Here is a 71,855-nt window from a genome sequence, read left to right on the forward strand (position 1 = left end):
GGAAAAACAAAGTCCTAAACTACTCTAAGTGTCTCTCCAACTCCAATCGATACTTAGAACTAGTCATCCTTAACCTTGTCGTCCATCCTTTGAAACCGAAACGATTTCCATCGTAGGGGCATGACCACCTCGATTGCCCAATTGATCTCTATTACCATGACCTAACTTAAATTACCTCTGCAAAACACACGTTAGTTATAGTAATCTTGTATTGTCATTAATCACCGAAGCCCAACTAGGGGCCTAGATGCTTTCACAGATCATCAGTAGCTTTTACTTGTCTGTGCTTTGTATCGTGCTCTAAAGTTATATATCAAAAGTTGTTGTAAAAAAACACCGTCACATATATACTGTATACTTGAAACAGCTCGTGGCATGCGTCTCGGGATCGCTCGTCGGCCGGCTTTAGCCGAAGTGCAATAGTATAATCTCTTGATTTGGGGGCGTGCTATACAGGCCTCCGAGTAGCGCAGTGGCAAAGCTCCAGCGGTGGGAGCTGGCCGGTCGGGGTTTGAACCCACCCCGGTTATGCACCGCTTGCTCCGGCTCAAGACTACTTATCCTCGAAGACACAGGCCGATCAGATAGTCGAGGGGAGCGCCGGCTGTGCTATCGCAGTGCGAGAACGAGGGCCCTCGATGCTTCTGACGTGTCCGCTTCTCGTAGGCCCTGTGGTCTCGATGGGCCCTGCGCCCCCGACGAAAGCATTACCTATGTCTACAGAAGCAGATCATCAGTAGCTTTTACTTGTCTGTGCTCCGTATCGTGCTCTAAGGTTATATATTAAAAGTTGTTGTTAAAAAACGCCGTTGTATATATACTGTGGCCCCGTTTGGCCGGGCTCCGGCTCCTGCACTATAGCCGGATGTCGGTCGCCCAGCGACCGACAGGTGCCTACAGGAGCCGGAGCCGCGGAGCCAGAAAAACGAGCTTCTCCGGCTCCAGTTGTGTCAGTGAGAGAGGAAAGGAGGAGAGAGAAAAATGGCTTCGGTGAACAGTAACCGGGTGTCGGCCGATAGGCGGGAGCCGGAGCCGCCAGAGCCCGGCCAAACGGGGCTTGTATACTTGAAACGGCTCCTGGCATGCGTCTTGGGATCGCTCGTCGGCCGGCTTCAGCCGAAGTGCAACAGTATAAGCTCTTGATTTGGGGGCGTGCTATACAGGCCTCCGAGTAGTGTAGTGGCAAAGCTCCAGTGGTGGGACCTAGCCGGCCAGGGTTCGAACCCACCCCGGTTCTGCACCGCTTGCTTCGTGCAAGCAAATAATTTTCTATCGCCTCGTAGGTGTGTGTCCGTGCGTCAGATACTATAGCTTATACTTTAAGAGATAGAGGCATCAAAATGTTATCTATTTTGTTCTAATATGTATCTAATCTAAGATGGATATAGATATAAGATGCTTTTATTTGTATATGGTTCTATATTGATAGTAAAATGAATGTATCCGAGTCAACTTCTCATTAATTTCCTATTGCCTCGCACACGTGTGTGAGGTGTGTGTCCATGCGTAAGGTCAGATACTACAGCTTGTACTTGAAGAGATGAGGCATCAAAATGTTATCTATTTTGTTCTAATGTGTATCTAATCTAAGATGGATATAGATATAAGATATTTTTATTTGTATATGGTTCTATATTGATAGTAAAATGAATGTATCTGAGTCAACTTCTCATTATTTTCTCCTATCCGCTGTGAGGAAGAAAATACCTGCTGAAACTATTTACAAGTTATTTCTTATAGCTAATCATATTTAATTTTAACATTATGTAATGATGTACATTAAAAGTATATGTATGCATACCTAACCACTAATGGTATTAAGGCCCCGTTTGGTATGGCTCCGAGGTGCTTCGGCTCCCCCACACTGTTCATGCACTGTAGCGTGTCAGAACCGGAGCCGGAGGAGCCAGAAATTCGAGCTTCACTGGCTCCGTAAACAGTAAACATGCTACAGTGAAAGGAAAAAGGTGGAGAGAGAAACCAGCTCCGATGCTACAGTGTTCATTGTAGGGGGGTTAGTCGGCGCCGGAGCTGTCGGGAGCCCGGCCAAACAAGGCCTAAAAATCTAACCGGCAAACATGCTCTTACATTGTAAGATAATGTACATCTTATTACGCGGTCACAGGAACGATTTGCATCGTGGAGATTTATTAAACGATCGTATTATCTATTCCAATATGTATTGGAATTGAACTTCTGCATCTTCATTAGACGCACACTATTGTAACTCGTATGACTAGTGTGTTAAGTCCGAATCACATGGGATAAGGAGGACATGAGGTTATCGTGGGAAGTAAAAAATGATTGGAATAATCACTTTTGTCTTTAATACTCCCTCAATCGCAAAAATAATAAAAATCTCACTATTCTTTTGTGATGGAAGGTATTAGGTATGGTACTCCTATATAAATATTAAGTTTGATTTTAGTACTATTTTTATTTATTTTATATTTGTTGTTATAAATTTATATTTTAATATTTTATGCATTTTATATACATTAAATTATTTATTTACTGGTCATATCTCTATATGCAATCGAAATGATTATTTTATTATTTATTTTATATATTAAATTATTAAAATGATTATTTGATAAATGTGTTATTTTTATGAGCTATCTTTGTCGGCATTGTTACAAACACATACTTTAATATCTAATTGAAAAATAATGGACCTGTTTGTTTCACTGAAATTTGGCTGCTAGATTTGTTGTGAGTTCCTTTACTGAAAAGTACTACTTAAAAACAAGACCAATATTTGCTTCCAAAACTATCGATAAGAAGATAGATGCTTGATAGTAAATGGGACAGTTATCATAATCCGAATTAAAATATGACTGTCCATTTTGTATTCGTATTTGAAATTTTTTTAAATCTGCATTCGTATCTAGGAAGATTGTAGATTTCTGACTAACAACTATCTGGATTCCAGTGGTACCTGTTTCATGTCCACCCAGTATGTAGGACCCTATCGTTATCTAAAAAAATCTAGCTCTCCGGTACAGGTACAGCAAGCAAATATCAAGGCTTGACACGTATCCCGTCGCGTGATTACGACTAAGTGCCTTATTTCTTGTGGGCGCTAGTGTGCGTTTAAAGTACGTGTTCGGATTTTAGCACACATGGCATACTGGCACTGTCATCGGACAAGGACTTGTTTGGAGCCACGGCTGATGTCATTTCACAAAATCACATTATTCACATATGATTCGCATGCAGAGATGATGACGTTTAGTAGAATATTTAGTACTTTTTTCGCGAACACGCACATCACATGTATTTCATTAAGAGGGTAGCAAGTTTTACATGGTGTGTCCAAAGACGAGCGAGCTGCCCACATTTGGACGCCCCAACAGGTTGTTAGTACCGAGTGCTTGAGACGCATGACTGTATTCAATTGCCAGTTTCTGTCACCCACTAAAAATAGCATAAAGAGAGAGCGGTACAGCAATCAAGCTGCCAATTTACAGCTACAGAGACATAATAAAAGCAATAACCTGCTGCCAAAACTAAAGCAAGATAACACCTTGAAAATTTACGCGTTTGGTTTGTTGGTTCCGAACGAACATGCATCGCGGGGTGTAGAGTCGGAGCGTTTGGTTGGCCGGAGGAGCGTTGGAGCCTGGCTGGCTGGCCGCATGCAAGAAGTGCCGCCGGGCCTGGCTCGGGGGAAACGAGATTCGTTTCCGTTTCTCCTCAGCCTGACTGGCGCGGGCTCCTGAGCGCGCGTCTCGTGGTTCAATCCAGAGAGAGCGAGTCTATCCAGGTGTGTACAAACAGCACCTGTATCACCGTAGCATGTCGCCGGGCTCTGCTCAACCAGGCATCCAAACAAACAGCACCTGTATCACCGTAGCCTGGCCGAAGCGGGCCTGCATGCGGCGTGCGAGCCAGGCTGCGCTCGCCAACAAACCAAACGCGCCCCTTACGCACATGCCAAAATCAACAGACTCGAGCTGGTACATTAAGCAGGAAGGACGACAACGAGAGGCGGAGCCGGAGAAGGGAGCTGTAGCCCGTACACCACCCTTGCCGCTCCGCCTCCACGTGTCTACCGCCCGCGCCTGGCGCCTCCCCTGCGACCTCACGCTTATCCCTCCACGGAAGGCGTCAACCGCGTCCGAATTTTTTATTTTTTAGCTCTTTTTTCCAACGTTTTATATAAATACATTCCTGGCGGAAAGAATTCAAAAAATAGACCCTAGCTCGGCGCCACCAATGTTGACGCCGAGCTCCTGGACTAGGGCAAACTTACATAGAAGGAAGCTCGGCGCTAGTCACTCTAGCGCCGAGCTCGGCGCCGTAGACGCTGGCGCCGAGCATGCCAAAATGGATATATAAATTTTATATATCCATCTCACGGTAAAACTAGGGTGTTAGATTAAATTTAGTGGTCGGCGCCATGACCTATGGCGCCGAGACGTTACCTTGGCTTGCCGCAACAGGCTAGGCAGCGGGCATGCACTACCTCCGGTAGCATTGTCTCTACCGCTCTGAATGATCTCCCGACACCCGCAACATGCTAGGTTAAAATGTTTTCAAAAGGGACCAAAATACAAAAATTCCACTTCTGCTCGCGCATCAATCGATCCAGCATGTCCCTGATCCAGCGGATTCTTCTTTCCTTTCCTTCCTCCCCCTCTAGCGTAATCTGGCCCTCTGACCTCTGCTGTAAAATCACGCACGTCGTACTTTGCTATTCACGCACGTCATACTGCATGCTCGGCGCCGAGCTCGGCGCCAGCATCTACGGCGTCGAGCTCGGCGCCAGAGTGACTGGCGCCGAGCTTCCTTCCATGTAAGTTTGCCTCAGCCCAGGGGCTCGGCGCCAGAGACGCTGGCGCCGAGCTCGGCGCCAGCATCGGTGGCGCCAAGCTAGGGTTCATTTTCTGAATTCTTTACGTCAGGGATCTATTTGTGAAAAACTTTCGAAAAAAGAGCTAAAAAATAAAAAATTCGGTCAACCGCGTAGACCGGGCCCTCCGCCTCCCCATCCCCACAGAACCAACGTGCCACGCCCACCCCACCCCACCCCACCCCACCCTCGAGTGAGCCGCAACGCCCGCGGCGAACACCAAACACCGCGGCGGGCCGTCCGAACCACCCGGCCCGGCTCCGTTTACTCGTGGCACGCGGCCGCGCGCCCCAGCTCACTTGCGCCTGGTGGACGCGCCCACGCGTCGACACGCGTCCCGGGGCCACGTACCGGCCACGGGCGCGCGTCACGTGGGGCGTATCCGACGGCTTCGACAACTTACAACTGTACGGGCGGCCGGCCCGGCGGACGCGTGGCGCGTGGCCTCCCTGCCTTATATATCCCCGGGGCACCACATGGAACCCACCCCTCTCGCACTCAAGCCTCAAAATCCCACTAGCGAAAGGAAAAAACGAGAGAAGCAGCAGCAGCCGCGGCTCCATTTCTTCTTCCTTGAGCCCCTCGCCTTTGCCTGCGCAACGCGTACTTGATTTCAGGAGAGCTAGCTTTGGTGGCATCGGTTCTTCGTTTCATGGCCGAGATCTGCTGTGAGGTGGCGGCGGCGGGGTCGGCGGACCGGAAGGGGGAGTGCGTCGGCGGGGACGCCGGCAGCCGCGCGGCGCGGCGGCGGAGGATGGAGATCCGGCGGCTCAGGGTGGTGGCCGAGGAGGCGTCAGCGAAGAGGCGGAGGCTGGAGGCGGATGAGGAAGACGCGGTTAGGGCACCGGCGCCGAGGTACGGCGTGATGTCGATCTGCGGGCGGCGGAGGGACATGGAGGACGCGGTGACCGCCCGCCTTGGGTTCATCAACGGCCACCACTTCTTCGGGGTGTTCGACGGCCACGGCTGCTCACATGTAAGTGCCCGCCAATTCGTCTTCAAACAGTTCAGTTCTTGGCATCTGAACTGGACTGATCTGTGATGGCCCGAGCAGTTGGGTTTTTTTTTTCGATTCGCCGAGTGTTTACCGATTGGCTGCATGTGCATGCAGGTGGCGACGTCTTGCGGGCAGCGGATGCACCAGATCGTGGCCGAGGAGGCGACCGCTGCCTCAGGCTCCTCGGTTTCGGACGAGCCGGCGCGGTGGAGGGATGTCATGGAGAAGAGCTACTCGAGGATGGACGCCGAGGCCGTCGGCTCCAGGGAGACCGCCGGCCCGGCGCCCACCTGCCGCTGCGAGATGCAGCTTCCCAAGTGCGACCACGTGGGCTCCACGGCCGTCGTCGCCGTGGTGGGGCCACGCCACCTCGTTGTCGCCAACTGCGGCGACTCCCGTGCGGTCCTCTGCAGCGCAGGCGCCGCGATCCCTCTCTCAGATGACCACAAGGTACTGCGAACAGAGAGAAAAAATGTTTCAGGCTCGGTCTCGTAGAGAGATGAGCTATTGCTACCTGCGTTTTCTAATCAAATTCGTATGGGTGATGATTAAACGTTGCAGGCTGACCGCGCCGACGAGCTGGAACGGATCCACGCAGCGGGAGGGCGCGTCATCTTCTGGGACGGCGCCCGCGTCTTCGGCATGCTCGCCATGTCCCGCGCCATTGGTGACAGCTACCTGAAGCCGTTCGTGATCTCCGACCCGGAGGTGCGGGTGGTTGAGAGGAAGGACGGCGAGGACGAGTTCCTGATCCTGGCCAGCGACGGGCTGTGGGACGTGGTGAGCAACGAGGTGGCGTGCAAGGTCGTGCGCACCTGCCTCCGGAACAGAGCGCCGCACCCGCACGGCGGGGAGCAGTCGAGCCCGACCTCCAACCTGAGCCCCAGGCAGAGCAGCGGCAGCAGCAGCGGGGACGAGGAGGCCGGGCCCAACGACGGCGCGGGGTCCGAGAGCGACGACGGCGAGAGCGGCGAGGACAGGGCGTGCGCCGAGGCGGCCATCCTGCTGACCAAGCTAGCGCTGGCGCGGCAGAGCGCGGACAACGTCAGCGTCGTCGTCGTCAACCTCAGGCGGCGCCCGAGATCGTGATCGGCGGATCCAACGGACTAGCCGTTCTTGGCTGATTGATTTCCTGGCCGTCCGGAAATTCAAATGGGAGCCCAGTTCACATTCGCTTCGGCCGAGCAATCATTGAACGAAATGTCAAAGCAAAGATCGAACAGAACAGTGAGATCCTTAGCAGAATTGCATACTGCTTCCTTTTATATACAGTAGTACAGCAGGATTATTTCGTTAGCATTTTTTTTGGTGGGGCGTTTCTGATCTGGTCGGACAGATCAGCCCCGCCTTTCTTCTTTCCCGAGCAAATTCTCCAAATACGGAGTAGAAAAGAAAAGCTCATGCCTTCCCGATGTTTGAAGAAACTTTTATCAAGCGTCCGAGCAATGAGTTAATTGTAATATAGTCCAGTGCGCCTTTCACTAGCCGAATCCTTCCAACCTTCTCTCTCTGACTAGATCGTGATGTGCTCCTTCGGTTACGTGTTTCATGTTTTCTAATTTGACCCATCATGGTCGTCCAAAACGACGATTTGACGCGTTCGGCGACGCTGCGTCAGCGGTGCAACCTTTCGCTTCGGCTGAATCGAAAATACTATTTTAGCTTATAATCTATTATCGTATAAGTCGATTTTAGCTTATAATCCACTGTCACATAAGCCGAAACGAAAGGCTCAATACAATACCCCGGGGGCGGATGTTTTCTTGCATTGGTGCCGTCTCGCAGAAGCTCTAAAAAACAGTTACACTTGGTTTCATACAGGATTTATGAGTTATAATACAATATTTTTCTATCGTAAGTTACACTTGATTTCAGACAAGATTTATTAGTTATAATAGAATATTTTTTTTCGTATGTTTTTGTTCTCCTGCTAGCTCGTTCGTCGCTGAAAAGTCCGTCCTTTCCCTGTGCTGTGCTGGTGGGTGAGCCGTGCTCCGTGCAGCTGCAGTGAGTCAACAAACAACTCCCGCTGCAGCCTAATCATGGCGGACACGAGGCACGCATCCATCCATGCTACGACCTATCACGTTTTCTTATCGGGACCGGAAAGATTTTGTGCCGCTGGATGACACCTGTTGCGTGGCGCTAGGTTGGGTGGGTCGCTGCATTTGTGCCTTTGCGATCGCGTCGGAGATTCTGCTTGCTTGTTTCGATCGGGACGGCACTTATCGTCCCCGGGCCACGTCAGGGGGTTGGGTCGGCCCTTTTCTGTTTCGGTCCCTGCTTTTCGGGGACGCTGATGCCGTTCGTCCGTGGAGGGCCGGTGGAAGGTAGCCGTCACGCTCGCACACCTGCCTCGCTCGGAGGTTCATCGGCGTTAGGGTACGGGATGGGATGTTTTAATGGCCCTAGTTAGTTGACGGCTTTTCCTAATGACGAGTCCACGGCCTTTTTAGCATTTCAGTATTGTTGCTGTAGGAATTCCACACGTCACTCAAGACGCGCTAGCAGTTGCCTCAGCTTTACAAACAGCGTACTGGAATCAAGGATGCGTTTCGCACAATAGTTTTCGTATAGTTTTTTTCGCCACCTTGCTTGGAGCTTCAGAATCTGTTCCCCGTGAAACACGAGCTCTTTAGCGTCCAAGGCCACCTTACTATGCAAGTTTGGAATGAACCCCAGCCTGCCTTTGGCATTTTGCCCTTGCTTTGGGCCACCCAAGTGACCCCACGCACGCGGTGACGCAAGATGCGAGTCGGGGAGCTTTCGTTTCGTACACGACTCCTAAGCCGTTTTTTTTTTTTTTGCAAAAGATTTACGTATCATTGGGTTAAGGAGAAGAGTTTACAACGCGCTTCTATTGAACACCAAAGAAGATCGACCTAACATAGCAGAAGCTGGACCATCCTAACGAGAGACCGTTGCAGCTGCAGTTGCAGTTGCGTTGCAGTTGCACGCCCCAGCTCATCTAGGCGCTTCCTGCTTAAGCCTTTGCTTACTCATCGCTCGAGCTGCTTGTTCGATCGCGAGTTTGCGACGGGTCACTGCCGATGAACGCAGGTGAAGATGCCGTGCCGGCGATCGTGGTGAAAGTAGTGGAACGCATGGCCGGTGCAAGTCGCCGGACGGCAGGAGCGGCCGGCTACGAATGTGTCTGTCCCCCTGTCCCTTGCGCTGCAAGAGAATCGGAACGATCCGAAAGCTGCTCTGCTTTTGCCTTTTGGGAAGGCGTCGAGGCTTTGGACCAACGAAGGTGCGTCGATGCCTTCTTCTCCGCCCTGGAACGGAAGAACCTCGTGACGGAAAATGGCGACCGGTCAGTTAGGAATCAACGTTCGTGGTCATGGAGGTGAGAGGGGGAGCTAGTCGCGTATTCTCCTCCGTGTCGCACTGTCGCGGAATACTTGGGTGGTCCACTGGAGTTTCTCGCCACACTGGAATCAATGCCGTGGCTTTATATTTAGGGCCGGAAGTGTCGATTTTAGGCGTAATAAGCTTGGGGCCACTATGGGTCGCCAGTCGAGCCTAGCGAAAAACTGGGCCATTGAATTTCGGAAGTTCTTGGGCTGGTAATGGACACGTCCATTTGATATAAACTGGGCTATGCTTGCCCACTTCTTTTCGTCACACATTTTCAACCGTCGAATGTTAAAAATAAATATCATTTCAAAGGCAATTAGAATACAAATACACTGATGCAAGTTTTTATGCCCTAAATCTGTATATAATTTGACTATTTTTTTTAGAAAAATAAAAAGTTCCAGGATCTACGACCGCATATAGCCAATATAATTTGACTAGTTGTTGATAAAAAATTGCCAATTCACGTATGAAAATATGTTTATGATTTCCGGATGGAATGATGGATGGAGTATGACTTACCCACTTGTTGATAGCAATCATACATGACCCATGATGATAGGTGAGCCAATTGCCGGTGCATCCTCTAGATCCACCCCTTTAATCCAACATTCTAATAACATTTACATCCTGGTTTCGGATTGGCAGTTGCTCAAACAAGAACAACGGAGCTAGTCATGTTTCATTCTAATTTGTATTAGCCAGATCTCGTGGGAGCAGAGCAACAACGGATTTACGGATCTGGTCACGAAGCAAATACTACGCTACTCTAAATAGGAGTGAGTTCATGGGCTGTTGAGCTGGTATTAAAGTCGGTTGATAAGCCGGCTGAAGTTGTTTTGCTGTGAGAGAAAAACATTGTAGATTCTAACTGATAAGCCGGCTGATAAGTTCAAACGAACATGCCCTTGCGAAGCAATATGATGCTCATTCTAACTGTAGTCTGATGAAGATTGAAGGCAAACAGTGGAACGAACAGATCAGATCAACTGCATTCTCAAAGGAAGTGGGCCGTGGACCAGCTTGGGATCTATTTTTATTTTATTGCAAGGTCTTCTTGTAAGTTATGGCCATACTGTGTAACAATCAGTAAAATACAGCTAGGGAACTAATCCTTTCTAGCACCTACTACTTCCTTGAAATAAAAGAACATTTTTTTTTTATAAAGAAAGAACATTATAATTGGTGTTGCTTGATAAAAAGCAGCGATGGAAGAGGAGAACAAGAGCGAAATAAAAGAACATTTTTTTTATAAAGAAAGAACATTATAATTGGTGTTGCTTGATAAAAAGCAGCGATGGAAGAGGAGAACAAGAGCAAGTATAATAAGAGGATGTAAGCAGTCTAAATGCTGAGGGTGGAGGAGAGAGGAAAGGAGAGAAAAGAAGCGGGCTGTAAGTTTACAGCCGGTTTGGACACAAGAAAAAAAAAACTCTGTGAGACATACAAGTGTGCCATGTATTAATAGTGAAGACTGTAACTAATGAACTGAGAGGCACACTGTAAGCATTCATACAGCCAGCGACAACTGTATTATTAACCTTGCTCTTATATGTCAATCGCCTAAGGGCCTGTTTAGTTCCCAAAAAATTGTGCGCATTACCTATCACATCGAATCTTACGGCACATGCATGGAGTACTAAACGTAGACGAAAAAAAAAACTAATTGCACAGTTGGGTGAGAAATCGCGAGACCAAACATTCGAACCTAATTAGTCCATAATTAGACACTAATTACCAAATACAAACAAATGGGCTACAGTACCCAAAACCAAAAAAAATTGTCTTCTAAACGCGGCCTAAATAAGAGTGCACAGTAGTTAACAGTTTGACAGATCCATCGTATATTCACACATCGCCAACATCAAGCATCAACCGACAGCTCCCACCGACAAATGAAGAAGTGTCAACGGCCAACAAATCCACGGGCCTTACAAAATGCCCTACCGTTACTACAACCGTTAAAGCTTTGTTCCTTGTTCGAGTGACGCAAGTCTCACGGTAACCTTCTCGTTAAATGACTCGTAACTTGTAGGAACAGTCTCAATGGTTGAAATTACGCACACCATCCATAGCAGCCAGCTAAATCATCTGATCCCATGCATGTTTCTTCCCCTAATAAATGCTCTTTTTTTCTTTGCTTTCTCTCTCCTAATAGTCCATCGCCTTCCTCCTGGAGCCGCTGCACATTTGCTCCCTCGGAGCCTGCACGGACGACCAGCGCCATCTGCCATCTGCGTGCTTGCGGGCGTCATCGTCGTGGAGCCTGGTCTCGGCCAGAGAGCCGCGCTCGAGCTCGCGGGCTTCATCCTCGTGGAGCCTGGTCTCGGCCAGAAGGTAGCCTCGAGCGCGGTAAAGGGGACAGCGAGCGGCGTGAGCTGTGGCGACCGCGACCTGAGCGGAGGAGCCCCGGCCGGACTCCATCTCGCCATGGATGGCTGCGTGTCCGCTCGGGCCTGGGCAGGAGAGCGCAGCGGAGGCGACCACGACCTGCGTGGAGGAGCCCCGGACGGACTTCCCTGCGGCACGGCGGCTTGCGCGACGACGGCGCGGCCTTCGCGGCGGCGAGCGCGACAGCTAGCGGCGGCCTGCACAGCGGCGGCGGCTCGCGAACTGGATGCGGAGGAGGCGATGGAAACTGGTCGTTTCTTGCGTTTTTTCTCGTTTCTTCGCTCGTTGATTTGCGTGAGGACGTCGTTCCTTGAGGAGGAAACGATTAAATGCACGGTAGGTGCTTCAACCAGGTACACTAACTTAACTCTCAAAATGCATTTCCGGTACGTCACTTAGGTTCACGAGCCTATATGACATCGTCAGCGTGGCACTAACAGTTCACAAGAGCGGACATGACGGCACTCCTCAACGTCGCCTGGTCCCAAGATGTGTGCACCGCGCTCATGCTCGTCTACGGCCTGGGCAAGGGCGACAAGAAAGGCTTCTACGCTCGTCCTTAGCTCGATCGCCGTCGTCACGACATACGCGGGCCGTCGTCACGACATACGTGGATCTAGTAATCTACCAATGCAACTTGCAACACATGCATGTGTCCGCGTGCACGTGAACTCCATTACTAGCTGCTGGCTCTCCATTCGATAGCACTAGCACAAGTGTAGGGCTGAGGGTAGGAGACATGGGGAGGGAGGGGCCGTCTCGTCGTGCGCGCATCGATCTGCTGAGACGACCGCGCCGACCTCCGCGCCGACCTCCGTTGGACCTCAGCCGCACACTCAAGGTCGAGATCACCACCCTCGACTGCCGCGGCAAGAACGTGCTCATCATCATCGCGGATGACAGCGTCGACTGCGAGGGGGCAGCGGCGTCTTGAAGCGCACGACGTTGTCAGCCGCCAAGGAGTCGAGAGCGACGTCATCATCAGGTGCCGCCTGGCTCAAGCAGCAGCGCACAACGAGCCTTTCGGCAATCCTAGAAAACAAGTCCATCTAAAAGCTAACATATACCCTCATGAATCAAATACTACGATTCGTTTTTCTACTTTTCCACGTGAGTCCAACCAGGAGTACCTCAACATCTCGGACAAGCACTATGCTTACCGCCTCCGTGACTGGCTCCGTCGCAAGGTGCTGGTGCCGCTGCGCAAGGCCCTCGAGCTCCCGAAGGTTTACATATGTGCGTGCAAGTTTGAAGCACTGCCGTTCGCGCGAGTGGCGTCCTTAGCAATGAACAATTACAAGGTGTTCCAGAAGCATGACAAGCATCGCATGGCCGGCTTCTTCAACGAGGTGTGCACCGGTTGCGCCAGGATGCTCGCGGACGCGGTGCTGCCGCATGACGATGCCGCCGAGCTCTAGTGGCGTCGCATGCATGTCTGCCTCTCTAGTGGCTGAGGGCGAGCACGTCTTCGCATCCCGCGCGCCGCGGCGTAGAAGCCTTCCCTGTCGCCCTTGCCCAGGCCGCAGAGCCTGAGCGCGGTGCGCACGTCCTGGAACCAGGTGACGTCGAGGAGTGCCGCCACGTCTGCTCTTGTGAACAGTCAGCGTCCCGCTGGCGATGCCACGTAGGTTTATGGATCTAAGTGACATACTTAAACAACTTTAGGGTGCCTAGAATGCATTTTTGAGAGTTCATGAATATAAGTAACACCTCCATACAAGTTCAAGGACCTACCATGCATTTAAACTTATTTTTCTTTCCGTACCCTCTTTCCTCAGTAACTTCTTTGCCACATCAGCAAAATACTGAGTCGTCAATGTAATTAAGATGGATCGAAACTATCATGAATGCTCCGTTGGGACTGCGGGCAGTTCAAATCACACGGACACCGTAACGATATTCCACGTGAGATCGGATGAAACAGTGGCACCAGTTCTGTGAAATCAACAAACTTTTGCACGCATCACGGATTTGCGGTGCATGTAGGGCCTATTTAGCCATGTGATCCACTAAATGTTGCAGGGTTAAGACGATGCAAGCCTCGGATCTCTCGGCGAAGCAATTGATTAAATGCCAATCATCAATCGGTACTGCGTCCATCGCGTTTGCATCAGGTACGTTCCGTAATAGAACCTGACCCAGCGACAGCATAAGCATTTGTTCCAGTTAGCAAGTCGCTGTTTAACAGTTTCAGTTTGCAGTCCTTGTTAGTGAGCAGCATATATGGATGGAAGAGATATACATGCAGGCTAAATGCACCAAGATGTGAATCCAAGTCAGCCGTTCAGTCTTGCCATCTGATAGTCCAAAAAGGTCAGGTTAATTAGATCCAGATGACGGTGGAGATTTCTCGCCTTAGCCCTGTTTATTTTCTTTGGCAGAACTTTTGCCCAGCACTTTTAGCCTATGTTTTGGACAAATGGATCTAAGGCCTTATTTAGTTCCTCGTCCAAAAGTTTACTCCCTATCACATCAAATGTTTGGACACATGCGTGGAGTATTAAATATAAACTAAAAAATTAACTAATTGCACATATTATGACTAATTTGCGAGATATTTTTTTAATCCTAATTAGTCCATGATTTGACAATGTGATGCTAAACATGTGCTAATGACGGATTAATTAGGCTTAATAAATCCGTCTCACGAATTACTGAAGACTTCTGTAATTTATTTTATTATTACTATCTAAACACTCCCATGTGACACCCCGACATGACATACATAAACTTTACTTCCTGGATTTAAACACCACCTAAACAGGTGGAGCAAAGAGGGGGCTACGGTTTTGCCATTTGTACCTCAAGAGGTGCAAAACTAGGTTAAAAGCATTGGGGCGTGAAGAACACCTCATTTTACAAACTTTTGTCATGGATCTAAACACCTCAAGCAGCCAAAAGCCCCCCCCCCCCCCCCCCCCCCCCCCCGCGTGAACTAAGAATTTTGAAGAAAAAAACGCCTTTCTCTATAGAAAATTTTATTAGCCTTATATGGAACAAAAGAATGTTTTCCAATAATTTCTTTGAAATTCTAGCGGGTTGGACCATTTTAAAAATAATCTAGACATAAGCTTTGACCCCATTGTTTTGTTTCTACTCAAACCGTTCCAAATTATAAGTCGTCAGAGGGAGTATGTTTTTCCCTATAATATTGCTTCTAAAGTCATCTTCCTAAACTTTCCTTTAATTTGTTCTCAAATACTATAGGATTTGAAGTTTTTTCACATTTCATTCATACGATTTCCCTATTTATGTGTTTTGTAAATCTTTTGTTCCAAGGCTATCATCAATGCAGATATTATAAGAGTTTCAATCTAGACGCCCGCTCATCAGCCACCGAATCAACTTCTACTCCCTCCGCCTAACGCAGCGTACAGCCAGCACAGCCTAAAAAATAACGGCCGAGCAGGCCCGCATGTCAAGAAATTTATGAAGAGAAAAGGAACGAGTTTAGTTCAGATGGAGTCTGATATATTTTTTGAACGAAAGATGGAGTCTGATATTGATATACACATTTTTTTTTCTTTTATTATTTTTTTGCGGGTCATCTACACCCTTACCTATACCATGGAATCCAAGGAATGAAACTTGTGATCTCCTTAATGAAATACACGTGAAATTGTGTTATGAAAAAACAACCCCGTGACCAAATTGTTTCATCTTATGCATTGGAAATGGAAATTGCACTATACTGTGATTGTTTTCACAAACAGTGTAATAATTAAATGTTATGGCAAATAATATATAAAATCATTAAATAAAATTGTAAATTGAAGATCTTGTTTCATTCATCAACCTAAATCTCTTTAGATGACATGGTCTTCTTGGAAACCACGAAATAAAATTCTCTACCGTGAGTGACTAGCTCGTATTTGACTATTTGTTTTCTTACAACAATGATTACAACTCTTATATAACCAAGAAGTGAAAATACAACTCTAGCTGGCTTACAACCATGCAATTGCAAGGTTTAAAAACAAGTATATAAAAATACTTAGGGCAAGCTAACCTAAAAAGAGAAAATGTATAAAGCTAGATATGGACGGATCAGGGACTAAGTTAATGGGCTGTAGCCTTGGTCCAGCCCATGAAACAAAGGTAATTTAAGTACAAATAAAAAACACAAAACAAAATAGCAGCGTAGCACAGAGGAGTTGAATTTTGAATTGATCCCAGAACCTCAAAGTTAAAAACAAACACACACATCGCCAAGCTAAGTGTATTATTGCTGATTTTAAATAAAGATAATTACTTCCTTGGCCCTAAAAAATTTTCACTTTCTTCTTTGGCCCCTTTAGTTTTGAACTTGGCCCTAAAGCCAACTTTGGATCATTGTTTGGCCCTTCCGTTAGATTTGGCCACTAAAGGTGTTAGGTGGCACGTAACTTGACACTTTTACCCCTAGGTAAGATAGGCAAGAAAAGAAGATTGAATAAAATCCAATTGCTCTTAAAGTCTTGATAACTAGAAACACACCCGCGTGCTGCTATGAAGATCCCAAATGAATCTTGATAACAAGCATACCGCGTGATATGTTGACATGGACAACTAAAATGCAAGTTAGCGGGTGATATGGCTTGTTGAGCTGGATAGCTTGCATGAATAGATATGTGCCATAATTGCATGTGCTAGTAGGCTGCTGATGTAGATGGATTGCATGTCAAGATAAAATTCTACTAGAATTTATTAAAATTAGATATAGATATAAATATAGATATAGTTATAGCTATAGATATAGATATAGACAGGAGAATCATAGGAAAAAAGCATGAATTAGACGAGTATTGATCCCTAGAGAAATCTAAAATAAAAAAATTGAAACTGAGAGACCTTAATGGTCTAAGGCCCTGTTCGCTTGTTTTATAATTCATATTTTTTAGCTTGTTTTTTCAGCCGGAACAATGTTTTTCTCTCACAACAAATCAACCGGAACAATGTTTAGGCTTGTTTTTTCAGCGAAGCAAACGGGGCCTAAGTTAGATAAATCAAGGAAAGAAACAAAATTATAGGAAAAGACCATGGTTTTTTTACTAGTGGTATATTGTATTAGTACTATAAATGGATTTTTTTCACGAACTAAAAAATGAGCCTTCTAAAGCCTTGTTCGCTTAATATCCCATCTACAAGGGATTGAAGGAGAGATTAAGGGAGAATTTTAACCTATCAGGGATCTATCTTCATCTCTCTCCAATCCCACCAAACCGAACGAGCCGCTTTGCTCACAACAACCCGCACACACTTTGATCGGCTGGAGCTAGAATAGTATGATAAAGAAAAAAGTACTCATCACTAGACCAATCAGCTAGTCATGTTGTACTCAATATTACACTTTTAACCAATAAGTGCCATTTCGTACTTTAAGTCAACGGTTTCAATCTTTGATCACATTTAAGTCTTTATAAGTGTTTATAGGTTGAGTTTAGATATTTGAAAGAAAATGATATAGGAGAGATTTGTCATGGAATGTGGTTTTTATAAAAGTATAATTCTGCTATGTTTCATAAATATTTTATCAAGAAATCACTATTCAGAGTTGTACTTTGAAGACCATGCTAACAAAAGGCTAGTTTAAATTATGATCGGAAGGAGTATAATGAATGGTCATAAACTTCCTTATAGGTCAGTGGTCCTCTTTTGAGTTCTTTTTGTCTCCTACTCAAAGATTCACAATTGTGTGATTACGTTGCTAATCATTCTGTTTTCCCACTCAAAGCTCCGGATACGTGGTATGTAATGAAGACATACAGCAGTATTCACAGCACTACAAACCACGGGTTTAAAAAAATCGGCTTAGTTATCTAGCTCACGTGCGGGATTGCTTCCAACGCAGTTAATAAATTGAAGAGAAGGTATCACGCACGGGCCGAGCCGAGTCAGCGTGAGCAGTAGCAAAATGGATCCTGGTTTCTACAATCGGACGCCGTCCATTGACCTAGGAATCTTGTTAGTACCAAGGTTCTGGTCCGGCCCTTGGCCATCGGTGACCAATTCGTGCCTTTGATGTACTCGTACCTACCCAATTTCAGGGCCGTCTAAAATGAAATTAAACTTGTATGAAATGAAGTCTTTCTCAAGAAAAAGGAAAAGAAAAGAAAGAGGAAACAAGCCAGTCGCGAAGACGGACGCGCGCGACGCACGTACCAGGCGTGCGATGTGCCTCGACGAATGACGAGGTGGCGTGCCGCCGATAAACACGGCCGCGAAGGACGGGCCGGGCGAGCCATTGGCCATCGATCCCGCGTGCAGCGTGCCTGGCTGTTTGGTTCAGGGACTAAATTTTAATACCTGCCGCATCGGCCTGTTTGCTACAGGCCACAGTGCCAAGCTGCGCGCGAGAGAGGAATCGGTAATGGCAGACCACCAGGTCGCCGTCGTCTCGGCGTCCTCGTCGTCGCAGCCGCAGGTCGGAACGCGCCTAACTTGAGAGGTCGCTACCGTTGGTGACGAAAAAAACCGAGTCCAGCACAGAGCCAAGCCGCCGGAGGTAGCAGCATCTGGCCCGCATGCCATCCTCTCTGCGTAAGCTGGTGGGCGCCCGTTGTTTATCTCCGGGTAGCAGGGTACGTGGCGTGGGACGAGCTCGTGCCAGCAGATCGTTGCTGCCAAATACAAAAAGGGAGGAGACGAAAGTTCGATGATTAATTGGCGCCGAAGCCAGTACATTAAACTGCGTCAGCCGTATGAAGTTAGTAGGGAGCGCTAAGCAAGGATGGCAACGGGGCGGGTTCGGATCGAGGAGAGTCTCTAGGCACCTAAAACCGAAACTCGAAATTAAAACCCGAATCTGTCCCGAATCCTGATTCGGGTGAAAATCCATCCCAAAAATCAAAACCCGCGAATCCCAAAACCAGACGGATTAACCAAAACCCGAGAATATTACAATAAATCAGCAGAGACAACAATACAATACATGATATATTAGCATAATAGCTTACAGATACACCATAAAAATACTAGCAAGTAGCAGGCAATGTACGGAACATAAGAGTAGCAGCCTAGCAGGCTAGCAGGTTGCAGGTAGCCGATAGCCATGTCCACTGTCTAGAAACATCAAACATGCAAGCCTATGGCAATGCCATGTACTGACTACTGAGAAGCAACCCCAAGTTCAGTATAGATCATATATTACAATCCAAACAAATAACAGAAGTTGAAAATTAATACAAATAAGAGTTTTTTTGATCAAATAGATAGGCAACTTGAGGCATTCATCTTCGCTGGAGGCACACATTATCTAGATTATTACAAAGTTCATCATTCATCAATTATGGTGGACTCATCTTCATCCTGTGAAAATAAAAATAGAAAGAGTAGCTCATTACTTGAATGTTCAACGCATCGTAAATTCAAGTCAAATATAGAAGGAAATAACAACAATACCATTTCTTCATCTTTTTCATCAAGACAAGTCATCGAAGCACCAACAAAAGTGTTACATATAAGACAAAGACGAGTTTGAGGACGAGAACCCACAGATTGAGAGACAACAGCAACCTGAGATCTACTTGTAGCACTAGGAGTCGACATTGCTCACTTCCTGTCAAATGAAAAAGGCAAAAACATACATAGCCACATGAGAAGATTGAGAAAATGGCACACATTGATACAGCAACTTGAGATCTAGGGAAGGGATGTGCCGTCGTACCTGTTGGACTGTTGGATTCGCTGGCGAGGTGGGGAGGTCGACAACATCGTGGACTGGCAATGGGGCGAGGTCGCGGAGGCGAGGCTGGCGATGTCGGCGACGTCGCGGACTAGCCAGACTGTGCGGAGCCGCGCGCCTGTCGCCTGGGTGCGGCCGTGCGGATGGGGTCGAGGGCTGAAGTTGAGGGAGTGAGGGTTTCAGGCAATCAGGCTTATATACTTAGGGTTGGTTGCTGCTGGGCTTTTAGTGGGCTACATCTTTCGGGGGGGCCGATGGAGCACCGCGGATGAAAATTAGGATCTGCTCCAAACCCGTGGTATTTCAGATATCAAACCTGTAAAACCATAAATAAAAAACAGGCACCAAAACCGAACCCGAGGAACCAAAACCCACGGATATTCGCCCCAAAACCGATCCGCTGCCATCTCTAGGAGGAGAACCGGTATAAAAGACGGGGCGTCGTTGGCAGCTGCGTCTTGAGTCGCAGCCGACGCTTCTTCCTCCTCCCTTCTCCCGGTCCCTGTCTTCTTCCTCGCTGCAGCTCCCGCCGCCGAGTCCTCGGCGCCGTTGACCGAAACGCCTCCCCCTCTCTCGCCGTTCTCGGAACGGCCGCCGTCGCGTCAAGGATTCAAGGTGCGTACTTCACCGCGCTTTGCAGAGAAGGTGCGGTGGCATGCGAATTCTCTGCTACTACCTGCTACGATTTCTGTTATGTTCTCTACATTTCCTCCCTGCGCCAGTGCCTGTATTCGCCGTCGGTTTGGGGACAGATCATCATGTCTTGTCACAACTTTAATCTCATTATGTGATGGTTCGCGGTGGTCATTGTGTGATTGTGTCGGTAGGGAGACGCCTAAAGATTTCACGATGCCGCAGACAAGATCATCCAGGCCAGGACAGATCTGCAATGAGCGAGAGCAACCCCCACTGTTCATTTCTTCCGTTCCTTTCCTATCATCTTCCCCATTTGCCCTGCTCCCTTTTCTTTTCTATACTATTGCTGGTGACCATGTCATCACCTCATCTCATCTCTCCTCATCATGGATCCAGCCTGTAACCATTTCGCCCATATATTAAAAAAAAGATACTACTAGGGATTGATTGATTAATAGATTCACATAGACAAAAATAGAAAAAGTCAGCTGTTGCGGTGGCTAGATATCTATAATTGTTTGGTTGGTTTTCCGGTGGGAGGGGAGGCAGCCGCCGCTAGAATTTACAAGCATAGGGACAACTGCGTTTTCAGCAGCATATTGCGCCCGGATACGGAGAGAGCTATTAGATGGATCACGCATTCAGGCCCTTGTGCGAGCGCGGCCCCCCACCATTTTTCCTTCCACTTCTGCTGATAGCCCCCGAACCCCAATCGGCCGAGGGACATTTAACTTTTTTTTGCCATCGGATGGTATTTGCCATTTTTACACGGCACTTATATATTTACTATCGTAAATTTATTATTATTATTTTTTTGTTGATGTGGCATGTGCAGTCAGCTGACGTGGTAGCGCCTCCTCCTCTTGCTGCCTCTCTCTCCCTCCACTCGCTGACTGGTGGGGTTCTCTCTTCCTCCACTCGCTGCCACGCTGGCGGACTACGTGGCACGTCACATTAGTAAAAAAAAATAGAACAATTACTATTTACAATGATAAATGTGTACGTAAAGAAAAAAAATGGCAAACTAAGAAGTGGCAAAAAAAAAAAAGTTAAAACCCACCCAGGTGGCAGTGGCATGGAGCCTGTGGAAGCTGCAGGCGGGGTTTCTGGTTTGTATATATAGAATACTCCGGTAGAAAGTTAGAGAGACTTTTCCCTGTGTGCCATTATAAAAGATCGTAATTCCCTGTGTGCCCCTAAAAAAATTCAGCGGTCTTCAGCGCCACTACTCCAACTTTTTCGTGTCATTCATGCCACTTCCGTCAGTTTGGGCTCTAACGCCGTCAAACTTCAGGTGTGAAAAGACGAAAATGCCCTTAAGTTCAAATATGTTATTAATTTTTTTTAGCATCTTAACGACTTCAAATGAAAAAACTCAAAACTAGAAAGTTGTAGATCTCGTCGAGATCTATAATTTTCATATAATTTTTTTTTTCATTTAATTTCGCAAAAAAAATAATATGATTTTTCTAAAATATATTAATCATATCAAATCATATTTTTTTTGCGGAATTAAATGAAAATAATTTTTATATGAAAATTATAGATCTCGACGAGATCTACAACTTTCTAGTTTTGAGTTTTTTCATTTGAAGTCGTTAAGATGCTAAAAAAAAATTAATAACATATTTGAACTTAAGGGCATTTTCGTCTTTTCACACCTGCAGTTTGACGGCGTTAGCGTCCAAACTGACGGAAGTGGCATGGAGGACACGAAAAAGTTGAAGTAGTGGCGCTGAAGACCGCTGAATTTTTTCAGGGGCACACAGGGGATTACGATCTTTTATAATGGCACACAGGGAAAAGTCTCAAAGTTAGAAACTAACGCGGCAGCCCTGATTCGAAGGTCAGCACGCGGATAAGGACGACCTGACGTTCTAGACCCCCGGGCCCCGGGCGGAGATCGGGTAGGTGACGAGGAAGACGGCAAATGCAGCTAGAGGAGAACAGATCGGCCGATGGGGCACATCACACATGGCGTCCGCGTAGGCAGGGGCCAGGGGAGAAGGAGAGGGCTTGTTCTGGAGTTCAGTGGCTATTCCCTACTAACTGCTAACTGTACGATCCGTGGCTGCAGCTTCTGGATCGGAGGATCTCACTGTTTTCCTGCTGCTTGCTGCATTTTTTCACAGGGTGGGGAGCTGAGTTGGGAGGACTGCTGCAGCCATGAAGGCCCTCATTCTCGTCGGAGGCTTCGGCACCCGCCTGCGGCCGCTGACGCTCAGCGTGCCCAAGCCGCTGGTGGATTTCGGCAACAAGCCCATGATCCTGCATCAGGTTAGCACGATTGCTCCGTCTCTGGGACAAATTTCAGTTCTTTAAGTCGTTAGATTTACATACAGTGCAGGGAGAAGTCCATTTTTAGTAGTTGGCTATGGTTGACCAGCCTGAGTTGTTAACAGGCTGTAAAAGTAATTTATGGTCTCCAAATCATACGCTTTGATAAGGTGGATCCATGTGAATAGATTCCTCACATCGTTTCGCCGAAATTTGGTTTATGGTGATGCTTATGTTGATTTGTTGTGAGAGGAAAACATTGTTCGTTCGTTGAAAAGTACTGCTGTAGCAATGTTGCATAACATGGCGGTCACCTTACCGGGACTGCTGCCCCCGTGTGTCTTGGTGACAAATAATCGCAGCAGAAGAAACACATGAATGACTTTGATATGATTAGAACTTTTCAAGTCACCAGAAAACAAGCAGGATCACTTTCAGGCTTCCTGTTGCTGAATTGATACTGTATTTGTTTGTTCTAGACTTCGTATAAGGGCATGTTTAGTTCCCAAATTTTTTTGCGTAGTACTCATCACATCGAACCTTGCGGCACATGCATGAAATACTAAATGTAGACAAAAAAAAACTAATTGCACAGTTAGGTGAGAAATCGCGAGACGAAACTTTCAAACCTCCATAATTAAACACTAATTGTCAAATACAAACGAAGTGCTACAGTAACCAAAACCCAAAAATTTTTGCATCTAAACGCGCCCTAACTCTTTGGACTGAATTTACTGAATGCCGCTGTGATACCCAGATCGAGGCTCTGAAGGAAGTTGGTGTTACAGAGGTTGTCCTGGCCATCAATTACCAGCCTGAGGTAACAGCCCTGTCTCTGTCTCCATCAGCAAGGAGCGCACGTGAATCTTTGTGCATTTGTCGGACGCTCAGATCTGACTGGCGATGCTTTTGGTAAAACGACCGCGCGCAGGTGATGCTCAACTTTCTCAAGGACTTCGAGAGCAAGCTTGGCATCAAGATCACCTGTTCTCAGGAGACGGAGCCCCTCGGGACCGCTGGGCCACTGGCTCTGGCCCGCGACAAGCTCGTGGACGGCTCCGGCGACCCTTTCTTCGTGCTCAACAGCGACGTCATCAGCGAGTACCCGTTCGCGGAGCTCATCGCGTTCCACAGGGCCCACGGTGGCGAGGCCACGATCATGGTGACCAAGGTGGACGAGCCGTCCAAGTACGGCGTGGTGGTCATGGAGGAGGGGACCGGCAAGGTGGAGCGGTTCGTGGAGAAGCCCAAGGTGTTCGTGGGCAACAAGATCAACGCCGGCATCTACCTGCTGAACCCGTCCGTGCTGGACCGCATCGAGCTGAAGCCGACGTCCATCGAGAAGGAGGTGTTCCCGCGCATCGCGGCGGACGAGGGCCTCTTCGCCATGGTGCTCCCGGGGTTCTGGATGGACATCGGGCAGCCGAGGGACTACATCACGGGCCTGCGCCTGTACCTGGACTCGCTGCGGAAGAAGGCGCCCGCCAGGCTCGCGTCGGGCGCGCACGTCCTGGGCAACGCGTGCTGGTGCACGAGACCGCGGTCATCGGGGAGGGCTGCCTCATCGGGCCCGACGTCGCGGTCGGGCCGGGGTGCGTGGTGGAGGCCGGGGTGCGGCTGTCCCGCTGCACCGTCATGCGCGGCGCGCGCGTGAAGCAGCACGCCTGCGTCTCCAGCAGCATCATCGGCTGGCACTCCACCGTCGGCAAGTGGGCGCGCGTGGAGAACATGACCATCCTCGGGGAGGACGTGCACGTCTGCGACGAGATCTACAGCAACGGCGGCGTCGTGCTCCCGCACAAGGAGATCAAATCCAGCATCCTCAAGCCCGAGATCGTCATGTGATCCAGAAGGAAATCTGGGTGGGGCGCCAAATCCAAATTACAACATGCCCCGTGCATCCCATCGCAATGCGCTTCATACTTTTGTTGTTTGATTTTTTGCTCGGTTGTCTCTTGTCTGCAACTGTAACCAGTTGTCTAGTGTTTGTCAGCTATATGTGGTTAAGACGAATTTCAGGTTTCGCTCCGTGCGTGCAGATAGGGACCAGATGAATGGAAATAACAAAAGTTTTCGTCGTGTTATTATGAGCTGAGCAACTGCTTTGTTCTCCATCCCTCCGCAGATTATCATGAAGTGGATGCATTCCTAATGTAATTACCCATTTTTGTTAGAAACTTCACTGTTTATGTCATTCCATATAGATACGGGTGATTGAGCTACTGCCCATCTGAGAGTTTCTAAGGAAATGTTGAGTCGACTGAAGTTCTTCAATGAAATTTGTCACGGAACATAGTAAGCTATTCTTCAGGGAAGATATATGTCAGGTTATACTGCCTTATGCTCACCCAGAAATTGCTATCTTCTTTTTTTCTGTATGATTGGCTATGGCTAATGTACTCTAGGTTGCTAGTGCTCTGTCCGTATCTCTCGCTCCTCTAGTCCTGGCAGTGTGAGCATATATTCGGTTCCAGATAGATTGGCTTGTCTAGGTGGTTAAGCAGTCGTATCATGCGGTCCGTGGATCTGCCCTTTTTTTCCTTTTATTTTTTTGGTGACACTGATGCCGCAAGTTTCTAATCCTCGTATCTCATCTGATGTATTATGCTGATTGCAAGCTGTATCTATATGCCAGCGACAAATCTTCAGACTAAACAACAATGACTTGCATCATCAGAACTAGAAGTAGGAGACTTTTCCTTCAAGCACAAACCTTAACCTGAAATGTTTAGGTTCGCCTGTACTTTTGTTTCTACAAGGACTTTGGATTTTCTAGATGAATAACCTTACGTTTAGCAGATGTAGACAAAGCTTTCCTTGGCCAGTGGTCTTGCCTAACAAGCGATTCCGAAGTGAGGTTGAGAGACATCGAGATTCCAACCAATGACGAGGAGCATTAAACTGTGATCGAGATGCAAGATGAGGAAAACAAAAGGGGTTGGTCGTCTCATCGACAAGCACCTCCTAAGCCACTGCTCGAACGGATGAAAAGGACCTCGCAAGTCGCAACTATAACTCGCTGCGTTGACCTGGTCCAACATGCCGGCCCTTTTCAAAAGTACAGCGACGGCCCACTAGACGGATTAACCTATCGGCCCAAATCCCCCCAGCGCGGCCTCGCTGGGCCGACGAATCCGGGGCCACGGAGCGCAGATTTCCCCGGGTCCCGTGTGCGTTCGGGGCTGGACGACGGGGACAGACAGTGGTGTCGCGTGGGCACCTGCTTCCAACGCCCTCCGCACCTTGCTGCCCTGTCGTCCGCTCTCCTTCCCTTCTCCTCCCCTCCAACTGTTGTCTCCTCAACCCCCCGCCCCAACCACAGCCACGCCCACCAAGGCGCCAACCGCACAGGTGAGTAAGTTCATCTTCTTTCCTCCTGATTCTTCTCCGTCCGCAAGCCGTCTCGAATTTGGGGTGTGTTTGGTTGGGGGCTACGAATGTGGGACGGTACAGGGTGATTTGTGTGGAACAGAATGGCTCGAGTAGGGTGCTTGGGTCTGGGAATTGGATGGTTTGAGAGCTTTGGTTTAGTATAGCTGTATAATATGCGATGGCCCTAGGCAGTTCATGAGCCAATTAGCGCAGGCCAAGCAGACGATTAGAGGCCGAATAGCTCAGATCGTTGTCCCAGTCAGGCTTCTCCTTGGTGGATCTCTCTCTCGTGGAACCCCTAGCGTTCGTGAATCACGCTTGCATTTGTGGGGCGTCGAATTAGATGCTCCCCACTATCCAACTTTGTATCGGCAACGAGTCAATTGATTCTCTGGATTTGATGGGGGTTCGACCTTTTTGGTGGGGGCGGTGTCACGAGCAAACAAATTTGAGATGTCAGCATTATGTTCTTGCTTTCCTTCAGTTATTATGCTATTCTTAGGCAATACTACCTATGATTGAAGTACTAGTATCGCTCTCTTGGACATTGCAGCAGCAGCTGGGGTGCTGACGTGCTGTGGGTGGTTCTATGTCCATGGCAGCGGAAAGCAGCAACATGTTGCCATATTTACCACAGCAAGCTTGCCGTGGATGACTGGGACTGCGGTAAACCCACTGTTTCGAGCTGCATACCTTGCCAAGGCTGGGGACTGGGAGGTCACGCTGGTGGTGCCTTGGCTGTCCAAGGGGGATCAGGAGCTCGTTTATCCAAACAAGATGAAGTTCAGTTTGCCGGCAGAGCAGGAAAGCTATGTGCGGCGGTGGCTTGAGGAGCGGACTGGGCCGTTAGCCGAAGTTTGACATAAAGTTCTATCCTGGGAAGGTAAAAGTCAAGCCAATCTTGAATATATAGTTTTAAGTGCCATGTTAATATGATGGTTGTACAGGTATGGATTACCATAGTTTACTCCTTCGGTACAAACCAGGACGCAGACCCCCACTCTTTTCCTACCAAAGATGCATGGCTTACCTGCTTTCAAATAGAAGAGGGGGGGGGGGGGGGGGGGGGGGGGGGGGGGGGGGGGGGGGGGGGGAAGGGCTCTGAATTCTGGGATAGCTCGTTCATGTCTTCAAACAAGCATCTCATGAATTTGTGTTAGCGACGGAATTTAAACATACAACAGTGTGCTCAATAGTCGATACAAGTGAAATAGATGGTATGAGACAGTTCGTTTTTAGCAAGTTATATGCAAGTACATCAAATACTCGAATGACTAGAAAATTTGTGGTACTGGAGCACATAGTAGAATGCTATGAAACATGTCTTTAGACATCTGATTTAGTGGCACTGGCTTTAGCATATGGAGAAAGGAGGGAACTAAAATTACTAATGTACAAGTCATTTATGCTGAAGATGATGTTCTTGACCTTGAGATAATATGATAGACTAACCTTCTGATGATGTCCATTGCAGTTTTCAACTGAGAAAAGAAGTATTCTACCTGTTGGAGACATCAGTCAGACAATATCTGATGATAAAGCAGATATTGCAGTGCTAGAAGAGCCAGAACATCTTACTTGGTACCATCATGGACGGAGGTGGAAAAGCAAGTTCCAAAAAGTTATAGGTGTTGTTCACACAAACTATTTGGAATACGTGAAAAGAGAGAAAAATGGATATATCAGTGCGTTTATCTTAAAACACATTAATTCTTGGGTTACAGACATCTACTGTCATAAGGTTAGCCCTTCCATTTTTCTATTCAGTGTTGTTTCTTTTGTTTTGTTTCCAGGCTCGTCCATGGTGATTAATATCAGTGCTTCTGTTAAGAATGGATAGACGATAGCAATGTTGTCCTCTGTGGCCCAATGGTAAAATATATAGGCAACATGGATACACAATTTTAAACCAAACACAACATTTCACTGGTGCAGTCATCCTAGATTGAAACACCTACACCCTTACACCTTCTTTAAGCATATGCAACAGTCTCAAGATTGAAAAACGAGAACTGTGATCAGTTGACAACTATTGTATGACTTCCAGAGCTGTCTGCTGTTGCTTTGCAACTCCCCAAGAAACTTGGCAAGATTGAACTGAAGTAAGGATAATACCAGACGTCACTATAAACGCGGCAAGTAGATGGCATGCTATCAGCATGTATAAGAGCATCTCCAAGAGTCTTTTTAAATTTCACTCTCTAAATCATCATTTGGAGAGCCATTTGCATAAAAATCGCTTTCTATATGTTTTCACTCTTCAACAACTTTTCTACATCTTGTGTACACTCTAGAGAGCCATTTTCGCTATCTATCTTTGGCTAGCTAGAAATCCATAATAGAGGATGGCTATATTTGATAACCACTTAGAGAAGCTGTTGGAGTGTATTTTCCATCAAAATCTCTATTCCTAACAATTAGGAAGGATATAAAGAGTCTCTTGGAGTTGCTCTAATATGGTAGAACAGGGTGCTAAGTATAATGAGTGCTTAAGGCATAACTAGCGACTTCTGGCCAAAGATAAACATGGTGCTAATCTTAGACAATCACACTTATACCCTTAGCAGTTGTCAACCTACTAGCCTTCTTGTTCACTTTGTACTCTTCATGGTCAGAGCGAACTTGTTCTTAACCTGAATAGTACTTTTCAAACCTTGGATTCGTCAAATTTGTGTATCTTGCTAATTCTTCTACTTTGTTATCAGCTACCGACGTACTGAAGAACATAACTTGATTAAATCAACAAACATGTTATGCATCGATAGTGTCACCATTTTACATAGGGATCAGATAAAACTCATCCGTCATTCTTCTTCTTTTTTGGTAATAACAGTTAGTTTGTTAAGTTAGTAGCTGCCCTGCTTATATCTGTTTCCCTTTTTTAGGGCAGTAGCTGCCCCTGCTTATAGTGGTTTTCCTTTTCTTGTAGGCCTGTAGACTCTCTGCTTACTACGTAACAGTAAAACACAAACCATAATGACATCATGTGCTGTTATAACATATTTTTATATATTTTGAAACGATTACCAATCTATATCTGTATTGGTAATTCGAAATCCATTGATAATTATATATAATAATCATGTGCTCCACTTTATTTAAAGCATAATTTACCTTTGATTTCTTAAGTGCAGTTTTTCTGACTCTTTCTTCTTATAACCCTTCTCTTGAAGGTTATAAGATTGTCTGCAGCAACTCAGGATGTTCCTAGGTCTGTGATTTGTAATGTTCATGGAGTTAACCCCAAATTTATTGAAATTGGCAAATTGAAACATCAGCAGCTATGCCAAAGAGAACAAGCATTATTCAAGGGTGCATATTATATTGGAAAGATGGTTTGGAGTAAAGGTTACACAGAGCTTCTTCATCTTCTTCATAAGCACCAAATGGAATTGTCTGGCCTTAAAATGGAGTTGTATGGCAGTGGGGAAGATGCTGATGAAGTAAAAGCATCAGCTGAGCGACTGAGCTTAGATATTAGAGTCTATCCAGGCCGTGATCATGGAGATTCAATATTTCACGAGTGAGTATTCAATAGATGAACAATACCTTTTTATACAGTCTTAGTAGCTGGTATATTGTTTTATGTTCAGGTATAATTTATGATAAGTTCTTTATGCCATCGCTTTATACTCTTTGAGTCTCGACTGAACTGTATTATCCATTCCATTGTTTGTCTCAGCTACAAGGTTTTCATAAACCCAAGCACAACTGATGTGGTATGCACAACAACTGCAGAAGCTTTGGCGATGGGGAAGATTGTGATCTGTGCAAACCATCCTTCAAATGAATTTTTCAAAAGATTTCCTAATTGTCACATGTACAGTACTGAGAAAGAGTTTGTGAGACTAACAAGGAAAGCTTTGGGAGAAGAGCCTATCCCACTGTCAGATGATTTGAGGCATGAGCTTTCCTGGGAGGCAGCAACAGAAAGATTCGTTAGGGTTGCCGATATTGCACCAACTATGCCTGTGGGGCAACAACCACCAGCTTCTCCGCATTTCATGCGCATCTCCCCAGATGAACTGCAGAAGAACATGGAAGAGGCATCAGCATTTTTCCATAACACGATCTCTGGGATTGAAACTGCCCGTTGTGTGTTCGGTGCAATACCAAACACGCTGCAGCCGGATGAACAGCAATGCAAGGAACTTGGGTGGAATTTGCAGGGATAACATTAGCTTTTGTTGCGATGTTGTTGTCATGGACCATAGAATTAACCAGTCTAACTCAACGGCAAAAAGATTTTGTCACTCGGAAAGGTTCTCAGATTGATCAAACAGGCCTTCTATGTGGTGTTCTGGTGTGGCGACACTGCATTTTTCCTTCACATATCAGAGGCATTCTGAAGTTCCTGGATGCTATTACGATCTGATTGTTCCGGCTTGTTCGGCTGCTCAAGTTCCAGCTTGTTTCAGTTTGTTTCAGCTTATTCTCTCTCACAGAACACTATTGAATCATCCGAAATAATCCAAAATCTACTGCGCAACGGATCAGCCGAACCCGTACGATCTGATTGTAAATCTTAAGCTGTCTGAAGTGCACACTAGTATTACGATCTCATATGTGTAGACTGTTTTTCATCATGTGTTTACCAGGATTGACACATGTGTTGAAGATTGTATTGTATATATAAGATGCACCTTGTTTTCGCAGTCATGCATGCGGATGCAGTTGATGAAACTTTTATGACCCCGCCTAGAATCTGTGCGCCAGTTGATGAAACTTTTACCTTGCTTTTTGTAGGCGTGTAGCTGATTGCCCAGCATTCCTTCTTACAGTTAACCCCATTCGACAATCTAACATAATTTCACAGCTGCGGTGATTAATTTTTCGTGGTATGCTGTTCTAATAAAAACTTTTATTTACGTAGTACTCCCTCCGTTTTAAATTATAAGTCGCAAAATGACTTATAATTTGGAATGGAGGGAGTAATCATTTTGCTTTTTGCAGCTATGGTGATTATTTTAGCGGTATGCTGTTCTAAAAGCTTTTATATGGCACAGAAAAGATGGAAAACAGGTCGTCCTTGGTGATTTTGTCACGAAGAAATTCGTGTTAGCCCCATAGAAAACACACAGGCTATGACGTACTTCCTCCGTCCCAGTTCCAACTTTTATGGAAAGTCAAAGCATCTTAAACATAATTAAAATTATAGAGAGATACAAAAAATTGTAACATCAAATAGATATACGTTATTATTTTATTATATAAATTTGGTCAAACTGAAAATGCTTTGACTCTCCGAGAAAATAAGAATAACTTATAATTAGGAACGGAGGGAGTAGATATTATTATTATATATATGAGCGGTATGCTATTCTAAAAGCTTTTATATGGCACAGAAAAGATGGAAAAAAGGTCGTCCTTGGTGATTTTGTCACGAAGAAATTCGTGTTAGCCCCATAGAAAACACGGGCTATGACAGTACTTCCTTCGTCCCGAATTATAAGCCGCTCCAACTTTCATGGAAAGTCAAAGCATCTCAAACTTGATTAAAATTATAGAGAGAAATACAAAAATTTATAACATCAAATAGATATACGTTATTATTTTATTATATAAATTTGGTCAAACTGGAGATGCTTTGACTCTCCGAGAAAGTATGAATGACTTATAATTAGGAACATAGGGAGTAGATATTGGCAGTGTTCGGCTGAACTGAATTCCGACTTATTCGGCTTATTTTTCCAGCCCGAGCAGTGCTTTTCTCTCGCAACATTCTAGCATGAACAGTGTTTCAGTATGAACAGTAAACATTCAGTCCAGCCGAGCACTCTCATTATTATTATATATATGATATGAAGAGCATGTTTTCCCTGTTCACATCATAAAAAACGACATTAATATGATGCTAACACTATATATTGCTTTTGTGGCCAAAATAAACGGATATGTATATATCATATTCCAAGAAGGAGAATCTTACGAAAGACGTCGGAATCTTAATAAGAGGAGCGGATAGGGATGACCATAGGACCGGCCCCGCCGCCGCGGGGTGAACACGACCTGACCCGGTTTCCTTCTCTCGTCTCTCTTTTCTGTTCCGCGCAGCAACGGCGCGGTTGCTTCTCCCCACGGCGGCATCTCCTGCGCGGCGGCGCCGTCCCCGCGAGAGCTGCGACGGCGCGCTAGGCAAGTTACTGGACACGGGAGCGATGGCGGACGGCGCCAGCGGCCGTGGCGGTGGAGGCGGGGCCGGGCGGCGGGTGGGGGAGTACGAGCTGCTGCGGCCGATCGGGTCGGGGGCGTACTCGCAGGTGTGGCTGGGGCGGCACCGGGCGCGGGGCACGGAGGTGGCGGTGAAGGAGATCGCCATGGAGCGTCTCAGCAACAAGCTCCGCGAGAGCCTGCTCTCCGAGGTCGACATCCTCCGTCGCATCCGACATGATAACGTCATCGCACTCCACGACTCCATCAAGGTAACCCGCTCGTGGCTGGCCGCCCCATTTGATGTCGCTTGTGATCTCCTGTGCTATCGATGGATCTGCAAGGTCTTGGTGCTGGTGGGGTCTGATTGTAGGCTTATGTTTGAAATTGAGGAGTTCCTCCGGTGAATTCTAGCTTACTGTGAGCATTTTAGGTAGGTAGGAACTCTAAGCAAAGGATACCCTGTCTAACATGATGTCCCTTTGGATAGAATTAGTTTGCAAGGGATAGCTCTGAATGTTCGCTCACCGGTTGCTGAATGTTCGGTCACCAGTTGCTGCCTTGCTTGAAATAGGAGGTTCAGTCCTGACGGGCTAATGTTTGGTGAAATCCTATGTGGGCTTTAGCTTGGTTAATTTGTTAGCCTGATGTTTTCTGGAAGCTAGAACATAGCAAATAAAAGAAGTACTTTTAATGCTGAATCTTGATGTTGTGAGTGGATTTTACCAGTTTAATAGCAAACTCATAGGCTCAAAATTTTCTCTGGTATTAATGTTGTTATCTTTTTCTTGTTCAGCAAATAAAGTTCCCCATGAACAGTGACTGTAGAACACTCTGTTTCTAATTAGTAATTACCATAAATAACTATTGTGTATGATTAGGATCATGGGAGAATATATCTCATATTGGAGTATTGTCGAGGTGGTGACTTACATGCATACCTTCAACGCCATAAAAGAGTTTCTGAAAAGGTTGCTAAACATTTCATCCGTCAGTTAGGCAAGTGATCCGTCAATCATCAGCCCCCCCCCCCCCCCCCCCCCCCCCCCCCCCCCCTCTCTCCGCTTAGCTTTTCTCATAATGTCTCATTTTTCCGGCAGCATCTGGTCTGCAAATGCTTCGCGATAATAATGTGGTTCACCGAGACCTAAAACCTCAGGTTTGCTTATTCGTTTTCTAGTTTCTGTAGCTGAATATTCCATTGTCAAGAGTTCAAGAAATGTACAGTTGTTAAATTTATCTAATTTATTGGATTCTGAATTTTCTGGTTTTGCAAACAGAACATTCTTCTTGTTGAAAATAATGAAAATTCTCTGTTGAAGATTGCCGACTTTGGATTTGCAAAGTGAGTTCCATTTCTTTCATTTTTTAGATGAAATATTAGCACATATTTCAACAAATGTCCTAAATTTCTGAGTTTATCTACAACTGAGTTGCATATGCCCGTTTTTGTGATTTTATTTGTACTGGGTTTGGATGCAATTAATATACCTGTGCTGCTACTGACAGATTGCACAAATGGCCTTCCATCTTTTCCTCTCCTCCCTTTCTTGATGGTGGAGTCAACTGAGATCAATGTGTTTTCTACTGTTCTTTGAAATTGTTTCTGGTAGTGATTAGTTAATGTCTGAAAGTCTGAAATGATCAAGGACATGAAAACACCCTATACAGTGGACAAACTGATCTGCTCCTTTCCTAACAGATGTCCCCAGTGTAGATCCTGCATGGAATACTTTTCAAGTCTATTTCTTTGACTGCAGAGTGTCAAGTATTGGACTAGACACTCCCTATGAGCATATATCATGTATATCATCTGGTCTAAATGTGGTAGAACCATAGAAGTTACACTAGTGCATGCAAAAATTCCCTTAACAAGGCTCCAAATAGCTATTGCAACATCGCATAAGGCGTTTCACATTTCAGACAGAAAAAAAAAAATCTGCAACATTTCAAAATAACATCAGCCACATGCCTGCATTTGAAACTGGTTTGAAAGAATGATAACACCATTTCCAAATTACATAATAACATTTTTCAGGATCCTAAATCAATGATTCTGGACTGTATGCAATGAACATTAATGCAACACTATATTTCCTTTAGGATCTTTTAGGGGCTATTGCAAGTAGCGATCTTTCTGATGTCTCTGGCATTTCTAAGCATAAGTAAACAAAGGTAGAACACTTCTGCAACATATTTATACACTTACCTATTCGTTATTATAGAATATCACTTTTAGTAGTTCACACTCTTTGATTTTTTTTCTTCAGCAAATATAATCAGGGCACCATTTCATAATGTTACAAAATTATTTATCTTCATGAAAAACTTCGTGCACCAATAATTTAATTAAAAGAACTATCTCGACTCCTAATAGCTTGCAATATTCAGGCCTACTGTATGATTCGGCTATTCAACCCGTGCATGTTCCTGCATTCAAATTTACATAAAGTTTGTAAAAAAAATATTAATATGTGGAGAAACCATGTACAAGAATACAAGACTTTATTGATTTAAAGGTAACTTACTGTGAATAACAATAGATAAGGCTTAGGGTAGGCTTCGGCTCCTTGCATCTGTAGATCATAGTAACATTCAGCTTTCTCTCCATGCAACATGATTTTTGTTGGACCAAGTTCACTTTAACGGGTGGATGCCTGAATGAGCTGTTCAACAGCTTGATAGTATGAGTATCAGGCATATGATAGTTTGCCTTCCCCTTTTCCATGAGCAGATTTTTGCAACCTTTTGCCTTAGCCGAAACACTTTGTGGTTCACCACTTTTCATGGCTCCAGAAGTCATGCAAGCTCAGAAGTATGATGCAAAGGTCTGAGCTTTTTTTCTGTTCCATATTAGATTTAGCATCTTTTACTACTGGTGCTTGACCCAGTGTTTAATGGCCATTTCTGACAGAACAGGCAGATCTGTGGAGTGTTGGTGTCATTCTATATCAACTTGTTACTGGAATACCACCTTTTAATGGGGATAATCAGATCCAGGTTTTTCTCCTGTTTTTCAGATAACTTCAGTATGTCTAATCTAGATTTGACTACAAGTGCTAATGGAAAAAATATATTTATTTGTTCCGCAGTTACTTAAAAATATACTCAGGACACGTGAAATACGATTCCCATCTGATTGTGAGTTGAGCCATGGCTGCATCGACTTGTGCAGAAAGTTGCTGCGGCTCAATTCAGGTTAAATCACTAATTTGTAGTTACATCGAGTTCCTATGATATCCTCAATTCCTCACTGTGCATATAGAGCTTTATGATATTGTCATTGATGGTTCAAAGAAGTTTGCCCGCGCTATTATTCTTATGTTGAGACTTGGAATGGAGAAATTTCACAAGTATTGTTGTATCAATGTATTACATTTGTTGTTTGCAAAATAAATGGTACCATGCAAGAGCAGTTTTAATTACCCTGTCATTTTGTTTCAAAAATTACCCTGTCGTTTGTCCTTTTATTTTTACTATGATTCTGTTAGTACCTATTTTTCAGATTTGATGTTCAACTCAGACTATTCCTTAACATTAAGAAATTTTGCAGCAGAGACTTAGCCAGTTTTAAATAAAAGTGTTTCAGAATACCACCTTTTCAAGGCATACTTTTTTCTTCAAAAGTATGTTTAGGAAATAAGAACATCGAAAGTGGGTGGTTTTTATTTTTGCATTTGAGCATAGCACTAGTGCCTAAGCTAATAATGTACAGCCGTAGCATAGCCTCATATCTACAACAACAACAAAGCCTTTAAGTCCCAAACAAGTTGGGGTAGGCTAGAGTTGAAACCCAGCAGGAACAATCAAGGTTCAGACACGTGAATAGTTGTCTTCCAAGCACTCCTATCTAAGGCTAAGTCTTTGGGTATATTCCATCCTTTCAAGTCTCCTTTTATTGCCTCTACCCAAGTCAACTTCGGTCTTCCTTTGCCTCTCTTCACGTTACTATCCTGGCTTATGATTCCACTACGCACCGGTGCCTCTGGAGGTCTCCGTTGGACATGTCCAAACCATCTCAACCGGTGTTGGACAAGCTTTTCTTCAATTGGTGCTACCCCTAATCTATCACGTATATCATCGTTCCGAACTCGATCCCATCTTGTATGACCGCAAATCCAACGCAACATACGCATTTCCGCGACACTTATCTGTTGAACATGTCGTCTTTTCGTAGGTCAACATTCTGCACCATACAACATAGTAGGTCTAATCGCCGTCCTATAAAACTTGCCTTTTAGCTTCTGTGGTACCCTTTTGTCACATATGACACCAGATGCTTGCTGCCACTTCATCCACCCTGCTTTGATTCTATGGCTAACATCTTCATCAATATCCCCGTCTCTCTGTAGCATTGATCATAAATATCGAAAGGTATCCTTCCTAGGCACTACTTGACCTTCCAAACTAATATCTTCCTCCTCCCGAATAGTAGTGCCGAAGTCACATCTCATATACTCAGTTTTAGTTCTACCGAGTCTAAAACCTTTGGACTCCAAAGTCTCCCGCCATAACTCCAGTTTCTGATTCACTCTTGTTCGGCTTTCATCAACTAGCACTAGATCGTCTGCGAAAAGCATACACCAAGGGATGTCCCCTTGTATGTCCCTTGTAACCTCATCCATTACTAAGGCAAATAAATAAGGGCTCAAAGCTGACCCTTGATGTAGTCCTATCCTAATCGGGAAGTCATCCGTGTCTCCATCACTTGTTCGAACTCTAGTCACAACATTGTTGTACATGTCCTTAATGAGTCCGACGTACTTCGTTGGAACTTTATGTTTGTCCAAAGCCCACCACATAACATTCCTTGGTATTTTATCATAAGCCTTCTCCAAGTCAATAAAAACCATGTGTAGGTCCTTCTTCTTCTCCCTATACCGCTCCATAACTTGTCTTATTAAGAAAATAGCTTCCATGGTTGACCTTCTGGGCATGAAACCAAATTGGTTCATAGAGACCCGCGTTATTGCTCTCAAGCGATAATCGATAACTCTCTCCCATAGCTTCATAGTATAGCTCATCAACTTAAATCCCCGGTAATTAGTACAACTTTGAATATCCCCTTTATTCTTGTAGATCGGTACCAATATTCTTCTCCTCCACTCATCAAGCATCTTGTTCGATCGAAAAATATGGTTGAACAACTTGGTTAGCCATATTATAGCTATGTCCTCGAGGCATCTCCACACCTCGATTGGGATACCATCCAGTCCCATCGCCTTATCTCCTTTCATCCTTTTCAACGCCTCTGACCTCAGATTCTTGGATTCTCCGCACAAAGCACCTATTGGTGTCATCAAAAGAGTCATCCAACTGAAAGGTTGTGTCTGTATTCTCACCATTGAACAATTTGTCAAAATACTCTTGCCATCGATGTCGGATCTCATCCTCCTTCATCAAGAGATGCTCACTTTCATCCTTAATGCACTTAACTTGGTTGAAGTCCATTGTCTTTCTCTCACGAACCCTAGCCATCCTATAAATGTCATTCTCTCCTTCCTTCGTACTCAAACGTTGGTAAAGATCCTCGTACGCTCTACCCTTTGCCACACTTACAACTCGCTTTGCAGTCTTCTTTGCCACCTTGTACTTCTCTATGTTGTCCACACTCCTGTTATGGTAGAAGCGTCTATAGCACTCTTTCTTCTCCTTAATAGTCCTTTGGACTTCCTCGTTCCACCACCAGGTATCTTTAGCCTCGCCTCCACTTCCTTTGGTTACTCCACACACCTCTGAGGCCACCTTCCGAATGTTGGTTGCCATCTTCTCCCACATGTTGTTTATGTCATCTTCTCCCACATGTTGTTTATGTCATCTTCTTCCTTCCAAGAGCCTTCTTTGATAACTCTTTCCCTGAATACCTCTGATGTCTCCTCTTTCAGTTTCCACCACTTTGTTCTTTCAATCTTAGCTTGTTTATCCCTACGGGCACGCACCTGAAAACGAAAGTCTGCCACCAAAAGCTTATGTTGAGAAACAACACATACCCCTGGTATCACCTTGCAACCCAAGCATGCTCGTTTGTCCTTTCTTCTTGTGAGGACAAAGTCAATCTGGCTAGAGTGTTGTCCGCTACTGAAGGTCACTAGATGAGATTCTCTCTTTCTAAAGAAAGTGTTGGCTATCATCAAGTCAAAAGCTACCGCGAAGTCCAGAACGTCCTCCCCCTTCTGATTCCTACTACCATACCCAAAACCTCCATGAACTGCCTCGAAACCTGCGCTTGTAGTACCTACATGCCCATTAAGATCTCCTCCTATAAAAAGCTTCTCACTACTAGGTACAGCTCTAATCAGGCCATCTAAGTCTTCCCAGAACTGTCTCTTAACACTCTCGTCGAGGCCTACTTGGGGGGCATACGCACTAATTACGTTCAAGACCATATCACCAATGACAAGCTTGACTAAGATAATCCTATCTCCGTGTCTTCTCACTCCCACCACACTATTCTTGAGGCTCTTATCAATCAAAACTCCTACTCCATTTCTATTCGCAACTGTCCCTGTGTACCAAAGCTTGAAACCTGTATTGTCCACCTCCTTTGCCTTCTGACCCTTCCATTTAGTCTCTTGAACGCATAATATATTTACACGCCTCCTAGTCACGGTATCAACTAATTCTCTTAACTTACCTGTAAGCGACCCTACATTCCAACTGCCTAAACGGATCCTAGTTGGTTCGACTAGCTTCCTTACCCTTCGCACTCGTCGAATCAGATGTGAAGACCCTTGCTCATTTTTCACTACACCCGGGCGTCGATGTAGCGCGCCACTAAGGATACGACGACCCGATCCTTGATCACTTGACACCGTGCCCAGATCGCGACACGGCGCGTCACGGGGGTGACGACCCGGCCCTTGCTCATTTAACACCATACCCGGGTTCCGATATGGCGCGTCGCTAAGAGGGTTACGCCCCAACGATTTTCTTTCGGGTTTCATCTCCATTAGAATGGCTAGATTTAACGTTGGCTCGCCACGCCTATCACAACCCTCCTCCTTTACCAGGGCTTGGGACCTGCTATGTTGAGACAACATAGGCGGAGTTATCATATACACATATCTAGTATTTAAAAAAAGAGAGAGGCTGAAATGTAATGTTATACTATTGCTGTTATCATATACACTTATACAGTTATCGGCTAACATTAACGGTGCTGTGCTAATATGTGTAATTGATCCAGTGGAGCGGCTTACAGTTGAAGAATTTGTGCACCACCCATTTCTTTCTGAACGTGCTCCAGAGAGAACCTTGAGGTATTGATTTGTCTCCACTATATTCTCTCCTACTGCATCTTGGGATGTTTTAAATATTCTGTATTGCGTTTACAGCCGGACACCATCTGACATAAGAGATGGCTTTCCAATAAATAATAGCAGTCCAACAAGGCCTTCAAGCCAAAGTTCACAAGAAGATTGTATGCCTTTTCCTTTAGATGATGAGTCAAGTGGACAGGACGAGGGTCCAGTTACTGACAATAAGAGTCCGATGAAATCTTATGGGTTTCCCATGGGTAAAAGATTGGATAAAACTTCAGGCCAGAGTCCATCTAAACATACCAGTCTGTTCTCCAGGTATGTCTTGGGCAATAATCATGCACCTAGTAGCCAACACCATGGCCATACTGGTAAAATGACCAAGGAAAGCAAGATTCATGAAGTACAAGGTCCGAAAGGGGTTTATCCAGAAGGTATGGAAGTCATTAGTGACTATCTTGCACTTCCTTATTTTTATTATGAACAATTCTTACTGAAATTATTATTTCTTTACTTTGTAAATGTAGATTCCCCTATCATTGATTCATTAGAGTTTGTAGATCAGGAATACGTCTTTGTGTCTGGACCACACCCGGAGGGATCATCGTCTTCAACAAATGCCTCTCGGCAGCTTAACTTACCAGCAAAATATGATAATTCGTCTGTTTCACCACCAAAGTTAACTTTCTTGAGTGCACCAATGCCGATAAATGGTTTGCCGATTAATAGACAACAATCTGCTGGGACTGGTAGCTTCGACAGCCACTGTTCTCCTGCATCTGGCACTTCACAGGGATCTGCGGATATAAGTGATGCCATGGATCAGCCCCCATCTGATTATCTGACGAGGATTAGATTGTTGGAGCAATATACATCAGCCATAGCAGGGTTGGTCAGAGACGAGGTAAATATCTGCTTGATGGTGCCCAGTTTCTTTGCTTTCCCTATGTTTTATTTTACTTTGACTCAACCTTTGGAGATGGTTTAACTCATTGAAATACTTTCATCCATACCACGACTTGTGCACTTTTCATCTATCCCAAGCTTTGTGTTATACTCCCTCCATTCCAAATTGTAAGCCGTTCTAGCTTTTCTAGATACATAGCTTTTACTATGTATGTAGACATAATGTATGTCTAGGTGCATAGCAAAAGAGAACGACTTACAATTTGGAATGGAGGGAGTAGCAAACAATGCTTTTGAGTTACGTTGAACTGTCTTTGAGCTTGAATCCCAGTAACTCGAGACCCAACTTTTCTATAATAAGAAAAGCTTCAGGTAGCATTTAGCCATTAAAAGTGTTTGTCAATAGCAACAAGCTGCCACTGACTTGCTTTTGTTTTGCTGATCAACCACCTGATTGAAGATCAAAGGTGGCAGACACTTGGAGGCGTTCTCTATTCAGCTAATTGTTCTTGCAACATGGAAGCAAGCAATTCATCTATGCAATACCTTTGTAGCTTCACCTGCAAGGGAGAGTCCCTCACAGGATATCCCTATGAAGGGGCTTAGTGCTGATGCTTCCCATTTGCTTGCGAATTCAAAGCTAGCTGATGATGCCTGCATGCAGATAGAGAAACAGTTTCTCTCTGAAGTTGAATATGCCGAAGAACTAGCCAGTACTGTGGGACAGATAGCTGGTATGTTAAACACACCACCAATTGTGGATCATTACTATCTGTCCATCTCTTGTTAAACCCTTTTGGATGCTGATAGTGTTCTTATGCACACAGATGGTACAGAGATGCCAGATGCAATTGAAATAATATTTCAGTCGGCTTTACTTATAGGAAGGCGAGGCGGTGTAAGTAAAACACAGTGTATTCCATTCCAGAACTAGTCTGACATGTTTACCTCTTGACCACTCATTGTTTTGTTTTGTTTCTCATCCAATTCACAGGTTGATGAGATGTTTGGGAAAGCAGCGGATGCCATGACTGGGTATATGAGGGCGGTATCCATGCTGCGGTTTCTCTTGATCGAGGCACCATCACTTGCCCTCAACCCCCCTTTGACTCTGACAAGATCCGATCGCCATCGACTGCGCACATACATTGAAGCTCTCAACACCAGGCTCTGTCAGATGCAGAGCCAGAGGCATTGACTGCTGCCATGTGCCCTCAAATCTTGTTCAGGTTGAGGGACGGTGGACTTGTACAATATTCTTTCATTTGTAAATATATTTGTTGGCTCAAACTAGGGCATGTAAGATGTCAGAAATGTGGAATTAGGCAGAGCAGCGAAGATCTATTGTAACTCGATCAGACTATTGTAATGTGGAATTAGGCGGAGTGTACGTGTTAGGTTCATTCTGTGTCAATTCAGGCAGAAGCTTGAAAACCAAATGACGAATCATGATCACTTGTGGAAATGTAAACTGCTACTTTGTAGATTCTTTATTATATATCAGCAAGTGTGCTTGATCTGAAAAATTATGCGCCTAGTATCATTTCATACGTGTCCTCATATATGCTGTCAAATTTATTATGCTGGACGTCTCGGATCACTATGTAAGATCCTTCATGTAAATGCAGAAGCTCTTTTTGAGTTAGCCTTTCAGAACTGTTCTTTGCCTAACATCACAAACAGCCAGACATCGAGGCTTCCTGGTAGGACGGAATGGGATTTTTTTGGACTATTAATCCTTGCTATTTCTCTTGCCTGACCCATGTTGCTCTTTGGTTTCCTTCCCCATCCCGTTTTCTCGCTGCTGCATGGCGCTCGCTCGCACAGCGAGGCTGGGGAGCAACGCCCGCACGTCCGTGGTCGGGGAGCGACGCCCGGGGAGGCAGGGCCGGCCCCTCGCTTGGGCATCAAATTTGGCCCGTGCCACGATTAGCGCTGGGGTCACGCCCAGGGAAAATGCCGGGTTGTTTCCAAACGAGGCCTGACAGTTTTTTTAGAGGTCTTTGTTAGCGTCCAAGAGGGAGATAAATTGGCTGTCTAGTTTAAAAATGTTTAACCTAAGATCAAAAGAAATCACTATTAGAAGAACCCTAATTCAAAACCTTTAACCTAGGGTTCGAAATAAACCAACAATAGAAAAACCATAAATTATATAACACCGCAGAGCAACTCTAGCAGGGTCCTCAAACAGACCCCTAAACCCAAATTTAAGAGTTCAAGTCAAAAAAAAAAGTCGGCATAGCCCTTATTCAGACCCCCATTATTCAAAAAAAGTCAGTGTAGCCCTTATTCAAAAAAACAAGTCTTCAAATTCTTTCTTAAGTCATAATAACATCATTCTTGGAGACACTAGAAATGACCCTGACGGGAGTCAAACATAGAGGTTACGTTCAACCCTCGAATTAATGGCATGATAGTTCAATTTAACCCTCTGGCTGATTCTCCCAATCAGCTAGGGGCTCAGAGGCTACACCTGTCGTGTACGTTGGCGTGTACACTCCGGTCCATAAGCGAATGGCTTGTGGGCCTCTGAAGGCCTGTCTCAGAGAAAGCCTGGTCGAATGGGGCATGAGGTCAAGGGGCCAAGTCCACGTCCGAGCCATCCTTGCTCGAGGGCTCAGCCAAGGCACAAGAAGTTCCCAACCGAAGGAAATCCAGGCCGAGCAAGCATCCCCGCAGTCACTCTGGCCTTGGCTCGGGGCTTGGGCCGAGCCCCCATCCCAAGCAACGCCGCCCCGATCCCCCACCCCAAGCAACACCGGAAATATGCCCTGGAATTTGTTAGGTGGGCAGAGCTATAACACATCTGGTGTTGCGAGCTTGTTTAGCACCGCGATTTAGGTCTAAGAAAAATTTTCAAAACAATTTTCTCGGATTTTAAAAATTTAAAACCAGCTTTTCGCGTCAACGGTAAAAATCAGAAATTATATTTTAAAGCGTTGTTTGTGGCGATTTCTTTTGCGCAAAAGAATTACATAACACTTTAATATTTTGTTCCATGGTTTGGTACGAGTATGAGCTATCGCATCCGATATTTTTATGTGAGCGGTAGTCGCACCGAGCATTCAAGCAACAATAGGTCCTTTTCTTTTCCCCGCTCTATCTCGCGCGCCTGCTTTTCAATGCCTTGCTTGTCGTGTCTTGCCTGCCTCTGCTGCCTCTGTCTCTGATTGTGCTTGCCTGCCCCCGCGTGTTCTTTCTCTGCTTAGTATTGCTGTGTACTGGACGCATAGTAGGCCTCGTGCGCCTGCTTTCGCACGACTTTGGTCGGGAGCGCCTTAATGGGATTTGCCGAGTCGCTGCTCGCTCCGTCCTCTTGTTTCTGTGGCCTGCCTTGCTTGTGTCTGCCTGCTCCATCGCATCATTCCTGCAGCAATCAACGTCTCTGCTATCTGCCTTGCGTGCCTCCACCGCGTTGCTTGTTTTGTCGAACCTCGCGCTATCTCCTTCTCTCTCTATTTCTCTGCTGCCGTGGAGGAGACGCCCAAGCTCTAGTCCGTCGGCGCCCGGCCGGACGTGACCCGCCCGCTGCCCAGCCCGCCATGGCCGCGCTGCAGCCACTCACCCATCACCCCTAGCTTTTCCCTCGCGAGCGCGCCAGTCAGGCCGGTCGTGGCCGCACATCTCCACGCCGTCGGTGTCAGTCCTTCTCCACGCAAGAGCTCCTGGTCCGCTTCGGACCGCTATCCTCCCGTGCGTCCGTGCCCGCAGCGTTGCCCTGCTGCTCCACGGTCACTCGCCGCCATAGCCCTGCCTCCCTCGCGTGCACGCCATGCCGCCGGTGCCGAGGAGCTTGCTTGCACCGTGGCTGCCACCGCCCGGCCGCGCACTCCTTCCCCACGCGCGCACCACCGTCACGCCGCCACCAACCGTGCCCGTCCTGGAGCCGCCGTTGCCTCCTCTGCGCCGTCTGCCGTGCCTCGCTCGGGACCATGGCCGCTTCCACCGCCCTACCGCTCACGAGCGTGCCAAGCCGTGGAGCCATCTCGCCTCACTGGTCCGTCCACGCCGAGCTCGGCCACCACCTCGCCGCTACTCAGTCGCCCTACCTCCCCACGCGAGAGAACGTGCCGCCCCTTCCCCGCTCCAACGCCGCTGCTTCCTGCGGTCTCGCACGAGCATCGTGCTGGCGTGCCGCCATCACCTGCTGCCATGGTCGTGTAGGCAGTCTCCCTTGCCGCTCGTCGACGGGCTTTCCGCCGTCGCCGTGTCCTTCTCGGCCGGGATTGACCGCCGGCCGGACCTCCTCTGCTCCTCTGTATGAAGAAGATGAGGTGAGAAGGGTATGGATCCAAGCCGAAGTTTTGTACATGGTGCTTACTGCAAAATACGTGACTCACTTGAATAGTGTATTCTAGACTGCGGATCGATTTAGTAAAAACTGTGGGGTCCTTTCTGCATAAGTGGCGCGCACCTCTGGGCCTTGGCCGCGTGGGCCGCGCGCGCCGCGCTACCAGGACTGCCGCGCGCCCGTGGGCTAGCCTTTTTGGGCCGCTCGCCCTGGCCTCTGTGGCCGTCGAGTTGGGCCAACTTGGGCCGTGCTCGCCCCGCTGGGCTGGTCGCGTGCTGCCCGCGCCCGCGCCTAGGCCGCGCACGCCGTTCCCCGCTTGGGCCGGACCTGGCCGCTGGGCCGAAACGGGTGTCGCCGGCCTTTTGAATTGTAGAGCACTTTCTAGTTTAGCTTGCAAGGTAGACTTGTAAAATTCGTAGGAAATCGTAGAAAAATCATAAAAATGCCAAACCAGTTCTGTGGTGTTCCTAAAATTATGATCTAGCTGTTAGTATATTTTATTCACATAGTTTGATAATATTCTTGAAAGCTATATAATTAAATTAGGATACTTAATATTGTAAAAAGATAACTTGTAGGAATTGTTGTGATAAATTGGTAATAGTGTTGGATCTGAAATTTCTACAATAGGCTCCTAGCAATATTAGGTACTCACTGTAGTTTTTGTAGTTCCAGAATAATTGGTTTGGTAGATAGATAATGATGCCCTATTTCGAATAATGATTAAATTGATAGAATGGGATAAAGAAATAACTTGGGTTTATATAACTAAAATAATTGTTGGGAAATAACGTCTTATTCGACAACATGGATATGTAGCTTAAGTACGGTCGTCGTTAGAACTAGCTTGTTAACTCGAGAGGCGTAAATCGTATTTTACGAGCCACGGTTATAGTTGATTAATTACGTCTTTGCATTGCATCACACTACATATCATATAGGTACGATGATGGATCAACGAATCAAGTGGAGAATGAGTGGGAATCCAGAGATGGCGTAATGGTATTCTCTACAGGAGATGATGCAATGGGCTTTCTATTCAGTTGATGGTGGATGATCTGAAGATGCAGATACTAACTTTTTAATATATATCTTACCCAGACAAGCCCCGGTGCATAACCCCTACTTTTCTGCAGTTTAAATTATATTTATGCATTAAGTTTTAAGGAGTTGATTGAAACCCACTTGCATATATATCTTTACCCTACGAGTCTTACTAGTATGACATGATCGTGTAGAATGCTATGCTACAGGACTCCGGTATAAGTCGAGTGATTGTCTATCACTCGCGAGATATAGGGAAATATATTACTGTATTATTATCACTTGGAAAATATAAATGGTGGAAATGATAAATGGTGACCGAGCGGGGATATGGTTTGGGTTTTGGTGGGTGTAAGAGGTTGTGTCACTGTGGACGCAGGGCATGGCTTGGTTACACTGCTTTCCCTGTCTGTGTCGGTTAAGGATCGACCATTGCATAAGTCTCGAGGTAAGTCACAGATTTATTATCCCGAGCACATACGTGTGTATGGGCGCTTAAAAGACTTGTTGCTCTCTTGTCGTAGATCCGGCTCTTTCCGGACCGGCTGTCTTGGTGGTTTTTGGGTTAGGAGGTCCTTGCACCGCACTGAGTTTGGGACTCAGGGGTGGGGGCTTGGAGTCCCCATTTGGATGGGGACCTGGACACCTAGGATAGGAGGGTGATGGGTTGGTCCTGCTTGTGCCCGGGGTGCAAGCGGGGTGTGTGTTTTTGGGGTACCTAGCTAGGGGTATTGATTCGTGAATCACCGGGCGATCCGGTACGGCTTGTTTTGGGTCTAGTACCGTAGTAAGAACTAGAAGATGAAAGATGAAATATGGAAAAAGGAAATCTGATTGCTTACCACATGCTTGAAAGTAGCACAGGTGCTTACATAGAATGGTTAGTTAATGAACCAATGCGGCTTTTAATAAAAATCGAATATAAGGACGCACGCTTAGTAATGCTTCCTGCAAATGCAATAAACCCACAAGCCAGATAGCCTTGCATATCCTTGGAGTCTTTTCTTTCCTCCTGTCGGGTAAGTCTTGCTAAGTACAATTGAGTACTCATGATTTTATTCCCCTGTTGCAGGTGACAGGTGGATGCTTGAGCTGACCGTTGTGTGGATTCCTCCTGGTGGGCTCAGCGAGGATTCCTTTACGCTGCGATCGTAGTTGTTATTTATAACTTTCACCAATTGCTTTTATAAATAAAAGTTTTATAATCTGTTGTCATAGTTTATATATCAATACTTCATCATGTCATGATTAGATATTTATTTCAGCTATAATTCTGATCACATGTTTATATTCCGTTGTTCTATTAAATTGTTTATAACTCTAATAATATGATTACATTCTGCTGTTATAATAATAAATATTATACTCTGATATTGTATTAAAAGCGTTGTAAGAAATGGTTAAGAATGATGTAAGCTTTATTCTCTCATTTGTGATCCTGATGGCAAAAATATGGATTTTCAGGTTCTCCCCTGGGGTGTGCTCGACGGAACCGAGTAATTTAGTATTCTCCCTTGTGTGCTTAGCGTCTAATGGAAGACAAGCACTCCTGGGAGGCGTTAGATTAGGCGGTTCTGCCACAAGAGCCTCACAGGAGCGCAGAGCAGTAGAGCATGAGGCGCTCATTTCTCTCCACCGTCGTGAGGCGGTGTCAGCCACTCCCGAAACAGGGACACGCCCGGGGCATGATGTGCCACGACAAGGATCCCCACACGTTTGCATAGAAGAAGACCCCGGGCCCACACAATAGCTTCCCTTCATGCAGGGGCAAACGTCTGGCGAATCAAGGAAGCCGCGAGAAGACGCACCTGGGGGAGGCACGACGGCAGTAAACAACACTTGATGATCAACGCCAGGTAGCAATAGTAGCCGCTAGGGAGCAGTTAGGACGTTGTTGGCTGAAAGGTCCTTGTTTGGTTTTGGTAATTGAGTGACAACCTAAGTGGACTAATTGTGTTTAATGTGAGATACATAGGTGATTAGTCCACATGTACATGTGTGTGAGCAACATATGCCTTGGAGGTGAAAATGGCTCAGAGATATTGCAAAGCTCACACATGTGATGAAGGAGCTCATTGCATATGAGACATGACATTGAGTCATGTGACCAAGGTGGAAAAGATCAAGACAAGACTTGGCTTGACGGACCGGTTGCAAGCGTGAAGGACAAGTTTGAGGCTTTGGAGCGATGGACCGTGTGGCGGTGAAGCTTGAGCAAGACTTGGCGCCGATGGATGAAGGCAACGGTGAAAAGCAAGTGAGGTCAAGATCGATGAACCAACAAGGTCACACGATGATATGAAGTAAATGATATCATTTGTGATATGGTTGGTGCATGTGTTGCATCAACATCGGAGGAGATGAAATGGAACGCGCAAGGCAAAGGTATAATCTATAGGGCATTTCATTTCACCGGTCATAGGTGAGTAGAGAAGTTTATGACCGGGTTTAGGATAGATGGTCGTACTATCAAAAGGGGCAAACTTGTTTGCATATCAGTCATCTAGTGCCACTTGAGCGATCTAACTTTGCATCATGTTAGGATCGAGTGGCATGGCAAGAAGAGTGACTAACCCTTTGGGAAATGTTTGTGAAAAGCTAACACACATGCACAAGTTGGTGAACACTTGGTGGTGTTAGCACATTTGCAAAGGAGAAGAAGTTGGTAAACAAAAGGAGGCAAAACTAGGCTCGGGGTGCTGCCTGGGTGGCACCGCCATCCCCTGTCCGGTGCACCGCCACCCCTATGGTGGTGACCGGTTAGCCGAGGCTGAGAGTAGTGTGTTGGGGGCTAGTACCGCTCTGCCTTGTTTGGTGACACCGCCACCCCTAGGGCGGTGCCCACCTGGACTTGGCTGAGAGTAGCAGGAGCTAGGGTGGTCACGGGAAGTGGCGGTGCACACCACCATGGTGAGGATGGTGCACCGCCAGGTGCGGTCCGGTGCCACCATCTCTTTTTGGCATAAAGCAAGGGAAGGCAGGGCTGGTCACCACCCTAAAAATCCAGAGAGGGGGTGTTTTGGGTGGCTGACTGGGTGGTCACCGCCCCCTAGGGCGGTGCCACCGCCACTATGTCTGGTGCCCCTATGCTAGTCAAACTAGCCGTTGGGGTGACCGTTGGGGGGCACCGCCGTGTCCGATGCCCTCGCAGAAAGTGCAGCTTTGCTCCAACGGCTCTATTTGGCTTGGGGGCTATAAATAGAGGTGAAGCTCAGGCATTTGGCTGGTTGAGCACCCTTGGGACTGAGTGTCCATGTTTGGAGAGTGCTTGGGAGCCCTCTAACTCACTTGTGCTTGATAGTGTTCACCCGATCGAGTAAGTGAGCGATTCTAGTGTGATTGCATCGTGAGGTTGCATCGAGTGGCACTAGATGATCGAGTTGTAAGCCGGTAGTGCTTGTTACTCTTGGAGGTTTCCACCTCCTAGATGGCTTGGTGGCTTGTGACTCCATTGAAGCATGCAAGAAGATTGTGCGGTGCTCTAGAGGAGGATTTGTGAGGCAGATTGTGCTCACCCCACGGGGATCACGAAGGGCAACTCTAGTTGAGCATGTCATTGAGCTACCCTCACTTTCGGGGTAGGTTCTTACGGTGCCCGACGTGCGGGTTTGGCGGGTGATGCCAATTAGTCACCGAACCACCAAGTGAGCGGTCGACACAACGGGGACGTAGCTTGGTGGCAACCAAGTGAACCTTGGGAGAAAATCACATTGTCAACATTGTCTTCATCATCTTCTTGGTGGTTTGCATTCCACGTAACACAAGCTTGTATTACTTTCATATACATTGTGCTTGTGTAGTTGCTCTTGTAATTAGTTAGCTTGTGTAGCTTGCTAGTTACCTTTTTGCTTGTGTAGCATAGAAGTAGCTCCCTTGCGTGGCTAATTTAGTTTTAGTAACCTTGTTAGTCACTTTGCTTAGTTTGTGTAGCTAAGTAATTTGCGCTCTATAATTTGGCTTGTGTAACCTTGTTATTGAGCATTGCTAGTGAGCTTAGGTGGCTTTGTGCTTTTGCTTACTAGATTGTGTAAGAGCTCCCCCGGTTGGCAAAGTACTAGTTGCATTAGTTTGTGTGACCTTGCCACTAGAATTGATTAGGTGAGCTCTAACTAGCTCGGCACCTTAGTTGCATAATCAAGATCTTTGTAAGGTGCTAGAGAACATAGATAGAGGGGTGTAGTCTTGGCTAGACTGATAGTTTTATTTCCGTATTTGTTACGGTTAGCCGATGCGATTAATTTTAGAAAGGACTATTCACCCCCTATAGTCCGCCATCTCGACCCTACATCGGCCCAACTACAAGACAAATGAGGACTCAGGGCACCGTGAAGAAGAAGATGGAAGCCTAGGGTGAGAAAGACTAGGAAACCCCAGAGACTAGACGACATGTACTCCCATCGCTAGGGCTGGATATCGAGCCAGCTCGGCTTGGCTCGGTCTAGCTCGAGCTGGCTCGTTAGGCTAACGAGCCAGTTCAGCTTGGCTCATTAATATCATGAGCTAGAGGGGCAGCTCAGCTTAGCTCGTTAGCGAGCTTGAGCTGGCTCGTTTAGCTCGTGAGCTACTAAAAAAATAGGACACACATGTTTATAATGTTCATGCCACAATAATTCCAAAAGGTGATGTCCACCATTATGCAACCATACATGATTAATACATATCAGATTCATCAAAAGTATCAATCATGCAACATAGCTAGTCCATCCATGATCCATGCAGTTTTAGCATACTTACTAGTTGCTTACCACCATAGACTTAGGAAAGTCCACAAATTCAATGTCAGCATCATCATCTTCTCCCTAGAAAACAATCCATAAATCAATATTTAAGTACCACAACAATTATAAAATCAAAATTCATATGAAACAACTGAAAATATGGATTACATATCCATAGAATAGGTGTACACTTGTAGATCAGCACCATCATCTTTTGGATTCATGGTCGTGGGCTGATAGGCCTCAGCTCGTTTGAGCTCGTGAGCTGGCTCGAGCTGGCTCATTAAAACAATGAGCTAGATTTCCAACTCAGCTCGTGAAAAAGTTAAAATGAGCCGAGCTGAGCTAGACACGAGTCGAGTGAGTTGGCGAGCCGTGAGTATTTTGTCCAGCCCTACCCTTCGCCCTCCGGTATATAAGGCAGGGCATGGGCTCCTGTAGGGAAGATCTATCAGATCTTAGCCAATCAAACCCTAGAGTAGCATAGTGCTTCCCCTACATCTCTCTCTCTCTCCATTGTAAGATCATAGTTGAGCATTCCTAACATGAAGAACACCCCTGCTAGATGAGGGCTTAGATGCCTAAAGCAGGATAAACCCCTAATGATTTGAGTGCTTAAGCCACCGGAGGCCCACACATCAACCCATGTCAAACAATCCAATTACTGCCATAGAAACGAACCCACGATAGACCCTACTTTTTAGTTTCGACCGCTTATCTCCTCACCCATTCGGAACCATGTTGCCTGATGCTTCGCCCCTCCTATCCGCTCAACGCTCCACATGGCTCCCATCTTGATGTGCTACCGCCAAGCGGCTACCCTCCCTAGCGAGCCCCCTCCCCTCCCCCTCCCCCTCCTCCTCCCCCAATGGTGGCTCCACTCCGTGTCCTCGCCCTCCCAGCATGCCCCCCTACTATGGTGCTGTAACACCCTCGGTGTTACGCCATAAACCATTTACTAAAATATGTCATGAGCATCATGTTGAAAACCATTTTTTATTAAGCAAAAATGCTATACAACATATATGTGTCACCTTAATAAAGTTGGAAGTACAAACTTTGTAGATGACAATGAAATACTTGTAGAAAAATAATGTTACTAGCTAGTATTTCTTATAGTCTATAAAACGAAACTTGAAAACAAATCCAGCACAAAAACTTAGAAGATTTCAAAGTCTCCCAACTGCTAGACATTGCTATGTTTACCAATTTATAGTGAGAGATTGGGTTAAGGAGTTGTCGGCATGAAAACGTGTACCGTGCCAGGCACACGAGCAAGCCGTAAGGGTCCGCTCGATGGAGCTAGAGATCCACCTAGCTTCAACGAAGGGATGATCGAATCCTACGTACTCCTCCCTAGACGTGCTAGTTAATTTGACCCTGCAATTGATAAGGAGAGAAAGTTTATCAGTAATTTAAGGCGGAACATGCCGGTATTGCCAGACAGTTCTGAATATGCGGCTCTGAGAGCCGATGTGGAAGGAGATCGACTAAATAGCTGATTCCAGCATACTCATAAGAATAAATCAGTTAAAGCTCTTGGAATTATGGAAGAAAAAACCAGTTATCATTCAGGATGAATATCATTATTTAAACAAATATTAGTCAATGGCAATAGGATGTCAACACTTATCAGTTTATGCTAAGCCAATGACTGCAAGTAACCGAATCCCTTTTTATATAAAAGATTCAGAAACGGCTCATCATCATTTAACCATTTAATAGAGATAAATCTAATGAACATATGAGATCTCATCTATCGCTATAACCAGTGGGGCATGAGGCAGAATCATGCAGGCCATAGAAACAACAATAGATTTGATGACCCTAACTTATTACTAATATCAGTGGGCATGAGACAGAATCATGTAGACCGTAATACAATAATAAGATTATGGGGCTAACATATCTTTCAACCTACCCTTGCTTCAACGGTCTCGTGGCGTGAACTGTATATGTGAAAGCACTCGATATCGGCTAAAACAGCCGATTCAGGCATAGCGCACAGTTAAGGTCATGCCCTATCAGGAATAGATCTACCAAATAACGGTCCTCGCTCCACAGTGCTAACAGTGGGGTGAGGCAGAATCACACAGGCCATGATAACGGGCCATGGAACGGTTTTCGTTAGCCGATAGATCTATTCAAGACCCGACATGCCTTAACCACACACTATGCATGATCAAGATTGACATAAAACAACTAATAAAACATAACTCATCATTTAAGGTGCAGATTAGATCAGTTTAGATTAATAAACGACGGGTTAAACAGGATACAAAGCCGATCTAGATTAATCCCAATCGGGCAAAGTGATATTGCTGTAATTAAAAAAATAATGAAAGCAATGAGCAATGTCGGTAACTTAATGAATCTACCCGAAGGGCGCCACCGTTAGGTAGAGCCGATAACTTGACCTTAATCTAGTTCGAGCAGTGGAGGTCGACTGGATCGATACAGCCGTACTTGAAATAGACAAGAGTCGATGACTAGCTTATACCAGAGTCGCAGTGGAGGTCGACCGGATCGATGCAGCTGTACGAATAGAAGTATAAGCCATGATAGTACTTACAGACAAGCCAAAGGTCAGCCGGACCGATGCAGCCCTGCTCGCTGAAGAACTCGCTGAGATCTACTATACTCCTACTCCTAAGGGTTGGCCGGATCCGAAAAAAGTAAATGACTTGTAATTGATTGATCGTGTGTCTGATACAATGGCTGAGGTTTATATTTATACCCTGGGCTAATGACTCCTGACCTGTACAAACAAATATCTAAAAAGGAAACATTAGGATACATGGACTCTAGCTTCCTTCACATGGAGTCCTTGTTGATGAATTGAATACGTGTGTATCCTTGCTTGTCAAGCAAACGGATTATAATATTCCTATTTGATCGGCCATGTAAAAATATATAAGATACTTTCCAAAGTCCATGCAAGCACAACTTGTTTTTCCTTGACTGGCCGAGCCTAGAAACTTAGTGAGTGTGATCACATTTAGGATCGATAGCCGTACTATTAAGAGGGGTGAAACTCATATCGAAATGCGGTTATCAAAGTGCCACTAGATGCTCTAACTCATTGCATATGCATTTAGGATCTAGTGGAGTGCTAACACCCTTGAAAAATGTTTGTGAAAATATGCTAACACATGTGCACAAGGTGATACACTTGGTGGTTGGCACATTTGAGCAAGGGTTAGGAACTTCACCGGCAGAGTGTCTACCCGTAGAGTGTGGATAGTCCGACGGTGCCACCGGTGCCCTAGACAGAAAAGACGGAGGTCACTGTAAGTGATCGAACGCTGGCCTCGGTTTGACCAGCACGTCCAGTCAGTAGAAGCTGCAATGACGCTGGCGTCAGTCTCTGACCGGACGTTGGGTCACTTAGTGACCGGACGCTGGAGGGTTGCGTCCGGTCCTGCTGACGTGGCAGCGCATAGGGGAGTCACCGTGTGACCAGACGCTGGGTGTGTCCGATCGAGCATGACCAGACACGTCTGGTCATGAAAAGTCGTCTCTAGAAGCTTACTGGAAATGATTGGACGCTGGGGTTCAGCGTCCGGTCACTTTGAGCTACTGCGTCCAGTCATCACTTGACCGTTGAGATCGGGCGATCAACATTTGAAGAGAGGGGACACATGGCACGCATTGCGTGACTGGACGCTGAGGTCCAGCGTCCGGTCGATATGACTGGAGCATCCAGTCACCCCGTGTTGTGCCTAGTGAAGGGGTACACCGACTCTATTTCGTGGGGGCTTCTATTTAAGCCCCATGGCCGGCTCAAGCTCACTCTCTTGGCCATTTACATTGACATAACAACCTTGTGAGCTTAGCCAAAGCCCTCCCACTCATCTCCATCATTGATTCATCATCTTTGTGAGATTGGGAGAGAATCCAAGTGCATTGCTTGAGTGTTTGCATCTAGAGGCACTTGGTGTTCATGTTTCGCTATGGGATTCACTTGTTACTCTTGGTGGTTGCCGCCACCTAGATGGCTTGGAGCAGCAAGGATCGTTGAGCGGAGGTTGGTGATTGTCTCCAGCTCTGATTGTGGTGATTGTGAGGGGTTCTTGACCTTTCCTCGACGGAGAGCCAAAAGGTACTCTAGTGGATTGCTCGTGGCTTGTGTGATCCTCATCTTGTGTGGGTTGTACGGCACCCTATTGAGGGTTTGGCGTGTGATGCCAATTAGAGCGTGAACCTCCAAGTGAGTGAATTGCCACAACGAGGAGTAGCTTGCCGGCAAGCAAGTGAACCACGGTAAAAAATCATTGTGTTCATCATTTGATTCCGAGGTGATTGATCTTCATTGGTATTCATTCTTGTGATTGATTGGCTCCTTCTTTGACATGGCGGTATAAACAAATTGCTCACTCTCTTTATATTACCACAAACTAGTTGTCAAGCTCTTTAGTGTAGCTAGTTGTGAGAGCTTGTTAGTTTGGTTAGTGTGACTCTTTAGTTAGCCTTTTGAGAGCATACTAACTTAGTATAGTGATATAGTTATTGTGTGGATAGAAACTACATAAACTAGAATTATGGTAGGTGGCTTGCATTTTTAGTAGGCTAGCGCAACACTCGCTTCGCCTCATAACTGTCTAACCGGTTTGTTAAGTGTTGTTGTAAATTTTTTTAATAGGCTATTCACCCTCCTCTAGCCATTATGACCTTTCAAGTGGTATCAGAGCTGAGGTCACTGTGATTTGAGGATTAACAACCTTCGGTGTAAAAATGGCTCAAATCAATAACACCAAGAAGCCACCCCAATTTGATGGCACAAATTATCCGTATTGGAAATCAAAGATGACCACACATATCAAGTCAATCAATAGAAAAGTGTGGAAGGTGGTAGAAACCAAAATTGAGATTGGTGATCCAAAGAATCCCACCGCGGCTGAAGAAGTGCTTCTCCAAAACAATGACATTGCTCTAAGTGCCATTCATGATGCAATTGATGAGAGAACATTTGAGCAAATCAAGAATATTGAGATGGCTCATGAGGTTTGAAAGAAGTTGGAAGAATCATTTGAAAGCACTCAAGCCATGAAGGGTGCAAAGGCATATATTCTCAAAGAGAAGTTTGCAGGCTTCAAGATGAAGGAGGATGAGAGTGTGCCGAAGATGTTCCATAGGCTTCAAGTGCTTGTCAATGATCTCAAAGCACTTGGAGAAGAGGTGAAGGACAAGGACTTCTCCCACAAGTTCTTGAGATGTTTGCCTTCAAGATTTGGCATATTGGTCACTATTCTAGTGAGGAGTGGTTTGGACACCATGACACCAAACCAAGTGTTGGGAGATATTATGACCGATGATACATATAGAGATGATGATGAGAAGGAAGAAAAGAAGGAGAAGAAAGATGAGAAGAAGGATGAGAAAAAGAAGAGCGTGGCATTCAAAGCCACATCATCCAAGGGCAAGGCAAAGCTAGATACATCAAGTGAAGATGATGGCTCATGGGATGATGATGATGATGATGATGATGATGAGAAGATGGCTCTCTTTGTCAAGAAATTTGGCAAGTTCATGATAAAGAAAGGGTACCATGCTAGAAGAAAGAAATCTTCATCCAAGAACAAGGAAGAGTCAAGAAGGTGCTTCAAATGTGGAAGCAAAGATCATCTTGTTGCTCAATGTCCATACAATAGCGACAATGATGATGATAACAAGAAGAACAAGAAGAAGGACAAGAAGGAAAAGAAAGATAAGAAGGACAAGATGACCTTCAAGAAGAAGGGTGGTTCATATGTGGTCACTTGAGATAGTGATGCTTCCTCAAGTGATGATAATGATAGTGATGATGACAAGACCACCAAGAAGAAGGCACTTTCAAGTATTGCAATAAATGAGAAGCCTTCTCTCTTCGACACTCCATCATGCTTCATGGCTAAGGCCACTAAGGTACAAAATTGTGATGATGGAAGTGATGAGGAACATGATAATGAAAATGAAAATAAAAGTGATAGTGATGATGATGAACTTACTAAGGATGAACTATTTGACATGCTAGAAGATGCTAAATAACACTTTGACATCAAGAGAAGGGAATGCAAAAGCTTGCGTAAGGAACTAAAAGCCCTTAAGCAAGCCTTTGATGAGCTCAATGCATCTCATGAGAGGCTAGAGGAAGCCCATGAGAAGCTTGGCAAGGCTCATAAGAAGCTTGAAAAAGCTCATTCCTCTTTGCTTGATGAGCAAAATAAAAAGAAGCATGTTGAAACTTGCAATATATGCTTAACTTGTGATATAATTGATGAATCATTATCTATGCCTATCATTGTTCCTCCCACTAACCCTTCTTGTAGTACTTCTACTTCCACCTCGTCTAGTAGTGATGGTTTCACTTGTGATGCCTCACTAATGGTTGAGAATGAGAACCTCAAGAAGGAGGTCAATAAGCTCACTCACACCTTGGCTATGGCCTATGGTGGTGAGAACCGCTTGCTTATGTGTTTGGGTAGCCAAAGAGCTTCTCTCTACAAAGAGGGATTGGGCTATATCCTCAAGAAAGGCAAGTTGGCCTTTGCTCCTCACAAGACTAGTTTTGTGAAGAATAATGGTTGGTTTTGCACTAGTTGCAAGCAAGTTGGTCATGTAGAGCATGAATGCAAGAACAAAAACAAAAATGCTAATGTATCCTCAATTAAGATTAATTCTTTCTATGTGCTTACTAAGGGTACAAATGGTGTGAAGGCTAAATTCATTGGTAAACCATGGATGGGCTCAAACAAGAAAGCTATTTGGGTACTAAAGAGCTTAGTAACTAACCTTCAAGGACCCAAGAAAGTTTGGGTACCTAAAAAGAATTGATCTTCTTTTGTAGGTCAATTACAAAGCTGGAGGAAGGCATTGGGTTCTTGATAGTGGGTGCACTCAACACATGACCGGTGATGCAAGAATGTTCAACTCAATCAACACCAATGGCAATGATGATTATGATAGTATCACATTTGGTGATAATGGCAAAGGCAAGGTCAAAGGGCTTAGTAAGATTGCAATATACAATGATATGAGCATATCCAATGTGTTGCTAGTAGAGAGCTTGAACTTTAATTTGCTATCCGTGGCTCAATTGTGTGATCTTGGATTCAAATGCATATTTGGGATAGATGATGTAGAGATCATAAGTGTAGATGGCTCTAATTTGATCTTCAAAAGCTTTAGATATGAGAATCTATACTTGGTTGATTTCAATGCTAGTGAAGCTAAATTATCCACATGTTTGTTCACTAAGTCTAGCATGAGTTGGTTATGGCATAGAAGGCTTGGTCATGTTGGAATGAAACAATTGAATAGATTAGTTAAGCATGACTTGGTTAGAGGCTTGAAAGATGTTGTGTTTGAAAAGGATAAGCTTTGTAGCTCTTGTCAAGCCGGCAAACAAGTTGGAAACACCCATCCTAAGTGAAGGGACCATGACACCTAAGAGGGGGGGGGGTGAATTAGGCAACTTTAAAAAAACTAACTTCTAAACTATGACCTCTTTTTCTAACCCTAGCAAAACCTATGCAATAGATAACCTATCTAAATGTGCAACTACGGTTTTGCTAGTGTGTTGCTATCTCTACCGCAAAAGGAGTAATACAAATAATATAAATGCGGAAGCTAAAGAGCAAGGTAGAGATATGCAAACTCCTGTCGATGACTCCGGTATTTTTACCGAGGTATCGAGAAGCACACAAGCTTCCCCCTAGTCCTCATTGGAGCCCCTCGCAAGGAATCCCTCACAAGGGCCAAGCTCCCGGTCGGGTAACTCCGTGGATAGACTCGGGCCTTCCCCATGCGCAAGCGGGTCTCTGATGTGCCTTCTGGCAAGCCTCTCCCGGATGCTCCCTGCCGTCTTCACTATCAAGCTTCCGGCCGAAACGCCGCGGGCCTTATTCCCTCCGGTACACGGTGGCGGCCACACCACAAATGCAGTTGGTGTGATCTCGTAAGACTACAAGCCCCTCCGATGTACAACAATGGTGCGCGCAAGCACCGAGTGGTAAGAGGTATGCAAACCTCACTAAACACTAACCCTAAACCTAGAGCAAGCGCATAAGCGGTGGTCTAATCAACCTAAGCACTTCGCAAAGCACCTACGCTAATCACCTAATAAAACACTAAGCACTATGCAAGTGGAGATCACTAAAATGGTGTATCAACATCCTTGGTATGTTTCCTCAGCTCCACACATGTTATTTGGCCAGTTGGGGGTTGTATTTATAAGCCCCACTGAGAAAGTAGCCGTTGAGGACGAAATCCCGCTTTTCTGCTACTGACCGGACGCCGATCACGTCCTAACCAGACACGTCCGGTCATCCTGACCGTTAGAGCTATGTTCAACTGATCGGACGCTGCCAGCGTCCGGTCACATGCCACCGGACGTATCTGGTCGCAACTTCGCTGCTCTAGAACCTCTCTGTGCTCGACCGAACTCTGCTGTCCTACGTCCGGTCGATTTGCCGCCAGTGTCCGATCCAGCGTCCGGTCGCTGCTGCTGATGCCTGTCTGTCGAGCCTCGATCAGAGCATCCGGTTGCTTACTGCCAACGTCCGATCGCTTCTGCCAGCGTCCGGTCACCTCTGTGAGCTCGTTTCTTCATGATCTTGTGTATGGCTTGGTTTCTATCTTTGTGCTTGGACTTTGCTTGATATCTTGGGTCTTCTCTTGAGCTTTTAAGGTCTTGATTACGGTGTTGATCATCGGATCATCACTTCACCTCCGTCCAAGTCATGTCTTGCACCCTATTGGACTACAAAACAAACACTTGTAAATTCATTAGTCCAATTTGGTTGTGTTGGTCATCAAACACCAAAATCCAAAGTAAATGGGCCTAGGGTCCATTTTCCTTACAATCTCCCCCTTTTTGGTGATTGATGACAACACGACCAAAGCAAGCAAATAATAAAAAAATTTGAAATTTCAAAACTACCTACTTGCTAGGATGCAATGCAAGGGGCAAGGTTATGTGATGCTAAAAGATACTACTTTGTAAAACTAAAGGGTACTACATAAAACTTATCTTGCCCTTACAAACGTCCCCATGTGGCATTATGGATTTAAGCCTTGCTTCCTACAAATTCTCCCATTACATAGGCAATCCATAATCCACTATCCTCTCTTTCTCAGACCATTACCACTTGTGGACCATTTTTAAATTTGGTCCTATAAATTAATGCTTGCCTTTGGTCCTCTAACTTCTCCCCCTTTGGAATCAAATACCAAAAAGGAAGACATTAGTAGCACAAGGAAGGGTCAAACTTTGTGATCCTTTGTATGTAGAGTGGAATAGGTCACAAGATTTGACTCTCACATTATATAGATTAAGCTCCCCTAAATATATGCATACATATGATAGAAGGCAAATCATATGCATAATTGGCAAATCATTGCTCAAGTGAATTTAATCTATATAATGCATGGAGAAAGCATATAAATATCAAAATGAAATCAACATGATGATATCGGTTTAGAAATACCACATGTGGAAATCAATTTGATTTCTACCACTTGCAATAGGTGGTGGATGTTTGAAGTATGATGCTTAACTCCGGGGACTCCATTTTTCTTGCAATGAGACTACTACACACATGATAAGCTTGAAAAGGTGTTAGTCTCAAAGCATCCAACTTGTAGATTAACCTGCCCATAAATTTGTGCACACAAGTATGGGATACTTGTAGAAGTCATGCACATTGATTTTAGAATTAATAATACCACTTGAAAGATGACTTCTCATGAATGTGAGAATCATTTTCAAAGATGATATTCGGGAGAAATTATCTACAATTTGGACTTTGGCACATATTAGATAAACAATTGTAAGACAAGCTATGTGCCGTGCTTCTAAACAATTTAAAACCATGTAGGTTTGCTCCAAGGGTTAAGAGAAACTGAGCAAGCCTACCATAAGATATACCTAGTGTATACATGACAAAACATATAAGCATGCAAATGCAAACATAGGCATGAAAAGTAACTAGATGCTTAAAGATACCAATTTGTAAGAAATACCAAGGAAATGCAAATTGATACTACTTGAAAGAAATTGAATCTAGTTACCTAACATGGGAAGGGGAATTTGGGTCCATAGTATTCACTAACCCACTTGGCAATGACTTTGTCCATCATGATGCACCCCATGAAATGCACCCATACTTTGCCAAGTCTCCAAATTCCCTATTGTCCATTGGACTTCTCACTTCCCTTTCGGGATCCAAACCTTCTTGGTGCTTTTCATGTTGGAGATGATTTCCTTTGGCACCCAAAAACATTTGACCCCATTGTTGGCTTGCTTGTTCACCTTGATGGCCACCACCTTGTCATTTTTCTTCTTCAAGAGATAAGGTGTGGATGCCTTTTTGTCCACCTTGTTGGTGTAGGTGTTGGAGAGCTTGCTTGTTTGCTTTTTCTCTTTCTTCTTTGCCCCTCCCCCATTCTTCACCCTACACTCATAGGACTTGTGACCTTCCTTGTGGCACACGTAGCATACCACGGTTTGTCCTTCATCAAGCTTCTTCACTCCCTTGATGGTGTTATCTTGATGAAGTTGGGCTTGCTTCGCCTTGCCTTTCACTTGAGTCAAGTCCTTGGTGAGGTGAGCTACTTCTTGCTTGAGTTGCTCATTCTCCTTTGCAACCTCTTGTGTGCATGTATCTACAATAACTTTCTCAACACAAACTTGGTTGCACAAAGGTGAGTCTAAACATAAATCATTACAAGAAGTAGAGGCATCCTTTTTAGACATGTTAAAGATAGAACTTTTCTTTTTAGATGCCTTGGTAGGGGTTGTACTAACGGCTTCAAGATTAGCAACTTTCTTAGTTAGCTCATCACAATGTTTGCACATGGTTTCCATTTTAGCAAGCAAACTTTTATAAGCATCTTGTGAGCTAGCTAACTTTTCTTTTAATTTTTCATTTTTCTTTACAAGTTGCTCATCATTAATTGTGCATGCATTTGTTGTTGCACTAGCCTTAAGTTGCTCAATTTTAGTAGATAGTTCAACATTTAGATTAGCAAAGTTCTCATATTGTTCAAGCAAAGTTTTGTATGCTTCTTGTGAACTATCTAGCTTTTCTTTTAATTTTCTGAGCTTCTTTTGTTGACTAGTGCAAACTTTAGCATAATTAAGATTTTGTTGCACAATTTCATCATAAGAAGGCATTTCATCATCACTATCACTCTCACTAGAGGATGAGCTTTTGTTACCTCGTGCCATAAGGCACATACGAGAAGAGCTTGATGATGAGTGCTTGCAGCCTCGCCTCTTATGATGATGTTCTTCTTCACTTGAAGAATCATCCCATGACCTTATTGATGTGAGGGCTTGGTTCTTGCATGCCTTTTTCTTTGTCTTGGGTGTGAGCTTGTTTGGACAAACTTCCACAAAGTGTCCCAACTCACCGCATCCATAGCATCCTCTCTTTCTTTGCTCATTTCTTTGATTGGTGAAAATGAGATCTTGAATTTGGATGAGCACACCCTTGACATTGAGCCTTTGGATCATCTTCTCCACCTTGTTGATAAGTTTGATTGATTCTTCATCAAGGTCAGTGGTGGAGGAGGAAGATTGCTCATCACTTGAATCTTCATCATCATCATCATCCTCATCTTCTTCTTCATCTTCACTTGAAGAGCTTGAGCTTGAGCTTGTCTCAACTTGCTTGCCCTTCATCTTCTTTTTCTCGCTACATGCGAGAGCTTTGCCTTTGCTTGATAAAGAGGCTTCTTCTTGACCCATCTTACATGACATTTCAAATGCCACTATCTTGCCAATGACTATGCCCGGGGTCATGGTGCTCAAGTTCTCCATGTTGTGAAGGATGGTGATGATACTTGCATATTTCTTTTGTAGTAGCACGGAGATGATCTTCCTCACAATGTCCACATCATCTAGCTTTATTAATCCTATTGAATGGAGCTCATTGATAATTAGATTTAAACGAGAATACATATCACGAACAAGCTCATCAACATTCATTGTAAAGGAATCATAATTTTGTTTAGCTAGACAATGTTTTTGCTCACGGACATTAGATGTACCATCATGGAGCTCTTGGAGTTTTAACCAAATTTCATGTGCCATATTTAAAGTGAACACTTGGTTAAATACATCCATGCTAAAAGATTCAAATAAGCAATTCTTAGCTCTAGCATTGAAATGTATTTCCTTTTCATCACTCTTTGTGAGTTTTTCGGGATTCTTATTGGGTTTCATCCCGTCATGAGTGACTCTCCAAACTCCCAAATCAACCGCCTCAAGGTAGCAAGCCATTCTAGCTTTATAATAGGGGAAGTTAGTGCCATCAAAGTGCGGAGGCCTAGAGGTATCCATCCAACCACTCTAAATAGCGTCGGCTCAACGGCGGTTAGGCCAAACGTTCAAATTGAGCCAACCGGCTCTGATACCAATTGAAGGGACTGTGACACCTAAGAGGGGGGGTGAATTAGGCAACTTTAAAAAAACTAACTTCTAAACTATGACCTCTTTTTCTAACCCTAGCAAAACCTATGCAATAGATAACCTATCTAAATGTACAACTATGGTTTTGCTAGTGTGTTAGTATCTCTACCGCAAAAGGAGTAATACAAATAATATAAATACGGAAGCTAAAGAGCAAGGTAGAGATATGCAAACTTCCGTCGATGACGCTAGTATTTTTACTGAGGTATCGAGAAGCGCACAAGCTTCCCCCTAGTCCTCGTTGGAGACCCTCGCAAGGAATCCCTCGCAAGGGCCAAGTTCCTAGTCGGGTAACTCTGTGGATAGCCTCGGGTCTTCCCCACACGCAAGCGGGTCTCCGATGTGCCTTCCGGCAAGCCTCTCCCAGATGATCCCCGCCATCTTCACTATCAAGCTTCTGACCAAAACGTTGCAGGCCTTGTTTCCTCTGGTACACGGTGGCGGCCACACCACAAACGTGGTTGGTGTGATCTCACAAGACTACAAGCCCCTTCGATGTACAACAATGGTGCGCGCAAGCACCGAGTGGTAAGAGGTATGCAAACCTCACTAAACACTAGGCCTAAACCTAGAGCAAGCGTATAAGCGGTGGTCTAATCAACCTAAGCAATTCGCAAAGCACCTACGCTAATCACCTAATAAAACACTAAGCACTATGCAAGTGGAGATCACTAAAATGGTGTATCAACACCCTTGGTATGTTTCCTCAGCTCCACACATGTCATTTGGCCGGTTGGGGGTTGTATTTATAAGCCCCACTGAGAAAGTAGCCGTTGGGGACGAAATCCTACTTTTCTACTACTGACCGGACGCTGATCACGTCCTGACCGGACGCGTCCGGTCGTCCCGATCGTTAGAGCTACGTTCAACTAATCGGATGCGGCCAGCGTCCAGTCACATGCCACCGGACATGTCTGGTCGCAACTTCACTGCTCTAGAACCTCTATGTGCTCGACCAGACTCTGCTGTCCTACGTCCAGTCGATTTGTACTAGTGGCATAGGTTTATGTGACCTTGCTCCTAGAATTGGTTAGGTGAGCTCTAGCTAGCCCATCACCTTTGTTGCTTAACTAAGATCTTTACAAGGTGCTAGAGAACATAGATAGGGGGGTGTAGTCTTGGCTAGACCGATAGTTTTAATTCCGCACTTGTTTCGATTAGCCGACACGATTAAGCTTTAGAAACGACTATTCACCCCCCTCTAGTCGCCATCTCTACCTTTCAAGTGGTATCAAAGCTAGGTCTCTCATTTGTGGTCTTCACCGACCCGAGAGGATGGCGTCTAGTGGGCTAGATGTTTGTGAGACACACATTTTTGATGGGACAAACTTTGCACTTTGGAAAAATCACATGCTTGATCATTTTCATGCAAAGGGACCTAAGTTTTGGTGGATTGTCACTAGTGGTCTCACTCATGTCTTGGATCATAGAAATCTCACCAAAGCTCAAAGAGTTCTCTATGAACTTGATGCACATGCTTGTTGTTTTCTAATGGATGCTTTGAGCTTTGATTTAATGAAAAGGATAAACTATGTGGGAATCGCTCGTGAGATATGGGAGTCAATCAAGCACACCTATGGTGATTCCTCCACGTGGGATGATGGAAAATTCAAGGAGGATGAGCCCAAGAAGGAGGCGCATGAGTGTGTTGAGCATAACCACAATTCGGTAATTGTGGAAGATTGCTCCACCTTATGGTCAAGTGATGATGATGATGATCACACCACAAGATCACTTGACAAGGGTGATGACAATGCCACAAGTGTTGCAAATGATGATGCTATCACATGCACACTTGATGGTGATGTTGGTTCATGCTCAAGCCATGATGATGATGCTACTACAAGCTCTCCAACTACACCACATTGTCTCATGTCACAAGGTGACACCAAGGTATCAAATGATAATGTGGTTGATCATGTTGATTCATATGATGAGCTTGTTAGTAGACTTGCTAGCATGACCATGTCTTTAGAAAATGAGAAAGCTAAAACATTGAAATTGGAAAACAAAAACTCATTTCTAAAGAACTCTTGTGAAGAACATAAGAAATTACTTGATGTTTTCAAATCTTCACATGATGAGCTAAAATTGAATCATGAGACACTACTTGCATCTCATGATGAATTATTAGAACAACATGCTTCTCTCATTAAAGTGTTAACAAAGAAACTTAAAAATAGTGAGAGCTCATCACATGAGTCAATTAATCAATCACATATTATTGCTAACCCTTATGATGTAGGCAAGAAGCATGTATCCACCTCTTGTGATGATTTATTAGCTATGACATATTCTTCGCATATAGATACTTATTCTACTTCTATGTCTTGTGAGACTAACCTTTTGAAGGAGAACAATGAGCTCAATGAATAAGTGAAGAAATTGAGTAACACGTTAGAGAGGTGCTACAACTCTCAAGTCACCTTTGAGCATATGTTGAAGACTCAAAGAAACTTTGGTGACAAGAGTGGAGTTGGTTTCAAGACTAGCAAAGTCAATCATCAAGAAGGCCGCAATGACATAAGTAGCATTGACTTCAACAAGAGCAAGATCTAGGGCAAAAGATGTGGCAAGAGAAGATATGAAAGAGAGATGAAGAAGCAAGAACAAGAGAAGCTCTCTCATTTCATGTGCTTCAAGTGCCATGAAGTGGGACATCTTGCAAATGGTTGCCCCAATGAAGAAAAGCTCAAGTTGAAGAAAGAAGAAGAGAGGCTAAGGCATGTGAAATGCTTCAAGTGCCACACTTGGGGTCATCTCACCTCTATGTGCCCAACCAAGCAATTGGTGAAGCAACTAGAAGAGCCTCAACCAAAGCCACAAGTTAAGCAAGAGAAGACACCCCAAGAGCAAATCAAGATCAATCATGAAGATGGTGGTGACTTGATGATGAAGAAGAAGAAAATAAGAAGGGGTGGAAAGGCAAGGCATCTAATGCAAACTCAAGATGCCAAGATGATGAGCAAGAATGAAGATGAGAAGAAAGATTATGCTCACATCAAGTGCTTCAAGTGTGGAAGTATGGGACACTTTGCCTCTAAGTGTCCTACCAAGCTTGAGAAGAAGGTTCAAGCAATCCATGAGAGGCAAGGCAATGAGAAGCACCACATGAGCAAAGAAGAGAAGGCTCAAGCAAAGATAAAGTGCTACTCATGCCGGAAAAGGGGACATATGGCACATTCATGTCCCCTAGGGGACATTTCTAAGCCTACTTCAATTGTTGATAATAATGTGCTTAGAAAGGATGGTAATGGTACCTCTATGATTGCTATTGCAAAACATCCCGCTACTCATACTAAGGCGTTGCCTAAGTATGTTGCTCCTAACTTGAGAGGACCCAAACTTGTTTGGGTACCATCAAAAAGTGGACGATTGATTGTAGGTACCATTGGCATTGGAGACTTGATTCAATTGATTTCATATTGATCATCATATGTTGAGTCAAGATATGAAGCCTAGTGCACATCCAAACCCAATGCCAAGTGAAAATTGAGTGTAGTCCAAGTGCTATCAACATACAAGTGTCATATTCAAGTTGGGGTGATTTATTGGAATATTTGATGGCTTGCAAAAATATTTGAGTTGAAACTTGCTAATTGGATGATCATGAGCTAACCAAGGTATATCTCTTGTTGATCATTTCATTTGGGTGCATATGAGTTGATTGAATTGGATAAATGTGTAATGTTGCTTGCTATAAGTTGATTGAATGGATAATTGCTTAGTAATCAAGTTTGTATTGATTTGTGTTGGATAAATTCATGAGATGACATTTAGTAAGAGAATTGAATGGATTTATGTCTTGTGAAAGTATTCAAGCAAGTTGGTTTCAAGTTTGATTCATACTTGATGAAGTATAGCTCAAGTGATTGAAATCTGTCCTATATTGAAAATCTGAGCTAGCTGTGACCTTAGCCATGTTTGAGTGATCAAAACTTATTGGATTGATGTGAAAATTGGTGTACGTGCTCTAGAATTATGCTATGAGATGTTGTAAAAATTTCATGAGAATTGGATAAGAGATGCTTCAGTTTTGGAGTGAAACTTGTCAGCTATAGTGCAACAATTTTCAGCATGTAGCAGTGGTGGAATAATTAAAATCTGGTAGTAATCTAGAAGTCATATGAAGCTCAAATTTTTACAGCTGTTAGATAACTAAGTTAAGCACATCTCCACCAAATTTAGTGGTATTTATATTTGTACTTTGGGAGATATGCTTATTTCTTTGAAGGGTACAGAATTTGCTAGAAAAATGATAAATGTTGGATTGATCTAGAGTCACTTTGATTGAAAGGTCCTCAAATTGAAAACATGTTTGAGAGTAATTGAGGTACCTAGGTTGGTTTTGAGATGATCTAAAAGCATGACAAGATATGAGTACAAGGCTATTTGATTGTGAAGTGTACTTTGCACACTTTTGGTACTCAAGATAAAAATCAAGATCAAACTCGAGTTGAAGATGAAGTTTAAGTTCAAGTGATGATTGGAGATCATTTGGTAGAAAGAAAAGGACTTAAACAAGTAGAAAGAAAAATGACTTAAAGAAGGAATCAAGGTGATGAGGACATCACTACTTCATCGCATACAAGCCAAGTAGAGGAGGAGGTCCAACATGGGCGTCCAATTCATCTTTTTCGTGGTGGAAGCCGAGTCCAACTCAAGTTCGAGTCCGGTTCGGGCTCTAAGACCAGTCTGCCTTAAACTGGTCACCCAGGACGCATCCAGACTCTGTTTTTGATGATCCACATATGGATGGAAAGCTAATTTGATAAGGAAGCCAATCCAAGTCATTTCACGTCAAAAGCTCTTTGGAATCAACAGGAATCATCGAAACAAGTCAGCATCCAGGATCTGCCAGGGTGCTACGACACCAGTTTTTGGTCCGTTGGACCGTGTATCATGTTTGGGTCCATTAGGGGGCGCGTCCAGGGGGTGACTGATGAGGACATCACTACTTCATCGCATACAAGCAAAGTAGAGGAGGAGGTCCAGCATGGGCGTCCAATTCATCTTTTTCGTGGTGGAAGCCGAGTCCAACTCAAGTTCGAGTCCGGTTCGGGCTACAGGACCAGTCTGCCTTAAACTGGTCGCCCAGGACGCATCCGGACTCCGTTTTCAATGATCCACATATGGATGGAAAGCTAATTTGATAAGGAAGCCAATCCAAGTGGTTTCACATCAAAAGCTCTTCGGAATCAACAGAAATCGTCGAAACAAGTTAACGTCCAGAATCTGCCAGGGTGCTGCGATACCAGTTTTTGGTCCGTTGGACCGTGTATCATGTTTGGGCCCATTAGGGGGCGCGTCCAGGGGGGTGACGCCCAAGACTCTATAAATACTAGCCGTCGCTCTCCTTAGGGTTTGGGTTTTGTTTAGTTCTTGATTTCCTCATGAAACAGACGTCGTTTTGCTGCAACTGAGTCTCCACCAATCGACGCTATCATACCTTTCGGAAGATCAAGCCTAGTCTACATCAAGCGGCCTTGGCGGCGACAGTTGCAGCAAAACGACGTCTGTTTCATGAGGAAATCAAGAACTAAACAAAACCCAAACCCTAAGGAGAGCGACGGCTGGTATTTATAGAGTCCTGGGCATCACCCCCCTAGACGCGCCCCTAATGGGCCCAAATATGATATATGGTCCAACGGACCAAAAACTGGTGTCGTAGCACCCTGACAGATTCTGGACGCTGACTTGTTTCAACAATTCCTATTGATTTCGAAGAGCTTTTGACGTGAAACCACTTGGATTGTCTTCCTTATCAAATTAGCTTTCCATCCATATGTGGATCATCGAAAATGGAGTCTGAATGCGTCCTGGGTGACTAGTTTAAGGCAGACTGGTCCTGGAGCCTGAACCGGACTCGAACTTGAGTTGGACTCGGCTTCCACCATGAAAAAGATGAATTGAATGCCCATGCTGGACCTCCTCCTCTACTTGGCTTGTATGTGATGAAGTAGTGATGTCCTCATCACAAGGTTACTCATCAAGTTAAGTCTATCACTTGGATCAATCAATGAAGTTATTTCAAGTGAGTGTCAAGAATGGTTCTTAAAGAGAGGTCACTTCTCCCTAGTGTAGGGGCTTGTCGCCTATGTGTAGGTGAACCAAGTGTGGTACTTGGAAGGCTAATATGGAAGTGATGATCCGAGGAACATTTGAGATGCTTAGTTGAAGCAATCAAAAGGGTTGATCAAGAAAAGCAAGCAACACCCAAAAGAGAGCTAGTCATGATATTTCAAGTAGTATTCTCAAATTGATGCTCTCACGCAAGTAAAGATGAAAAGAAGAAGCAAGACAACCACAACAAGAAAGTGCACTTGATCATAAGTGGTATTCATTTCATATGGGTGAAGAGTGAAATTGAAAATGGTGTCTATTGGTCTTCACCAAGCTTATAATTGGACTTCACATTGCTATTGGAGTAATGAATTGGAATCTGTGTGACTATCCTCTACTCCAACATAGCAAAGGTATCATTGTAATGTGCATGATTATTTCATCCCTTACTAGTATGCGGTTAGTGCATATAGTTCATACTTCATAGGATCATGCATAACAAATGAAATGTTTAAATTCATAGCCTACCACTGTTGCTTGAATAATTACTTGATCTATATGAGCTAGTGAACCCATTTACTTGACTTAATTTGGATTGCTAACAAGTGACAAGTACAACATTGGCAAGATAACCCTTGCAAGAGGTGTGAAGAAGCTTGTCATTGGTTCAAACTGGACTTGGAAGCTTAGACAAATCAATTTAGTTCAAGTCAACCATAGAAGCTCATGATAGTGATAAGAGTACAAGCACAAGACAACAATGCAAGTGGATATCTAATTTGATTGTTATAAGTGGTATCTAGACTCAAGTATTTCATCAAGAATCTACAAGTAATGTCTAGATCAACTCATAAGTGATATCCTATAAGTGGTACTCATGAAGATAGCAAATGTTCAAGAAATAGTTTTTATTGATAAATCCAACAAGTGGTTCCATACTAGAAGATTCTTTCAAGTGATATCATATCTACACATGGCATCAATCATGCAAGACGATGGTTCCACAAGTGATCCTCAACTTTAAGTGATCATCAAATGAAGAATGCATCCTTCGCCTACAAGAGCTCAAGTGTATCAAATGGATGACCCATGCTATCACATAGGGGGAGGTGTCCCATAAATTGATCTCAAGATAAAAAATCTTATGTGTGGTATCTCAAGAAGCCCTACACAAGATACAAGTGGTACAAGTTACAAGTGGTATGTACAAGTGGTGTCATTCCAACAATCAAGTGATGTCCATAAAAAATGCAAGATTCAGGCCTCAACCATCTACCCCAAACGTATACCTTTGCATCAACGAGAAGCTCACCTTTTATGGAAATTGATGACAAAGGGGAGAGATTGTACAAAGATATGAAAGCTTTGAGATTGAGATTGTACAAGGGTGAGAGATAAGATATAAAAGCTCAAATAAGTAGGGGTTGGACATGGACATGGACAAAGAGGGAGCAACATTGAAGAAAAGAGATGGATCAAAATTCTTGGACAAGAGAAGCACACAAGTAGGGGGAGCAAGCTCATGAACTTTGATTGATTGCATTTGATATGTGCATATTCATGTGCTTGCTTGCATTGCATAAGCTTTCAAATTCAATATGCATGCTTGTGTGGTGTATACTAGTTGTAGAACTTGAATGATGATTTGATAACTAGCATGCATAGGATGATAGCTAGACACTTGGTATGCTTTTCAAGTAATGCTAGTACCTTGCTTTTAATGTTGATCTCACAAGGTATCTAGTGCTTTTATTTCCAAGTGATATCTAGCTAACCATGGTGCTAAGGATGAACTTTAAGGTGCAACTCCAATTGGTACATGCTTCAAAGGTTTATTCTATACACCTTAGCATCATTTAGTAGTAATTACTCTCCCACAATTTTAATCTATGCATATGTGCGAGCTTCAAATCAAACACTCTAGCACACATATGTAGGGGGAGCTAATACTACTATCTTGGGTTTGTGGTACTTGTCCAAAATTATTTTCACATGGTAAAATTGCTTGGGCAAGCAACATGAATCCAAAAGAGCTTAATTTTCATATCTTTGTAGAGTTGTCATCAATTACCAAAAAGGGGGAGATTGAAAGGTCCTTGTGTGGTTTTGGTAATTGAGTGACAACCTAGGTGGACTAATTGTGTTTATGTGAGATACATAGGCGATTAGTCCACAGATACATATGTGTGAGCAACATATGCCATGAAGGTGAAAATGGTTTGGAGATGTTGCAAAGCTCACACATGTGATGATGAAGGAGCTTATTGCAAATGAGACATGACATTGAGTCATGTGATCAAGGTGGAGAAAGATCAAGACATGACTTGGCTCGATGGACCGGTTGCAAGCATGAAGGGCAAGTTGGAGGCTTTGGAGCGATGGACCATGTGGTGGTGAAGCTTAAGCAAGACTTGGCACCAATGGACGAAGGCAATGGTGAAAAGCAAGTGAAGTCAAGATCGATGAACCAATATGATCACATGATGATATGAAGTGGATCGTATCATTGTTGATTATGTTGGTGCATGTGTTGCATCAACATTAGAGGAGATGGAATGAAATGCGCAAGGCAAAGGTATAACCTAGGGCATTTCATTTCACCGGTCATAGGTGTGTAGAGAAGTTGATGACCGGATTTAGGATAGATGGCCGTACTATCAAGAGGGGCAAACTTGTTTGCATATCGGTTATCTAGTGCCACTCGAGTGATCTAACTCTGCATCATTGCTAGGATCGAGTGGCGTGGCAAGTTGAGTGGCTAATCCTTTAAAAAATGTTTGTGAAAAGCTAACACACATACACATGGTGGTGTACACTTGGTGGTGTTGGCACATTTACAAAGGAGATGAAGTTGGAGTTGATGTGGATCAACTCGGCGATGAAACAGAGGCAAGAAGGGTTTGAAACTCCACTAGCGGAGTGTCCACCTGTAGAGTGCAGATAGTCCGACGGTGCCACCGGCACCCTATATAGAAAAGACAGGGTCTCTCAGAGTGGACCGGATGCTGGTCACATGGTGACCGGACGCTGGGGTCCTACATCCGGTCAGTGGCGACAGAGAGCGTGTAGGCATCGGTCTTCGACCAGACACTGGTGCTAGAAGTGACCGGACACTGGCAGGGTGCGTCCAGTCAGGCTAATGTACGATGATGTAGGTAACATAGAAAAGTCGGAGAAGGACCGGACGCGGACACTGCGTCCGATCGTGACCGATCGGACGTGCCCAGTCGCGACTGGTACCTTACTGGAAATGACCGGACACTGGGGTTGCTGTGTCCGGTCAGTTTGAGCAGCTACGTCTGGTCGTCACTTGACCATTGAGATCAAGTGACTGAGGTTGAATGGAGGTGACACGTAGCGAGCATCCATTGACCGGACGCTGAGGTCCTGCGTCCGGTCATCCCGAGTTTTGCCTAGTG

General features: G+C 44.9%; 3 protein-coding genes and 1 pseudogene across 5 annotated transcripts; all 4 read left to right on the forward strand.

The window, feature by feature from the left end:
- Positions 1-5,346: 5,346 nt before the first annotated feature.
- Positions 5,347-7,336, forward strand: LOC136501907 (probable protein phosphatase 2C 30). Its single transcript, XM_066497430.1, has 3 exons — positions 5,347-5,831; positions 5,967-6,302; positions 6,414-7,336. The coding sequence occupies exons 1-3, from the start codon at positions 5,508-5,510 to the stop codon at positions 6,939-6,941; spliced, it is 1,188 nt and encodes a 395-aa protein (XP_066353527.1). The 5' UTR covers positions 5,347-5,507; the 3' UTR covers positions 6,942-7,336.
- Positions 7,337-19,740: 12,404 nt separating this feature from the next.
- On the forward strand, positions 19,741-24,388 carry LOC136501919 (probable mannose-1-phosphate guanylyltransferase 1). Its single transcript, XM_066497437.1, is given in 5 exon segments — positions 19,741-19,881; positions 22,035-22,179; positions 22,937-22,999; positions 23,111-23,698; positions 23,701-24,388. Coding segments are annotated over 4 exon segments (1,086 nt in total). The 5' UTR covers positions 19,741-19,881; positions 22,035-22,068; the 3' UTR covers positions 24,025-24,388.
- A 775-nt stretch (positions 24,389-25,163) lies between these two features.
- On the forward strand, positions 25,164-30,392 carry LOC136467066 (digalactosyldiacylglycerol synthase 2, chloroplastic-like; annotated as a pseudogene).
- Positions 30,393-31,500: 1,108 nt separating this feature from the next.
- On the forward strand, positions 31,501-41,395 carry LOC136547911 (serine/threonine-protein kinase ATG1c-like). Of its 3 annotated transcripts, none has more exons than XM_066539609.1 (13): positions 31,503-31,973; positions 32,583-32,700; positions 32,802-32,860; positions 32,982-33,046; positions 34,436-34,529; positions 34,621-34,701; positions 34,794-34,899; positions 38,888-38,960; positions 39,036-39,394; positions 39,521-39,864; positions 40,327-40,600; positions 40,694-40,764; positions 40,861-41,395. In XM_066539609.1, exons 1-13 carry the CDS (start codon positions 31,710-31,712, stop codon positions 41,062-41,064), a joined length of 2,112 nt encoding a protein of 703 aa, XP_066395706.1. In that variant the 5' UTR covers positions 31,503-31,709; the 3' UTR covers positions 41,065-41,395. The 3 variants fall into 3 exon arrangements, with proteins under 3 accessions (XP_066395697.1, XP_066395706.1, XP_066395701.1); XM_066539604.1 differs by having other exon boundaries at positions 31,504-31,973; positions 39,488-39,864; XM_066539600.1 differs by having other exon boundaries at positions 31,501-31,973; positions 39,036-39,864.
- The last annotated feature ends 30,460 nt before the right edge of the window (positions 41,396-71,855 follow it).

This window comes from Miscanthus floridulus, chromosome 1 (assembly GCF_019320115.1).
Source record: "Miscanthus floridulus cultivar M001 chromosome 1, ASM1932011v1, whole genome shotgun sequence".
In the NCBI taxonomy this organism is placed as follows: Eukaryota; Viridiplantae; Streptophyta; class Magnoliopsida; order Poales; family Poaceae; genus Miscanthus; species Miscanthus floridulus.

Bases quoted from the DNA above. Each gene is read 5' to 3' on its own strand.
- LOC136501907 (XM_066497430.1), top strand. From the start codon at position 5,508: ATGGCCGAGATCTGCTGTGAGGTGGCGGCGGCGGGGTCGGCGGACCGG. The intron at 5,832-5,966 runs GTAAGTGCCCGC...ATGTGCATGCAG, and splicing joins ACGGCCACGGCTGCTCACAT to GTGGCGACGTCTTGCGGGCA. The intron at 6,303-6,413 runs GTACTGCGAACA...TAAACGTTGCAG, and splicing joins CTCTCTCAGATGACCACAAG to GCTGACCGCGCCGACGAGCT.
- LOC136547911 (XM_066539600.1), top strand. From the start codon at position 31,710: ATGGCGGACGGCGCCAGCGGCCGTGGCGGTGGAGGCGGGGCCGGGCGG. The intron at 34,702-34,793 runs GTTTTTCTCCTG...TTTGTTCCGCAG, and splicing joins ATGGGGATAATCAGATCCAG to TTACTTAAAAATATACTCAG. The intron at 40,601-40,693 runs GTATGTTAAACA...TTATGCACACAG, and splicing joins TACTGTGGGACAGATAGCTG to ATGGTACAGAGATGCCAGAT.